General features: G+C 29.1%; 2 protein-coding genes, 1 non-coding gene and 1 pseudogene across 4 annotated transcripts; 1 reads left to right on the top strand and 3 right to left on the bottom strand.

The window, feature by feature from the left end:
* Positions 1 to 19573: 19573 nt before the first annotated feature.
* On the top strand, positions 19574 to 24535 carry LOC111307916 (protein PAM71-homolog, chloroplastic). Of its 2 annotated transcripts, XR_002692228.2 has the most exons (11): positions 19574 to 19918; positions 20918 to 21077; positions 21739 to 21922; positions 22767 to 22814; positions 23009 to 23105; positions 23367 to 23530; positions 23636 to 23701; positions 23813 to 23863; positions 23963 to 24067; positions 24155 to 24322; positions 24478 to 24535. XR_002692228.2 is itself a non-coding variant. In XM_022906251.2 (10 exons), the coding sequence occupies exons 1-10, from the start codon at positions 19795 to 19797 to the stop codon at positions 24218 to 24220; spliced, it is 1065 nt and encodes a 354-aa protein (XP_022761986.1). In that variant the 5' UTR covers positions 19574 to 19794; the 3' UTR covers positions 24221 to 24535. The 2 variants fall into 2 exon arrangements, 1 of the variants encoding a protein (XP_022761986.1); XM_022906251.2 differs by having other exon boundaries at positions 24155 to 24535.
* Positions 24536 to 24675: 140 nt separating this feature from the next.
* Positions 24676 to 36463, bottom strand: LOC111307083 (putative beta-D-xylosidase 2; annotated as a pseudogene).
* A 17465-nt stretch (positions 36464 to 53928) lies between these two features.
* On the bottom strand, positions 53929 to 58766 carry LOC111307915 (beta-glucuronosyltransferase GlcAT14A-like). Its single transcript, XM_022906250.2, has 4 exons — positions 58049 to 58766; positions 57874 to 57949; positions 57451 to 57566; positions 53929 to 54600 (listed from the first exon to the last, which is right to left on the bottom strand). Exons 1-4 carry the CDS (start codon positions 58644 to 58646, stop codon positions 54086 to 54088), a joined length of 1305 nt encoding a protein of 434 aa, XP_022761985.2. The 5' UTR covers positions 58647 to 58766; the 3' UTR covers positions 53929 to 54085.
* Positions 55261 to 55418, bottom strand: LOC149512523 (small nucleolar RNA snoR143). Its single transcript, XR_016332255.1, has one exon. It is a non-coding gene; the product is annotated as a small nucleolar RNA snoR143 (small nucleolar RNA).
* Positions 58767 to 72089: the final 13323 nt, after the last annotated feature.

The following is a 72089-nucleotide window of genomic DNA, read 5'->3' as shown; positions in this document are numbered from 1 at the left end:
TTTGAAACCAGAAAGTAAACTAGTGCAATAAAAATTAAGACGTATGAAACCAAAAATGTTGTTGAAGATCAAAAAAAAATGAAAAAATAATTTTGATGTAGGTTTTTTGAAAGTAGATGAATACCTAGGGTGGGTGGCTAATATGTCTCAACCCCTAAGAAAGATGGAAAAGTTTGAATATGAGTGGATTATTAGGACTTGAACAAGGCAAGCCTAAAAAATAACTTTTCATTACCTGACATTGACACTTTGGTGGATAATACAAGAAAGCATTCCATATTTTCATTCATGGATAGTTTTTTGGGATACAATCAAATTAAGTGGCCTCTACTGATATGGAGAAAACTATGTTTGTAATAATATGGGGTACATTTTGCTAAAAAGTCATGCCTTTTGGATTAAAAAATACCAGAGACACCTACCAAAGAACAATGGTGACTATTTTTCACGATATGATGCATAAAAAGATAGAAGTTTATTTGATGATATGATCATGAAGTTTTGCAAAAGGGAAGACCATATAACAATCTTAAAAAGTTATTTGAAAGCTTGTGAAAGTTTCAATTTAAATTAAACCCAACCAAATGCACATTCAAGGCTAAATTAAAAAATTGTTAGGGTTCATGGTCAGTGAAAAAAGAATCGAGATGGATCCCAATAAAATACGTGCCATCCAAAACTTGTCCCTTTCACAAACACAAAAAAAAAGCAAGAGGTTTTTTGGGAAGACTAAACTACAATTTTTGTTTTATCTCATAACTCACTTCCAAGTGTGATCCTATTTTTAAGATGTTCAAAAAACATGACCCTGACAAATGGAATGAAGAATGTTAGTGCGTTTTTTAGAAAATCAAGGAATATTTATTAAACCTACTAGTTTTGGTGCCACCTGTCACAGGAAAACCTTTGATTCTATATTTGATAGTGCATGATAATTCTATGGGATGTATATTGGGGCAACAAGTTAAAACAAGCAAAAAAGAGGAAGCCATTTACTACCTAAGCAAGAAATTCTCTAATTATAAATCTAAGTATTCTTAGCTAGAAAGAATGTGTTGTGCATTAAATTGGGTAACTCACAAACTTAGGCAATATATGTTGTATCACACAATTTGGCTAGTAGCAAAACTGAATCTTCTCAAATTTATCTTTGAGAAACCATCTTTGTCAAAAAGAATAGCAAGATGGTAAGTCATACTCTCTAAATATGACATCATGTACATGGCACAAAAGTCAATCAAAGAGAGTACAATAACATAATTTCTCATCGTTCACACTACTGATGACTATGAACCCATGAGGTTTGATTTTTTTGATTAAGACTTGATGACTATCTTTCAAGTGAAAGAGATGGATCTTATGGAAAAACCATGGAGAATATTTTTTGCTGGAGCTTTTAAATGCCTTAAGGCATGAAATTAGGGTAATTTTAATTTCTCTAGAGGGAAACTACTATCCAAGCACAACAAGGTTGGATTTTAACTGCACCAATAATGTGGCAGAAGATTAAGCAAGCGTCATGGATTTACAAATGGGAATTGAAAAATAGATTGAAGTATTAGAAGTTTATGGAGACTCAAATTATGAAGTGAATGGGAAACTAAAGACTCAAAGTTGGTTCGATACCATAGCTATATTATTGAATTAATCAAAGCAATTTAAGGATATTCAATTTCAACATGTCCCTCAAGAAAAAAATATCAAATTGTCAATGCATTGGCAACACTAGTAGCAATGTTCAAGCCAAATGCAAATGCAGAGATTTAACCCATCAAATTGAACATATATGAATCATCGACACACTATTCGAGAGCTAAAAAGGGGTGGATGGATAGCCTTCGTACTATGACATTATGCAATATATTAAATATAGGTAGTACCCAAAGCATGTGTTTGAGAATGACAAAAGAATTATCTGAAGATTGGTAATGAGATTTTTCCTTGATTTAGAGATTTTGTATAAGGAGATTCAAGATCAAATGCTGCTAAGATGTGTAGATGCTATAGAGGTAAGAAGAAGATTAGAAAAAGTGCATGAAGGAATTTACAAGGCTCACGCAAATGGTCACATGATGGCTAGACAATTCATAAAGGTAGATTATTACTGGTTGACAATGGAGAATGATTATATTAGTTATGCCATGAAGTGCCATAAATGCCAAATTTATGCAAATAAGATACATACCCTTCCAATTCCTTTACATGTTTTGGCACCACCATGGCCATTTTCTGTGTAAGGGATGGATATGATTGGACCCATCACCCCCAAAGCTTCAAATAGGCATCAATTTATTTTCCTAGTGATAGACTACTTCACAAAGTAAGTGAAGGCAACTTCTTATGCTAATGTGACATAAATGGTGGTATGCAAGTTCATAAAAAAAGAGATAGTGTGTCACTACAGGCTTTCAAAAAGGATTATTTTTTATAATGCTCATAGTTTGAACAACAAAATGTTGAAAAAAGGTTTATGCTTAGTTCAAGATCAAACACCACAACTCAACACCATATTGTTCAAATATAAATGGTGCAGTGGAAGCTGAAAATAAGAACATCAAGAAGATAATAGAAAAAATGACAGACACCCACAAGGATTAACATGTGAGTTGCCATTTGCCCTGTACGCTTACAGAATTTTAATCCGCACTTCTATTGGAGCCACTCCATTTTCACTGATGTATGGGATGAAGGTCATACTACCAATTAAGATAGATATCCTTTTGTTAAAAATCTTAATGGAGGTAGAATTAGAAGAAATTGACTAGGTTCGAAATCGCTATAAACAACTGAATCTTATCAAAGACAAGAGATTAATAGCTCTTTACCATGGCGAAATGTACCCAAAAAAATGAAGTAAGCCCATGATAAAAGAGTTCAACCTAGGCGATTTCATGAAAGAGAATTGGTTTTGAAGAAAATCCTTCCAATCCAGTATGATAATCAAGAAAAAATTATGCCCAATTGAGAAGGTCTATATATAGTAAAAAAAAAACTTTTTAGGTGGGGTATTAATTTTGCATAAATGAATGGTGATGAATTGCCAAACTCAATCAACTCAGATGCTATGAAGAAGTATTTTACATAAAAAAATAAAAAAAAGGAGAACTCAAATCAAAAACCCAAAAAAGGCCATTTAGGTTTAAAGAGGATACATAAATCGACAAGCTGAAAAAGTAGCTTAGGTACAAAAGGGTGTCAATATCAATCAGGGATCATGTCACACTGGGGCAAAGTTTGATCTAATGTGTTCTAAAAATCAAAAACATCAAATGGCAAGATTTTTAAAATAGAAATTTTGGATAAATGTTTAAAGTCTTTGAATGTTCGTTATTTCAAAATTAATTTTTCCCATCCCAACATCATCCCTAGCATTCAAAAATCTATATGTATAACTTATAGTAATGAAAATCTCTTTTCTTTGGCTTACCTTATTTTTTATTGTGTTGTTTTCTCAAACAAAGAAGGGAAACATTGATGCACTACATTTAAATTTGAAATCACGAAATGTTTGACCTAACAATACTTGTATTGCATTGACAGAGAATTCGAGGGTAACATGAAAGAATGAACAAAATGAGAATAGAAAAAAATTGAGAAAAGAACTAATACTCCATTGGTTTGAAAGAATGAATCTTTAATTTACTAAAAAAAGGTTATTCAGCCGTCAAGATTTTGAGAGGCCAAATTTGAAGTTGAATGTTAGCAAGTTGAAAAAGAAAACAAAAAAAAAAAGGGATGATCTTGAGAACCTTGTTACCACAACTAAAAATGCATAGTACTACTTTGGTCACATCACATTCACTACATACACTCAATAAATAATAAATGTAGTGTCTAGACTAAACTTTGAAATTGAAAATTGACCAAAGGTTGATAATGTCATGAGCATTCGATTGAATTCTTTTCAAAAAGATATGGACCTTTGATTGAAAGAAACTTGTTGGACTTGGTTTGTATGACCTCTAGGCATAATCTCTGAACTCTATTTCAATTAGATTTTTTTTTAGTTGTTAAGCCTCTAATGAAAGGAGCTTTCTAGTTAGATTTTTTAAAGTTGTTGAGCCTCTAATAAGAGGAGTCTTTCAATTTAATTTTTAAAGTTATCAACCCTTTAATGAAAGAAGCCTTTCATTATTTGATTTTTAAAGTTGTCAAGCTTTCAATGAGAGAAGCTTTCCAGTTTAATTTTTAAAGTTATCGAGCATTTGATGAGAAAAGCCTTTCATTTTTTTTATTTTTAAAGTTGTCAAACATCTAATGAGAGTAGCCTTTCATTATTTGATTTTTAAAGTTATCAAGCCTCTAACGAAAGAAATACACAAAAAAAGCAAAACAAACAAAACAAATAAAAAAATTTATCTTCTGACTATGGACAAAATTGTTATCTTTGTCTTTACCTTATTTTTGGCTCATAGTAATGCGCAAATAGGGGCAATTATAGATACTCGATTTTGTCTAAATTGTCAAACACGCATCAATTTCAATTGAATTGGTATTGGGCCTAAAATTAAAGCCTAAACTAGAGCCCATGTAAGGGGCCCATATTTTTCATTTTATTTACTTATTTAGCTTTTGTTTTGATTTTGTTTGTTTAATTTATCAAAATAAAAGAATGAAATTAATTAAAAAAAAAAGAAGAATGGAGAACTATGACTGTAGGTGTTATGCAAGGCACTAGTACTTACAAGCCCCATCTCTAGCAGCCACCCTACCTTCTGTACCTCTAATTGTACCCCCTTCATCCTAGAAATACCACGTGACTTACCCTTCCCCTTTTAGCCATGGCAGACAACACCAAGCTTTTAAGAAATCTAGCTAAGGCTAACAATGGAAAAAACAAAGGCTTCAGACATGATAGCCACCTTAGTAGCGAGAAAATCACCAATAACCCTTTTGAAAAACCCTAAAAAATTTCAAAAACATGGGATCTAACCTCCCATCTTGGCTTTATAAATTGAGCCGCCATGAACTAAAGAAAAAAGGAAATGAGAACCTTAACCTAAAAGAATAAAAAAAAAAATCCTTTGTAAAAAAAAAAAAAACCATTCCTCTAACTTATTAAAAAATTAAAAAAATCAAAATCAACATCCACATCCCCTAAAGTAGGGAAACAATGCTAAATAAACAACAAACCTAGAAACCAGAAAACTAAAAACCAAAAAAAAAAAAAAAAAGCTTTTAGTCAAAGTCTTAAAATGCAGATTTGTGTTTTTGGGAAAAAATTTTTGAAAAACAAGGCTCAAAACAAGAATCAATAGGCAGAAAATAGTATTTTGGTGGGTTTTGAAGGTTTCTAGTGACCAATACGACAGTTGGTGACCGGTGACAGGGACACTGGGCAGTGATGCACAGTGGTACCTCACTATCTTCTGGGAAAGGGCTTGGGAACCTGTTTGGCTTTGAATTTTTTTTTTCTTCAAAAGAGAGGTTGAAATGGTATAGGAAAAAAAGTTGGGTTTTTATAGTTTAAAAGGAAAAAAAAAAAAAGTCAGATTCAAAATGATGCCATTTTGGGAGGAGAGGATCGATGTGAACCTAATACCTAACTCGTAAACTAACTCGAAGACACTGTAGCTAACAAACTTTGATCGATTTAGATAAACCAACATCAAACCACATCTGAACCGTTCTTAAACCGGTTGAACAACCCAGGCTATTAACCAGACTATTAACTGGTTTGATTCAGGTATTTTTTGTATTTTTTATTTTATTTATATATTTATTTATTTTTACCAAGTTATCCTTTTATTATTATTGTTATTATTATTTTAGTATTTTTTATGTTCCAAAATATTTTTTTATATATAAAAATAGAGTTTAAGTTTTCAACAATTTTAAGTTTTATTAAAAAATAAAAATAAAAGTACAAAATTTTCTTTAAAAGTAAAATGAAAAATGAAAAAGTAATAAAAATTTTCCTTTTCTCTATATAATAAAAAAATTTAACTAAAATTAATAATAAAAAATAAGGAAAAAAAATTTTTATCCAATGATGGGATTCTAAGGCATTTCGAGTAGCGATATTTATGAAATCTCTAGGTAATAAGTTTTTTTAAATATTGTCCATATATTAGAGTATTTATAAAAATTTTCAATACAATAAAATTATTTTTCTTCTACTTGAAAAATAATAATAATAATAATAATAAAATATAATAGATATAATAATAAATAGTAAATAATAAGAGTGCAAAAAAAAGCCTAATAAACAAATTTGTCTAAAAAAAATGCAAATGCATTTGTTCTAAAAAAAAGCAATTATTAGTAAATAAAAATAAAAAATAAAAAGAAATTTTTTATCTGATGATGAGATTATAAGAAAATTTACGTTGTGATTCTTATGAAATATTTAGGTGAGAAAAAATTTTTTTTAAATACTACCAACGTATTGGGGTATTTATAAAAAAATTTTAATAAAATGATTTTTTTCTTTACTAAAAAAACAAAAAAAATAATACAAAAAATTAATAAACTAATTCTTCTAAAAATATGAATTTGTCCTCAAAAATATTTCTAGTAAATAAATAAAAAAAATTTATTGAATAATGAGATTCTATGGTAATCAGAGTAGTGATACCTAAAAAATATCTAAATGAGAAGTTTTTTTAATACTACCAACATATTAGAATATTTATAAAAAAAATTTCAATACAATAAATTTTTTTTCTTTTAAAAAATATATTTTTTAAATACAATAAAAAAATTAATAAACAATATAAAATTAATAAATAAAGCGTGCACACCAATATTTAATCATGTGCATCGTATACATATCGTTTATTTTTTTTTTTTGAAAAATAGATACGACCCTTCAAGAATGGGATTTAAAAGAATCTGAGTAATGATTCCTAAGAAATCTCTAAGTAAGAAAAGTTCTTTCGATGTTACAAACGTACTGAAATATTTTAAGAGTTTTTTTATAACAAGGTTCTAATTTATTTTTCTTAAATAAAATGGATTAATCTTTAAAAAATAAAATAAAAAATAATAATAATAATTTTTTTAAAAAAAGAAAAAGGTGAAATAACAAAAGTGAAAATGAAAATAGTTAAGGGAATTATTTTTAAATACCAAAATTAAGACCTTTTTGTTAAAATTAAAAGATGACACATAATTAATTGGTACTTATTTTTAACAAGTGCTGTGAGGGTTATAATCCTTCCCCACATGTAATCAACTCCCGAACCCAAACTATTTTCACAAACTTAAAAATTATCTTTTTAATAAATTTTAATTAATTTTAAAATTTTATTGAAATGATAAGTTTTAATAAGTGGTGGCCAATCACAACTAGCCAAAAAAAGATTGATGGCCACTCCATTTGTTTTTAAATTTGTCTAGTGGTCTCAAAACCATTATGACATAACTCCTATATCAAAATTATTATAGTTATTTAACAAAAGTTTGGCTCACATGTCTATAAACAATTACCAAGATCAATTAAAATTTCTATTTTGAAAAATATCTTTTCATTTTATACATTATTCTTACCAATAAAAGGAAAAATGATATATTAATCAATTTTTTTAGTAAATATCATCTTAATTTGTGTCTTAGGTGGCAAACGTGTTGGAAATAGTGACTTAAATCCCTTAAGATATTTGTTTGAGATTTACTAGATATTACTTAATGGATAAAAAGACTTGTAAGAGAAGAACTTTAATAGGAAATTGATTCTTGATAAGCAAGTATGTCTATCTATAAATAGGTGGAGTTTCGATAAAGTTAGGTAAGAGAAAAAGATATAAGAGAGAGTTGTAAGGTTTTATTGGATAAACACCCCATAAGACTGCAAAAAATTAATGTTTTTATAAAGGTATATATTTAAGTAGATTAGAGAAAAATGAGAGGGTCCACATAAGTATGGTACATAGGTGCACATGGATATGTGTTTGCTTAAGTTGAGAATATTTTATAAGACCAGAGAAGATTGAAAAAGTTTATAAATATCAATTGTTGAGTGGTTAATTGGGATTATTGGTTTGTAATTTTCTACAATTAGTGAATCTTTTTTTTCATTTGTGGATGTAAACTGGTTAGGCTGAATCATGTTAAATTATTATCTTTTGTATGGTTGATTTGATGATTTGATTTTGCTTCCACTAACTTGGACAATTAATTGATTAGGGGTTTTTTTGCTTAACAAGTGATATCAAAACTGAAAGTTCAAGACATAGGAAAAGGCAAACCAAAAGGAGCTCGATTCAAGGGAAGAGTTCAAGTTCGTATTTTAAAAATTTGTTTACATGAAACTTGAAGACATACAAGAGAAGATGATTACAAGACTTCTATTGTAGGTACAGCCAAGCATGTTTAGCATGAAAAATGATAATTTGATAGAATTTAAGTCAAGGTGAAGATCGTTGAGAATAGTAACTTAAATCCCATAAGAGATTTGTTTGACATTAGCTAGATATTACTTAATGACTTAGAAAACTTGCAATAGAAAAATTTTAAGATAAAAAGAATTTTTGATAAGCAAGTATTTATACTTATAAATAGGTAAAATCTCTATAAGGTTAGGTATGTGAAAAATATATAAAAGAGTTATAAGATTTTATTGGATAGACATCTCATAGGACTACAAGTAATTAATGTCTTTATGGAAGTATATGTTTGAGTGAACTAGAAAATAATAAAGTCTACATAGGTATAGTGCATGGATGCATATGGATATGTATTTATTTGAGTTGAGAATACTCTATAGAATTAAAGAAGATTAAAAGAATTTATGAGTATTAATTATTGATTAATTAATTGAGATTATTTATTTATAATTCTCTACAAGTAGTGAATCTTTTTTTTTATCCATAGACGTAAATCGCTTAAGCTGAACCACATTAAATTATTATTTCTTGATTAATTATTTGATTTTATTTTCATTGACATGAATATTCAATTAATTAGAGGCTTTTGTGCTTAATAAAATGATTATTTTCAAGTTCGATCTTGTTATTGGCCGAAAACAAATAAGGATTTAATCTTGTTGAATTCATATTTTTTTTCTTGAATTATTATGGGCTAAGATTTGAATTATCCCAAATTTGATTTTTTTTAGTTTGAATTTAATATTTTTTTCAAATCGGATTTAGTTGAACTCAAATTAAAACTTTTTTTATTTTCAAGTTAGGATTATTTAGTCACTTCTAACCTTGTTTATAAACAGTTTCGATTCATCAAAGAGGGAAACAAAGAGGGAGGAAATGTCTGTCTACTTAGGAACGGCAAGACCCAAAGAGAGCCTGACAGCCTCATAATTGCACGAACTTGTATATGTCTATTCTCATAATAATATCATTTCATGCAAAAAAAAAATTATTTCTATCCAACTTGTATGATAATACCAAACAGGGAAAAAAAAAACTCAACAGGGTCAAAAATGCATTGCAGATTTGAATATGCTGTTTACTAAGATTTAAGGTTGATGAGACTTGATGTGCCTAATTGTTAATGGAAAAGATTCCTCTTTCTAACAAGTATGCCAATATAAGGCGGCTTGGCTATGCCTATGACATGGGTAATCTGTAAAGAGGAGAGCATTGAAAACCGAATCAATCCCTTTTTTTTCTCTCTGCTTTTACTCTCCTACCGAAATTCTTGACAAGTTATCTATTAGGGGACCATCTCTCCAAGCGAAGTATATGAAACAAGTAAAAGATCTTCAAGTTTGGTCCAGAATAAAGTTCTTTGGCTTTGAAATTTGGGAAGCTTTCCTCTTTTTTAATTGGATTCATAACTTGTTTTGTCAGTTGAGAGTTGAAATTTGATTAAGGTTCGGTGTTTTTTTATTATTTTATTTTTATTTTTTTCATTTCATATTAAGAAAAAGTAAAATAAAAAATAAAAAGCGCGAACCAAACGAGCTTGCTATTTTATTTTTCAATTTTCATGCTCAATTTTTTTACTCGAAAAGGAAGACCAAAACCTGATTTAATCCAGCACCTTCTTACATGGGCCATGATGCTGGTTTTAGCCTACTTTCAACTAATTGAAAGAAGTCACAGGGCTGAGCCTGATCTCGAAATGGCCTAATCATCTCATCCAAGCCCGCATCTTTAAAATCATGCAAACCCAAACCCCAGTAACAATTTGGACGCCTTGCCTATATTTCCACTCAAAAGTAAGACGTGCGCTTAAAATAAAATTAAAATTTTTACACTAAGACTCTGTTTTACGAAAAATAATTTTCAGAAAATAATTTTTAAAAAATATTTATATTTTTTAAATTGATAGAAATTTTTTATTATTTGCATGATTTAATGAAAAATATTTTTCAATATTTTGTTGTTTTCTAAAAAAATTATTTTTTAAAAATAATATTAATATAATTATTAAAATATTAAAAATTATTTATTATTAAAATTATTAATATTCAAAAATAACTATATTTTAATAGTAATATTTAATATTAAAATATTAAGTTAATATAAAAAATTCTTTGAATAAAACTATTTATTCTTTATATTATTTATAAATATATTAATATATTATTTATTTAGAATATTTATTAATACATTTATTAATAGTATATTATTTATTAATATACTATAATATTATTTATTAATATAATATAATTTATAAGTAAAATTATGTTCAAAAATATTAATAAATAGTTTTACTCATAAACTTCTTTTTTTCGAAAAATATATTCTCTTTTTCAAATTCGTAAGATAATTTTAAAAAAATGACCTTATTTTCAATTGATCAATAAATCATTTTATGTTAACCAATCAATTTTTTACCAAATCAACACTTAGAAATGTAAAATCATTATTTAAAAGTCATTTTTCGTGAAATAGATGGAGTCTAAATTTTATATAGTATAAAATATAACATGGTCAGTCTTTAGTTTTTTTATTTAGTGGCTAAAAAAATTTCAAAAAATATAAGGTAAAAATTTGAATATCACCATCCCTCATTAAATTTTGCAAAAAAAAAAAAAAAAAAAAACGCTATGGTCGTTTACCTATTTTTTAAAAAGTTACATAATTATAAAAAAAAAATTATTTACTCACTAAAATTTGAGTAAATATTTTTTTCACTTAGTTGGTCTCTAATGGCATGCTAACATAGCAATACCATGTTAGTTGTTATATGTCACATGACATTATCATATTATTTGATAAGTCACTTCACATTATAAAAATTTTTTAAAAATAAATTTTGGAAATTAAAAATAAAAATAAATTACATTCGATCACTAAATTTTTTTCAAAATCTTTTTTGATCATTTAATTTTGAAAATTTACAATGTAGCCACTAATATCACATTTATTTTTATATGTTTAATAAAACTTTAGGACTTATTTATTTTTATTATAAATTTTTTATTTTATTATAATTATAACAATTAAATTTGAAAAATAGATAAATATTATCCAGTTACCAAAATTACTAAAATACATTACTTCAAATCTTTGTTAGTCAACCTATCAAAATAAATTCAAGTATTTTATATTTTATAATGTCAAGGTTCTATTTAATTACAATTATAATTCATAGTTTTAATTTCATGTAATAAAATATTAAATGAAATATAGATTACAAAATTTTAGTGTAATTATAACTTTAATATTAAAAAATAAAAAATTTATTAATATTTTGATTATAAACGTTTGTGAAATTTATTAATATTTTGGTCTCCATCGTTAATGACTCTTTTTCATCGCAGATTTATAATGATTTGAGCACCAATATTATAAGATTTAATATAATAAATTATTTTATTATTTATGTTACATATTAAAATATAGTAAGATAATATTCAAATAAGTTATTTAATTTTATAAATAAATAGAAATAAATTGCATAAATTTAAAATATGAAATGTTATTTTATTATAACTAGAATCAACCTTGCTACGTCGAGATTGATTATTTATCGTCAATTATTTATTTTTAATCTATTTATTATTTTGACATAAAAATAAAAAAAAAATTTAATACATAGAAAATTTTATAAAAATATTTAATATAATATTTAATATGTTGTGATTATAATTTTTATTATTGACTTTTTGCGCTATATTAGAAGTATTGTAATTTTCGTACTTATTTGATCAATTATATAATTTTTTTTATTTTTTATATATTATAAATTTTTTTGTGAAAACAAAGAAAAATAAAAACAACATAAAAATTATAATTTTAACTTAAATAATTTTGATTTTTATGTATTTTATATTTCTATTTATTATTACTATATATTTAAAATTCCCTATATAGTTTTTAAATGAATCTTGGTTAGGATTTGAAGTTGGTAATCCAAATTTAAGGTGTTTGATAAGAGGATGAATTTCTCTAAGAAATGGAAGCTTAGTTTTTTAGTAACGAGAGATTCTCGAAACAATGTTGTTTAAGGATAAAATTATTTTTCTAGGCTTTGTTTCACTTAAAAAAATCTAGGTTTTTTTATAAAGTTGAAAATCTAAGGAATTTGAATATGAGGCTTTGTTTTTGTGACTAATTGTGTTTACAATTACTAAGTAAAGCACCCATTGATGAAATTTACAAATTTCAAAACCTGAAACTTAATACCCATTCAAAGAAAACCATAAAAACATAGATTTAGGAGGTTAGGGCTTTTTATAAAATCCCTAAAAGCATAGAAGCTAGAATAACCACTTTTGACTTAAAATGTTGAAAGCACAAAATTTGAAAAATCAAGATACATCAAAACCCCATGAAAATATCAAATTTTTTAGACATAAAAAAAACCCAAGAAAATTTGAAGTGGAGAAAATAAGTGAAAAAATGAGAAGAGAATTTTCTGGACAAAAAGCTATTGACTTCTTTTAGGGAAAATCAATGAAAAAATTGATGAAAAAGTATTTGAATAGTTGTTTTATGTACTTTATCATAAGCATGAAGAAAAAAAAAAGGCTAATAAGATAAGCAACAGTCATTAATATCCTCTATTTCACATCTTGTTACATTTGCATTTTCCTCTCATTCTCATGAATTTTCCCTCACAATATCTTTCCATTCTTCCTCCAATATAGTCCCTAATAAAACCAAAACCCCACATTTAATTGCAATTGATTTGTCTCTAACTCCTTTCCACATTCTTTCACACCTCCCAATATCTCTACATTCCTTTACAAATTCGTTGGACAATTTCACCCTTCCTTTAAGAAAGTTCTTAGATGACCAAAAACCTAATAAAAACAGTCATAATTGTTGCAAAAGCAATAATAACATCAAAGCAGCACCTCCAGCAATAACAAGAACTATGTGCATGATAGATTTAGCAATCATCATCATTAAAAGCCACAACATTGAAGCAAAAGCTCCATTGGCAATCTTATTCATTTTCATTTAATTTAAGTTTCAAAAACAAAAAGGAAATGTTGAGAGGAAAGAGAGGAGAAGAGGGGAAAAAATAGGACCTAGGTGTTAATAGCATTAATGAATACTAACGGAATGACATAAAAAAATAACTTATGGTGGTTATGTATCACATTTTAAACATTAAGGGGTAAAGTCAAATTCCATTTAACTATAGGGTGTATATATATATATATATAATTTATCCAATTATTAATACTAAAAATTTTGTATGCACTTCATCATGAGATAAATTTTTCACTTAAATGTTTTTATTTTTTAAAAATATTTATTTATATATTTTAGTTGATATAATTCTCATAATGATTTTATCTGAAAACTCAATAATTTAAATGACTTTAAAAACTTTATTTTTATTATTACTAATTTAAGTTTTAGAAACAAAAAGCAAAAGTTGAGAGGAAAAAGAGGAGAAGATGGGAAAAAATACGACTTAGGTGTTAATGGCATCAATGAATACTAACGGAATGATATAAAAAAATAACTGAGGGTGGTTATGTATCACATTTTAAACCTTAAAGGGTAAAGTCAAATTGCGTTTAACTATATGGTGTGTGAATATATATATATATATAATTTATCCAATTATAAATACTAAAAATTTTGCATGCACTTCATCATGAGATAAATTTTTTATTTAAATGTTTTTATTTTTTAAAAAATATTTATTTATATATTTTAGTTGTAGTAAGATGTAGGCTTGTAGTATGCAAACTAAGGAATGAAAAACAATGTATAAAAATAGTAGCTAAAATAGAATGTAATGACATTAACATGAATGAAAATGTAAATCTAATCTAAGAATTGAATAGAAAATTCAACAAAAACAATAGCTAAAGTAGTGTAACCGAATTAACTAACTTCAACTTCTAACTAAAGAAACTACTAGTAAATTCTTAAAAATTGATCTTAACAAACTGAATTTCACAAAACCAAAATGTAAACTGAAGATCCAAATATCTTTATAATGGAATTAAAGAAGCAAAATAAAAAATTTAATCAAAACATACCGACCCGAATGTATGCTTCAAAACTGGAAAACTTATGATTAATAAGAAAAATGGATCCATATTTCATCAAAGTGAATGGAATCAAACTTGAAATTGCAAAAATAATAATAGATCTAAACTAAAAATAGAATTAAAGTGCAAGTGATGAAAGGAATTACAAGATCTAAACTAAAAAAATGAAAACCAAAAGTTGTAAGCAAATTTTGAAACTAAATGATCAACTAAAATATGGATCTAATTGGTAAAAAATTGAATGAACATAAGCTAGAAATACAAGAAAACTTAAATAACTATGAGAGAGACTTAATTAAAAAGCAAGAATTGAAAAGAAATTGCAAGAATTAATAAAGAAAAGTAAAAAACCAAATGGAGTTAAAAACTAGAAACTACCAAGTCAATAAAGGAAAAATTAGATCTAGAACTTTATAAAGGGAATCAACTCAAACTAAGCTAAGACAACCTAGATCTATAAGTTTATAACATGAATCAACAAAAAAAATCTCACAAAATAATTAAAATCTAAACTCAATAAGCTATAATTCATACCACATGCAAAAACAGGAAATTCAGAGCAAGTACAAGAAAAACTAACCAAACAGCATGTAAATGTAAGAATTTAAAGACAAACAAATGATAATTAACAAGTAACTAAATGAATTGAAGATTTTATAGTGCAAAAATTGCAAACCGAATGCCCAGCTAAGAGAGAGGTCCCTTGAATTGCTGTCACTTAATCAAGATTCAACTCTACCACTAAGTTCAATTGCAAGTTTGAAATTAGATCTGAAATCGTGTAGAAGGAATTTGAAAGGGATTTTATCCAAATTTAAAAATCTAAGCAAAAAAATTTGGCACCAAACAAGCAAGAATTGAACAAGAACCGATCCAAAAACCACAAAAAGGTCAAAATCATAAATCACCAAACAAATTTGAATAACACTTGAAATCAATTGAAATCGTACACTAAAGCTTAAAGATCTTGAACTTTTATTGAAGAAATAATAAAGTGCATTGAAAATTAAAGAAGGAAAGTAAATTTTGTGGGAAAATAAAGGCAATTTTCTTACAAACAACCCTCTAAATGAGCAAGGAGGAAATTGTTTGGAAAGAAAAAAGTAAAATGCAAGGAAAAAAATGTAAAGAACTAAGCTAAAAATCTCTTATGGCCGATCATTTTCCTTTATTTATAAACAAATGGGTGCTTCTTTAACCACTTAAAATGAAGAAAAACTTTTCAGCTAATTGCCATTATTCTAGAACTTTCTATCTCAAATTTTTTTAATCCTATGCTATCTAGTTTCCTTCTTCTTGCTTCCTTTTACTTTAAGCCTTTTTCTCACGATCTAACAAGCTTCAAGAACCAACATTATGCCTAATAAAAAGCCTTCAAATGGTTAGCTCAAATGCTCCAATTGGTCCCTTTTTGAATTTTCAAATTGGAACCACATTCTTTTGATCATATGATCCATGTATCCAATGACTAGGGTTAAACTTTGCTACCTCATTTTTGCACCAATTGTAAACAATTCTCCCTTAATTTTACTACCAAAATATAGACTATTAAATGGACATTTGATGCCTTATAAACCTTAAAAAAATTCTAGAAAATTGCAAGTCTAAAAATAACCTTCAACTACATTAATGCACATATTATCTTTCAAGCACTTGTAAAAATACTACAAAGGTAATAATGCATTAATGCGCTAAGAAAGATATTTCCAATTGAAAAAAAAATACAATTAAGACTTGAAACAAAGTTCAATTGAGCTAGAGAAATCATAAAAGAAAGGGTTAAGAAAAACTCTCATAAATAACAATAGAGCGCAAGCACACTAATTTTGGCTTTTTCTAGCTTTTAGCACAAAATCCTTCAACATGAGTCCAAAAACTCCAAAATTCCTCATTTTTCATATTTTTAGCTACACATTGAACATTTATGTATTTAAGAATATTTTTACTAAATTTTCAAAGAACAACCCAAAATTCGATAAAAATTACACTAAGCAAAAGTAAGAAAATGCTAAAATTTTAGTGCAATCAAAATTTCACTTCCACTAAAACCTAAGCTACATGAGACATTTGACTTTTTCCATCTCTACCAACAACACACTCTTTGTTAAGTTTTTTAGAAAACAACATCTAGCCTTAGAAATTGTCTACAACCATTCTCAAAATCATTTAAAAGGTAACAAAGCATATGTAATATTTGTTAAAGATAGGTGGAAAGTTTAGCATCTATCTATGCACTTGCATCTTCACACTGCTACCATAATTATTTTCTCTGGTTGCCTTTGCATAATCCCATAAGTGTGCAAACTTTTCTTTATAATTGCTTGCCACTTTATCAACCACATCATTTTTTGCCTTTCTTACCATGTTCATTTTTGCCCCTGTTCCATATTCATTCTTAATTGCTTCCTATATCTCTAAATTCTTCATAAAAAGGTTCTTCAAAAACTTATCAATACACAACTTATCAATAAATTGAGTCATCCTTGGATTGCTAAAGGCCTTTTTGCAATCATAATTGTTGTTGTAAATGTTCACTTGAAATAATTGCAACTTTTTATCAAAAGATGCATATATCAACCAAAGACAATTAAGTGCAACACATTTACTTCTCACAAAATTCTTATGGTTTTTGGTCAAAATTATAGCTCTGTTTATATGAATAACCGATAATGGCACAATATGCTTAAATTGATTTAAATTCTCAAACAACATACCTAATTCTATATAAAATGTACTTGTAGTTGGACTATAAACTAGGAACTTGCTTTTTCTCCTAGTAGCATCATCCACCATGTCTTTTTCATCATTAATATGATCTTTATATTCATCATAGTCATAATAATACTCACTATAGTACCTTTATTATGCTTAGTATCAGACATTTTTTTTTAACCTTGAAATCTAGCCCCTACCATAGTAATAGTAATATTCACTCCCTTGGCCACTTTTTGTCTATTATTTTTCCTCTTCTCATTTCTCATTTTCTTAAACTTGGTCCTAACAACAATAATTTTTTCATCTTCATTGCCACTCAAAGCTTGAATAAAAACATCATAAATAAGATATTCCCCTTCACTGTTAGTTGGTCTATTTCCATCATTAACATCTTTTATTTGTACCTCACTATGAACCCTATTAGATGGTTCATCATTAACAACATTATTAGGCTCTTCTACATCACAATGAACCCTATGACCATCATTTACTTTGTCAACAATCACATCACTAGAAGTAGTTACCTTATTAGATGGTTCATTAGTCATAGCATCATGATCAAGGTTGTTAACATCGTACTGAATAACATTTTGATTTTTTTTTAAAAATATGGTATATACTGATATCAGTTATTTTGATATATTATTTCAGATTTTTTTATTTATTACAAAAATAATTAAAAACATGCATGAACTTGTACATTATAATATTATTAATAAGCTACAAAATAAATATGCAATACATTCAAATCAAACAAATAAGTTTAAAAACATAAGAAATAATATCATAAATTTTTCATGATATTTTTAAACACTTAATCTAATCATATGATATTTAAATAAGTGTTTTATTTCATATAAATATTAAGATAAAAACAAAGAGATGAAAACAATTAATCAAAACTTTATGATTGTTAAAATTTATAAAAGGAGTATAATTGTTTTCTTGAAAAAAAATTGAAATACTTATAAATTTTGGTTTGAAAAAATAAATTATAAAATTATAAACTTTGGTTTGAAAAAAATATATAAAAAAAGTTAAAATAAAAATATAGAAATTCAAATTTTAAGGGTTATTTTGTCAATAATTTTAGTTGTATAAGGTTAAAAAGAGTTAAATAACAAAAGATAAGCTAAAAATTACAAAATATATTTCATATTCACATACCGATCGAAACATACTATTCCATGAAAATTCACCGAAACAGGCTGAAACTAACAAAAATAACTAGTATTATCTGGTATCAAATTTGGTACAAAATATCATCCTTAGATGTATCATATTTTAGTATAACTGAAGCATAACAATCGGTATGATCGGTATCAAAATGAAATTAACAACTATCCTCAAGAACTAATTCAAGCTCATTTATATCATCCTCTATATCAATGTCTACTATATCATTATCTAACAAATATCCTATCATGTCAAAAGTGGTTTCATCACCTTAAACTAGTCCAAATCCATCATCAAGTGTTCTACTGGGCTTCAAATAAAAAATCCTCCTAATGTTCATAAATCCAACATCTTCACAAACACTTAGTAACTCCTAAAAACAACCTTGTTAAGGTCAAATGTCAAGTCTTCATAAATTTTATTTATATAACTCAAATTCAAACCTTTACCAATAAATGTTCCTCAATAATGAAATTTTATTGTCACTAATTCAGAACTTATATCTGTTAAAAGTAAAGAAAAAACAAATTATCAAACCCTAAACATTAATTCAAACTAAATCAAATAACTACTAACTATTTGTTCAAGATCATACATTTTTTAAAACCCATAAGAAAAAAACTCACCTGAAAATGGTGGATACCCAAATGTTTAGAATGAATAAGCATCACTTGATTTTTTTTCTTATCTACTTTTTAAAATTCATGAATCCACTAAATTTTTTTTTAATCTTGTTTTCAGGAATCACAAGTCTATTAATCTTCTTAGTCTTTCTCTAAACTTTTTTCTTTTGAAAACTTAAAATCCCTGAATCCCCTTTTCACAATTTTTATTTCTTAAACGCGTTTATACCATTTTTTTAAATGATAATTTTTTTTTTACTTTTAATGCAAAAATACATTATACCCTTTTTTTCAAACCAACAAATAAGAAATTACTGGTGTCACGTTATTTTTTTTTTTTGCATAAAAGCCACGACCATAATAAAACTCTTAATTGCACAAATTCAAAAATGTTTAATCCCAAATCAAATTAAAAATAATATTTTCAATTGAAAAAACACGCAAACATTAATTTTTAATTGAGCATTTAACTTATTTTTTATACATCTATTTATTAATTACTGTTAGTATGTATTTGGGGACAAATTTAACCTCAACCATCGTTCTTTTACGGTAAGCAAAATAAAACATCCTAATTTACCAAAGGAAGCTCATGTCGGACGCCGTCGTTTCAAGGTTTATTTCAAGCTTCCCATTTTATCGAACACGTATCATACGTGGCAGCCAACGAAAGCTTTCTAAACCTTGAACAGAAGCAAAGTTGTTGTACCATGCCTGAACGCTAACTGGGCAACAACTGTTTTCTCAAGCAATTCAATCTCAAACTTCAACTCTTCTTCTCTTCAATTTCTTAAACAAGAAAATAGAAGGCCCCAAAAGCACTTTCATCTCTTTGTGTTCTGGAATTGAAACAAAGAAATGAGCTTATAAAAAGCAGATTATATTTCTTTATTGAATTTTTAACTATTGAAAATGCAGAAAGTGATTCTTCATCATAGTCTGCCAGTCAATTCAAGAGGGAAACTTCCCTTCTTGGTTCTTGTGCATTCATTTTCATCTTTTAATAGCTTTTCAAGAGTACGCATTTCTCCTTCCTGTAAGTTTTCCTCTCTGTCTTCTTTCTTTTCTTTTTTTTTTTTAATTTTATTTGGTTTTAAGGGTACTCTTTACATCTTTGTAAGGGGATTCGCGGAAGGATTTAATTTCCTTTTGTAAGAACGTTGTGGGTGGCTTTCCCTTTATGAATTAAGTTGAATTTAGGCTGTCGTTGTTTGAAGAGATTTGGAGGATGTTATTATAGTGATATTATGTGTCAGATTAAAGTAGTGAATAGCTGGTGTTTTTGAAGCTTTTGTTTACTCAATTTGGATGGAAATTTTTGGGTTAACTGAGAGTAAGTGAACCAGTTTCTAAGTTATGCATAAATAGACTTTGGAGTTTGTATGGTCTGTGACTTTGTTTTGGGGATAAGGTGAGAGATGAATTCAGGTTATGTGCAAAAGTTTCATAGACCCAAAAGGAAACGAGTTTTAACCAATGTTAGTCTTCTAGAATTGTATGAATTGATGAAAAACTGAAAGGACCACTGAATTGTATTTATTTAGTAGTTACAGTGCATTGCATTCCATGTACTAATCAAGCCACTGAAGATTGTTCCCCTACTGTATAGGCTATAGTTTGGTTACATTGAATTCAGCATGCCCTTGGCTGAGGTTGATGTAAGTTGAGTTTAAATTTCGAAGATAAGATTAGATTTGAGGATCAAAATGCTCTCAACATTTTCTTGTGTTTTAGATTTCTAAACTCAAAAAAAGATGAATAGCAAGACAGGGCTTCTTCTGTCTTCTTCCTCGTCTTCAAAATATTACTTTAGCTTAACCTTATCCTGTTTATCAGCTTGCTCTATATGGTTTGAACTGCTGTTCAGTTTCATTACTTAGCAGACAAATGTTTCTTTTGGTTCTTTATATGACACATTAGATGGCTGTTCTCATAGTGGACTGTTCCAATTTATGTTCATGCACAGTATTGATTTTATTCCTTTTGTTGTTAGACACAGCATCATTAGTTAACTTGTCTTGTAACTTTTTTATAGTAGGATGTAGAAAAAAATCAAGGTTGAGCTCAACGTGCAACACATTTAGAGCACAAGCATCCAATATAGGTATTGGATCTGGGGGCTATGAAGGCAAGGAGGAAAAAGAAGACCATACAAGTTCTGTGAAGGGTCCATCCAGTGACAGTTCATCAGAAGCGTAAGTGATGTCCAATTAAAAGAATCTTTAGATTCTAGTATTTTAAACTTTTCAGACAGCATTTCAGTTATTTAGATAAATTTTAACAGTGAAAGGAAATATTCTTATGTGGAGTTTTTTGCCTTCATCTACACTCATTGAGTAAGTCATCATGTGGCAGGTTAATACAAGAACTAGATAATACTTGATAATTGCATTAATAAAAAATGTAAGGTAGCCCTCTCTTGAAGTTCAACTACAAAACAGCTTTCTTTCCAGTGATGAAGACTACTTGAACCAAAGAAAAAGTGAAAAAGAAACTAATAATCCTTTCCTTGTAGTATTGGGTTTCATATATACTTAATTGAAATTGTTGTTGAATTGATTTTTATTGTTTTATTACGGTGGGTGTTCTTCCTTCCTTGGGTTCAATAGATGCATATTGTTGATGAAATATAAATTAGATAAGCTTTTTTTTTTTTTGGCCAGATAAATTAGATAAGCGTCGAGTTCTTTTCTTTAAGAATTACTTTGTCTTGAAAATAACATATATACTTCACAGTGCTTGTAAGTTTACTTGTATGAAGTCATATATCATATAATTCTGTGCTTTTGATTTTGATATGAAATGCCACCTAACTTTCAGTCTTTCTCAATGTACGTATCTTTGATTATTTTGCAGTGTGAAAGCTCCCAATCAAACGCCTTACCCTCTCTCCATTGCTATCGTGCTATTGGGATGTGCTTTAGTGTTTTCATTGATTGCTTCTGCAAAAGGTGGACCTTCATCACTCTTAGCAGCAATTGCAAAGTCGGGATTGACTGCTGCCTTCACGTTAATATTTGTTTCAGAAATTGGTGACAAGGTAACTAATTTATCATAAATAATTTCATGTGTTCTTGATCCTTTTTTCCTCTCCTTAATTTAAGCCATCAAACTCATGTAGTTCAAATTCTGTTATACCAAGTATACATGTTTTCTTATCTACCTCTTATGATAAGTTCTTCCCTTTTTTTATCGAGGAATCGATAAGTTCGTCTGTTGGTGAGTTTCTAGTGATATTGTCTGTCTCAATCAGTATTGTTCTAATCTAAGGATTAAACCATTGGATAACCAACTAAGAGGAAAAGGGTTAACTGTGAATAATCTCAATAGCACATTTACAGAAACAAGGATTTTTAAATTTTGGCAGTCCATGCATATATCATGCTTTTGGCACCCACATTACATTAAGCTAGATTCCTTATAAGCTAAGCTCACCAGCTAAGTTTTTTTCACCCTCAATTCACCAATTAATCATCCAAGCTATTCTGTCATTAGATGGCTTAATTAATCACTGCTCACTAGTGCTATGTTCAATTGTTTTGAAACTCTAGGGAAAGAAAGAAGCTCCTATTAAACTAAAAATGTGACCCCAAATAGAGTAGAATGATGGTCCTAACTAATGATGGATTGAGGAAGAAAGTTAATATTGCGGAAAGAAGTTTGCATGAGGCTTATAATTATTTTATGAATCAGTATTTGTTGTCCTGTCTGTCTTTTTTCATCACCTATTGCTCCATTTAATTGATATGTTTGATTGAAGGATCTGACTCTTCTTGAACTGATCCTATTGAATCTAAGAAGTTTTCATTAGTTTCTTAAGCTCGTGATAGTGCATTTAGAAACCTTACCAGAGATTTAAATTATATTTTTCATCTCTTGACCAGACATTTTTTATCGCTGCACTCTTGGCCATGCAATATGAGAAAGCACTGGTATGTTCTCTCCTAACTACTCATCTATGTGTGTCTTCATTAGGTTCTCTCTCTTTATTCTAGATATTGTTGTTTTGAAATGAATATAAATTTGGTATTATGGCTTTATTGTATATTCTCTGGTTCTTGGATTGATGAATGCTTTTATATTCTTGAACCGAATATCTTTTAACATTTATTAAATCATTGGAAAGGTTCTGTTGGGGTCAATGGGTGCTCTTTCTCTTATGACAATCTTGTCAGTAATAATTGGACGGGTCTTTCAATCAGTTCCTGCTCAATTCCAAACTAGTAAGTTCCTATTTCTCACATCTAACAGTAGTATTAACACTGCAAACACACAATTGAATTTGATTTAATTCAACCAACTACCTATACTAGTTCCTTCAACTTGAGATATTCAATGATACATAAACTCTCAAAGTAAGTACATTATCAAGTTCATTCACTCTGGAATCTACATTTTCCAAATGAATTACAGCATACCAGTTATTATTGCATTTCTATGGTAAAGTTCTTGATGACTACATTATTCTTTGATTCATTGTGCAGCCATACCAATTGGAGAATATGCAGCAATAGCTCTTCTTGTCTTCTTTGGCCTAAAATCTATAAAAGATGCATGGGACCTTCCACCAACAGTGGCAAAGAAAGGTGGCAAGAGAGGCCCTGAACTTGATGAGTTTGTTGAAGCTGAAGAACTTGTGAAAGAAAAGGTAATCATCTTTCTTCTGTTGAAGGAAACGAATCGGCTGGTTCACATGCCTCTTCTATTAAAAGGAAAAAAAATCAATAAAGGATTCTATTTTTATTGTATTCAGGTGTCAAAACCGCTCTCAAATCCACTTGAAATTGTCTGGAAGTCATTCAGCCTTGTATTCTTTGCTGTAAGCATCTTTTTATCCTTTTTAAAAGCAACATTTTATCTCCAAAGGAAAAGGCTGCTCTTTTGGTTGATTTCAATAATTCTCAATGTAAAATATTGCAATTTCTCCTAGGAATGGGGTGACCGTTCAATGCTTGCGACAATTGCACTTGGTGCTGCACAGGTGCAACTTTGATAACTTTATTTCTCATGATATTTTTTTAAAATTTTTTCTGCTACATAATTCACAATAGTTCAATGATTGCTGCTACATTGCCTACAGTCTCCATGGGGTGTGGCAAGTGGAGCCATTGCTGGACACCTACTTGCAACATCAATTGCAATTGTTGGAGGAGCATTTCTTGCCAACTATATTTCTGAGAAACTGGTAAGACCAAAAATTTATCCTTTGCTAGTATGATGTATTCATAGACTTGCATTTTGACTTCCATGCAATTGTGGTATTTTTAATCAGGTTGGTTATTTGGGTGGAGCACTTTTTCTAGTTTTTGCTGCAGCCACATTTTTTGGAGTTTTCTGATTGATTATACAGATCCTAGAGAGAAAGACGGGCTAGTTTCCAGCGCAATTGTCCTGATACATTGCCACCAGAGAGAACGATGGGAGCTCCAAAGAGGCGCATGTTAGTTCTTAGAAGCCTCCTTGAAACATCTCTTCATTATAATTTATCCCTTACTGTAATCTGGAAAAAGGGATTATGTTACAAATATTTGTTCACTTTGATGATTTTTGTGTACTTCAGCTAATTTTGTGGCCATAATTGTATGTTTCTCTCAGGTATGTTGCTACATTTCTCATTTATGTTTCTCCGCAAAAGACTTGGAAAGCTTTGAATGCTTCGGGTTCCTGTGGTTGCTTGGTTCTTAGTAAATTAGACTAGAATATAAACACAATTGTTAGTCGAGTTAATTCAGTAACATGTATCTTTTAATGTATATTTAAAAAATAAAAAAATAATTTTAAAAAATATGTATCATTGTGTTAATCTTATTCGTAGAATTAAAAACTCTATTGATAAAATATCAAATAATTTCTATAATAATAATGTCTTTTTATTGATCGAATAGAACTTGCTGGAACAAGATTTTACGTTTGGTCCCTTGTCTAACCTTTAAAAAAAAAAAAAAAAAAGGACTATAACAAATTACAAAACCCTGCTAAATTATTAACAATATATCCAATCCTATATTATTAAAATTAAATAAATAAAATAGCTACAGCTTGTAACTTTCACCGGAATTGATATATCTCCCACCACAATTTTACGCAGAACGGTTGGCAAAAGCCTATAACCCAAGACATCAACAATGTTCAAGCTTTTGCAAGCATTAAGCAGGAATTTCACATTCTTGCTCTCTTTTGCGTGTAGATAAACCCTTTCAAATCCAACCAATTGCTTTATATGGGTTCCATTGATTTCTTTGGGAGGGACTGAGTACGCCAAAACAACATTACTTCCATCCTTTCGCCCCACGTTTTGTACCGTGATTTCGAAAGCAATTTCATCATTACATGATAAATCATCAATTGAAACTGAAGCAATCTTGGTTTTCGTTTACATTCTTAATAAGGTAGGCTGTGAAATGTTGGAGTCTGTTCAATTTTATGTGGAGAGCCATTTCTGTAGATGTATACTCGTATTTGAAGCTTGCATAACTTAATCCATAACCAAAAGGATAAACAGTTGAGCCATTGAAGAACTTGTATGTTCTTCCTTCATCAACTGGCCTCAAAGGCATGGATGTCATCGGCAATTTTTCAACATAGTCAGCCTCATACCATGTAAGTGGCAACCTTCCTCCTGGTTAATTCAAATGAACGCATAGTAAACACAAGAAAGAAAAATATTAATCATGCATGCCTCTGCATTACAAAAAATAACAAATAAAAAAATAAAAAGAAATGAGAATTACCAGGATTGTATTTTCCAAAAACAACATCTGCGATAGCACGACCACCTTGTTCACCAGAGTATCCAACCCATAAGATAGATTTGATTTTAGGGTTGATTTTAGCTAAAGAAATATCAAGTACACCTGCAGCCATGACAACAATAATAACTGGACCTTTTGCAGCTTCAGCAACTTGTTTGACTAAATAAGTTTGATATCCAGGAAGAAGGAGATCCGTTCGATCAACCCATTCTCGCTCATTTTCTAAACTCGACCCCACAAAAAGCAAAGTAGTGTCAGTATAGATTCGTGGACATACAGTTAGACATATATTAAAAGAGTCGACATCAATATTTTTTGTTTAAGTGTAATTGATCACTTGATCGAATCTGTCATATTTAAAAAAAAATTTCAAAATTGATTTAAATATCTTTAAATAGTAGATTTTAGTCCACAAAACTAAATTTCAGATTCGAAAGTGCAATTATATGTGAGGAAGGTTAAGCACCCTCATAGAGTCAATCCAAAGGATGGTACTAATTTAATTTCAAATTATCCAAACATTAACCATATTTATGATTTATTAAAATATTTAATATTGAAAATTAATTTTAAAACTACTCTAATAATTTGGTAGTAATTTAAGATAATTCTCTTATCTTAGAAGTATTCGTGGAGCTAATGTCTCATCCTAAAAAGGCTCCATCGTTGAATTCATTTAAATTTTAGTTAAAGAAATAATCAGTCAAATCTTTCAATAATTTAGTAAGATTTACTTTGATACAGATCTCCTAATAATTTGTTAAGATTTCTTTATAAATTTGTTTTTTCTTTTAGAGAATATAATAAATCTTCCAATAGTTTCATAAAATTTAATATGCAAATCCTCCGATAATTTTGTAGGATAAAAATACAAAATATTTTAATAATAATTTTTTTGTGCAATTAATTTATGAAATTATCCCATAGTTTAGTAAATTTCATTAAAAAAAAATTAAATTCATGAGAAATCCTCTAATAATTTAGTAGGATTCATGAATTTATTTTAGAAATAGTTTTTGGTTACTTTTTCAAAAATAAGATAATAAGAATAAAATTTACAGAAGTAATAAAAAAATAAATTGTCTAATTTAAAATAAATAAAATAACAACAACAACAACAATAATAATAATAAGTAAAAAATAAAATAAAATAAAAAGTCTATAAAATAAAATTGTTAAAAATGTAAATAAAAAATAAAAATAAAAAAAACTGTGATCAGGTTGGGTCTAGAAATAGGTCACGTACGAATCCACGCGGGTCGAATGCGAGTTAAAACCTTTTTCAAAGCGACGTCATTCTGGAGGGGTATAAAAGATGGAATCCCATGTTTTTTCTCAAATCCGTAGCAATGCTTTTCTTTCTAACTAAGATTTCCTCTGGCTTCTTTTTAGAATTTTTCAAAAGCAATCGCTAGAAATTGGGCAACCTACCGGTTTCTGAAAAATATCGCTAGAAACTTCAAATCCCACCAGAAAGTTTAACCAGAAAATTCAAACATTCAAACCCAAAACCCAAATTTTCTCAAATTTTCCAAAAAACCAAAAAAAAAAAAAAAACTTAGTTTTTAAACCAAAGATCTAGCCCTTGAACCATAGAAACTTAGAACAATTTTCACAAAAACTCATAATTGTCAAGACTATTGTTTTCACACCAACCCCTTTCTTTCTATCATCCTTTGTGATTCTATGTTCAATTTATAGCCCTTTTTTGTAGAAAATTTAGGACTTAAACATAACCAATTTAGGTTTGAATTTTAGGATTAGATTCTGTCCGATTTTACTGATAGTCTTAGGCTTTAAATCCCTTAAATTTGGTTCCTGGTTTTATGCAAATTTGTTGCTTGATTCCAGGGAATTAATATGATTCCTTCTCAATTCAATTTTCTTATTTATCATAACATATTAAGAAAAAAAAAGAAAATAATAATAATAATAATAATAATAGTAATAAGACAACAAAAGTTGATGCCAGACACAAATGAATGTCTACAACTACCCTTTTTTGCATAGTTTCTATGCAACATGAATTGCGCAAAGACAAAAGACTTCCATTTTATTTGGGTTTGAAAAATCAAATGAAAATTCAAAGTTAAAATGATTCGAACAAAGTCAAATTAGAATGTGAAAATGACTAAACTGAATCAAAGTCAAAAGTAAACGAGGTGTGCTAAAATGAAGATGACCAGGACTGAGTCGCAGGTTAGAAAAATAAAATGATTTGGACTAAGCCTAAGATCAAGACAAATGACTAGGATCGAACCGTGAGTCAAAAAAATAAAATAATCTAGACCAAGCCGAGATCAAAACAGGTGACTGGGATCGAGCCATTAGTCAAAAATATTGATCTAGACTGAGCCAATACCAAAACAGGTGATCAGGATCGAACCGCAAGTCATAAAAATAAAATGATCTCGATCAAACCGAGATAAAAAACATGTGACTAAGATCAAATTACGAGTAAGAAAAATAAAATAATCTAAACTGATTCAAGATTGAAAATGGGTGATTAGGATCAAACCATGAGTCAGAAAAATAAAATGATCTAAACTGAGCGGATCACAACTAGTGATCGGGATCAAACTACAAATCAAAACAGTAAAATGATCTAGATCAAGACAAGATCGAAACTAAGCAACCGAGATCAAACCGCGAGTTAGAAAAATAAAATGATATTGACAGAGCTATATCAAAACTGAGTGACCGGGAATGAACCTTAGGTTTGAAAAATAAAATGATATGGATTGAGCCAAGATTGAGAATAAATGATCGAGATTGCACCACAAGTCTGAAAAATAAAGGATCTAGACCAAGTCAAAATCAAAATTGAGTGATCATGATCAAACCATGATTCGAAAAATAAAAATTCAAAACTTTTAGCTTGAAATCCAAAAGATTCACAATTTGAAAATTCAAAGATTTGCACGATTCCACAACAGAAGCTGAAAGATCCCAATACTCTAAGTTTCGTAAAAAATTCACAAAGAATTCAAAATTCATAAAGGTTTGCAAGAATTTCAAGTTTTGTAAGAGTTTCAGATTCATAAGAATTTTAGGTTCGTAAGAATTTTTATCATTGTAAAGATTCGTAAACTATATTTAAAGATTTACATTTAAAAGATTTAAAGTTTCATATAAACAAATTTATGGATTCACATCAAAAATTTCAAGGCTCATCTCCAAAATTCAAAAATTTTCATTCAAAAATTTTAAAAATGCACATTCAACAATTAAAGATTTTTATTTGAAAAACTTATAGATTCTCATCGAAAATTTCAAAATTCACTTACAAAAACTTTAGCATTTCATAGCTAAAATTTCAAAGATTTTCATCTAAAAAATTTTAGGGTTTCACGTCCAAAATTTTAGAGATTCTTATTCAAAAAATTTCATGATTCAAATTAAAAAAATTCCTTTAAACCAAGGCTTTACAACTTTAGAAGTTTAGAAAATTTTCCTTGTCGAAAAATGAAAGATCTTCCTTATTCGAAAAATCAAAAGTCAAATATTTTCTCCTAACAAAAATAAATGTCATGCTAATAATACAAATAATTTTTAAATGCAACAAATGCCCAAATCCAGATTTTCACTAAATGTTGCAAATGCCAATGTCCTACTATAATTCAAATGTTCTCTACATGATGCAAACGTATACCCCAACAATGATGCAAATGTAATTATCACAATGCATGTAATATAAATGTCACTAAATCAATGTCATGAAATTCTAATCGTGGTAGCAAGGTTTTTAAGACTCTATCATTCTTTCTTAACTTCTCAGTAGTAACAATTCTAGAACAAATTCTGTCAACTAATTCATATCGTTCTCCTCATCTAGTCACAACTCTCAGGTCATATCAACCAATCTATCATTGAATTCATTATTAAATCACATTAGCTGTCCTTTTTAAGTCATTTCTTAGGCTCTTTTACGAACATTGCATTCATTTATTTATCATCATTTTAATTCATGACAAATATGATACATTTTTTCAATTCATTTAAGGGATGTACACTTGGTAGAGAAGAAAAGAAATGGGTCTTCATTATCGAAAAAAAAAATATGGTTAATAACAAATCAAAGGTGAACAAAGGTAAAATACCATGACTGTTTAAATGGAATATCAACATCTAAAATAATGATTGGTCAAACAATTTTAAACTCCAACTCAAAATTCTCTTTCAAAAACACATTTCATCTTCAATTTTTGAGCCAATCATCATCCTCATTATTGGGAACCTCACATGAAGTTATTTTTCCAAATTTTCATCTTCACTTAAATCACTCTTTTGAGTTTTCAGTTTAAATCTTCTTTTTTCTCTTTTTTTTGTTGCTTTTTGTTTGTTTTATTTTTTTTTTTTTGCACACCCATTTCTCATCTTTCCTTTTCATTTTTTTTTCCTTTGATCCATCAATGATACTTCAATCAAAACTCAAACAATCCAACAGTAAATCATGCCTTAGTTCAATTCATCATTCTCCAATTTAAGTATTCATATTCGATAAAAATAGACTTTTAAGAGATGTAGTGTAGGTTAAGGTGAGAGGTTATGAAAAAAATGGATAAAATAGGCCTAAATTATATTATAAGGGTAATCAAACTAAGGATCATTTCTTTATGTAGAGCACCTTGATATTTTACCCCATCAATTTTTCTTCATTTTTTTTTCTTTTCATTTTCATCATTTTTCAAGAAAAATTTAAGTGCAACAGGGCTTTTCCCATGAAATAACTAAGGATAAACAAGCTTTCCAAACTTTGTCCCCAATGTGAGGGTAATCCTTGGTTAAGGTTCTTTAAAAAAAAAATTTAAAAAGTCAAATAAGATAACAAAAGATAATTTTTTTTTTTAAGGATAGAAGAAAGATGACCATTTCTTATCTCTAGCATGAATACTCTTAATGAAAAATATTTATTGATAAAAGGTAGATTTATGAATGAACAATTACAAAGATCATGTGGTGCCTCACTTTCAAAATTTTTTACCAAATTTGTCTTCTTTTTATTCAGTAATCTTAATGAATCAACAATTTCAACTTATGAATCAGATCATCATGAACGATGCCTTTAAAATTGAATCTTGAATTATTGTTATAACTGTATGAACATTCATTATTCGAAATCAAAGAATGGATATAGGAAAAGATATAAAAAGGTACAAGTATATAATGGTAGTTCACAAAAAAAAAAATGTCATGAAAATACATCAAATCTATCACTTTTATTACAATGATAAAAAATAAGATGAAATCTAAATATATAAAAGAGATCCATATTCTCAAGAAATCCTAAGATGATAAGCAGTTTTAATCAGCCTTCTCAAAATCATGCCTCTAGATGATTAGGTAAAGAATTTTTATTAACTTTTAATTTTTTTGATTCGTTGAAGCTCATCGAGTCAGTTTGAATCAAACTTTGCACCTTATGCTTTAAAGCAAGGTATATTTCTATAAAATGACCTATATTCCCATTATGATAATCACATGTGGTATTAACGTTGTACCATTTGGGATATGGTGATTTCAATGGTTTTAAAAAGACTGGGGATACTAGGTTATTTTTTACCAACTCTGAAAATAGCTAAATATAGGTTATAGGGATATGATCAATATAAACTCTCTCTTAGTTACCCTTAGATCTTCTCAAACTACTCGTTTGATTGTAATGCCTTGAAACTGATGTATTGACAAAACTAGGCCCATATGTATTTGAAAGGCTAATTGAAAAGGACCTAAAATGATGTTGTTCATGGTTGGGTAATGAGGCTGATAAGGGACTTATGTAATATTTTTGGCTACTTAGTGGTAAGCAGGATCAATATATGATGGATATGAAGTATGAATTCTGAATTGTTACTTCTTAAAACTCACTTTTAGGCTTTAGTTTCTTCTTTCTTAGGTATCTCACTTTTTTTGGTACTATCTTTTTTTCCTCAAGCTTGTTATTTTTAATGGCATTTTCAATAATCTCCCCTTAGATTACCATGTCAACAAAGTTTTTTATTGCGTTCACTATCATTTTCTCATAATAAGGTGCTTTTAGGGTGTTAATGAATAATACAATCGTTTCTTTCTCAATCAATGAAGGTTAAACTTGTACAACCATATCCTTTCATTATTGGGCATATTCTTTGAAAGCTGTTGTCTTTTTCTTCATGCTTTGTAAAGAAAGGTGATTAGTGGTCAAGTCTATGATGTGATGGTACTGATTAATAAATTAGCTGATCAAGTCTTTTTATGTTCAAATATGAATTCTATCCAACTAGACATACCATTTGATAGCAAATCCAATAAGGCTATCTTGAAATACATGCATGAGTAGCTTTTAATCACTACTATGGGCAACCATTTTTTGATAATACATAGTGACATGTGTGATTAGGCACTTAGTACCATTATATTTCTCAAATTCAGAGACCTTGAACTTTAGCAGGATTACAACATCTGGGATCAAACAGAGGCTAGTTGCATCTATGAAGCCATAAAAGTCTATACCTTCAATGGTTCATAGTCTTATCTCTAGCAAGTTCATTTTATGTTTAGACTTTGAGTCTTCTAAACTTTCAACCACCTTCAATTTTAGCTTTCATTATCCTTAAGGTCATCTGAATTAGGGGTTGAGACTAGCTCTGCTGCCTTTTCAATAAAAACAGGATTAGTAAAACTTTAAAATTACCTTTGAATTAGGGTATATGGCATTCTTATGTAAGTGTACCTTATAGGGAATGTGAACTGTTATGGTGATGTGCCTTGAATGGAATAGGCATGATATGGGTTATAGCCAGGGTGATACAAAGAGTCAATAACATGATGTAATAGATGATTTTTAGGTCTAGCCCCTTCTTTTACAATCTTCCCTTTGTTTAGCTTACTTAGCTCTTTTAAAATTTTGCTCAACTCCCCTTTAAGCTATTCTTATGCCCTCTTCATTTTCTTAATACGGGTTGCATTGTCTTGTTCCATCCTTCAAGTTTGAGCCCAAGTATTGTACTTATGGTGAGTTAGTCGAGCTATCTTTGAATCTTAATTTTCACAATTAGGGTGCTAATTTAGAGTGACATTTTTATGACCACCAAATTATGCATGAGATTGAATATAGAGATGCATGAATGCAACAAAAAGGATTTAATGATGTAAATGCATGCATATACAATAAAAGAAAAGGAGTTAGTAAACATAATATATACAAAGAATAATATAATATATACAAAAAATAATGTAAAGGGTTAGTATGGAAAAAAATATATAAATTTACAAGCAAAATAAATGTCCTATCATATGTCCTATTGAGGATTTTTTAACACAAAAAAAGGCATAGCTTTAACTTAAGTTTGGACCTTTAGGGTTTACTTGTATTCTAGTTTCAAAAGTTTGATAGTCTAAGGGTTCCCAAATTGTTCCTTACATCATTGTCCATTATAGACTAGTAAGGCATCTCAATCCTCACCCATTGTAGGCTACAAGCGGAAAGGGTTAAATTTGAGTGAAAATTTTTTACTAGCCCATGCTGAGACATGAAATCTTACGAAGGTGTAGATACTTTACTCCCTCCTAAGGAACAGAACTCGGGTGTATGCATAAGCAAATGAATGACAAATATATAAAAATGAATAAAAAATAAAAAGTACAAACAAGCAAAGAAAAAAATTCTCAAATTTATTAGGTTAGGCTTGGATAACAAGAAATCATTTACTCGCCTGATTATTGATATCCCCAGTGAAGTCATTAAACTGTCATAACGTATAGATCCATGGACCTATCGCTAGACATGGATTAAAGAAGTCGTCACCAATTTTTTTATTTAGGTGTGATTAGCCACCTGATAGAATTTGTCCTATTTAAATAGGAGTCTCAATATTGACTTAGGTATCTTTAAATAATAGATTTTAGTCAACAAAACTAGATTTCAGATTCAAAAGTGTAATTATGCATAAGGAAGATTATAACACCTTTACAGTGCCCATCTAAATGATGGTATTAGTTTGATTTCAAATTATCTAAGCTTTAATCATATTTATGATTTACCAAAATATTTAATATTGAAAATTAATCTTAAAATTACTCCAATAGTTTGATAGTAATTTAAGATAATTTTTTCATCTCAAGAGTATTCATGAAGACTAGTGTCTCACCCTAAATAGGCTCTGTCGTCATAATTCATTTAAATTTTAGTTAAAGAAAAAATTAGAAAAATCTTTCAATAGTTTGGTAATATTTACTTTGATGCAGATTTTTCAATAGTTTGGTGAGATTTGTTTGTAATTTTTTTTTGTTTTAGAAAATGTAATAAATCTTATAATAGTTTGATAAGATTTAAGATATAAATCTTCTAATAGTTTGATAAGATAAAAATATAAAATATTTTAATAATAATTTTTTTGTACAATCAATTTATAAAATTCTCCAATAGTTTAGTAAATTTAATAAAAAATTTAAATTTATAAGAAACCTTCAATAGCTTAATAGAATTCATGAATTTATTTTAGAAATAGTTTTGTTACTTTTTGAAAATAAAATAATAAGAATGAAATTCATAGAGGTAATAAAAAAAATAAATTGTCTAATTTAAAATAAGTAAAATAATAATAATAATAATAATAATAATAATAAGTAAAAAATAAAATAAAATAAAAAGTCTAAAAAATAAAAATGTTAAAAATGTAAACAAAAAATAAAAATTAAAAAAAAACCTACAATCAGTCTGTTCTAGAAATAAGTCATGCACAGATCCACACAGGTCGAATGCAGGTTAAGACCTTTTTCAAAATGACATTGTTCTAAAAGGGTATAAAAGACGAAATCTCACGTTTTTCCTCAGATCCACCTCGGTGCTTCTCTTTAGCCAGGATTTCCTTTGACTTCTCTCTAGAATTTTTCAAAACCAATCATTGAAAACTGGACAACCTATCAGTTTTTGAAAAATGTCATCGAAAAATTTAAACCCTACTAGAAAGTTCAACTGAAAAATTCAAATATTCAAACCCAAAACCTAGATTTTTCCAAATTTCTAAAAAATCAAAGAAAAAAATTTATTTTTTAAACTAGAGATCCAACCCTTAAATCGTAAAAACCCAAATTAATTTTCACAAAAACTCAAATTTGTCAAGATTGTTGTTTTCATGCCAACTCCCTCTCTTTGCCTTCTTTTGTGATTTTGTGTTCAATTTATAATCATTTTTGGTAAAAATTTTAAGATTTAAACAGAACTAATCTAAAATCTTGCGATTTAATTTGATTTGATTTGATTGATAGTTTTAAGTTTTAAATCCCTTCCATTTGATTCCTTATTTTATACAAATTTATTACTTAATTTCAAAGAATTAATATGATTCCTTCTCTTTTTAATTTTTTTTATTTATTATTACAAATTAAAAAATAATAATAATAATAATAATAATACTTGACCCCGGAACAGGAATTGATGTCTACAAGTAGCATCTGCACTCTTTGCGACATCGACAGCTGAGTGTATCAAGCTATCATTAGGGTATTTAATGTCACTACATCCCATTTCGCACGTCACTTTTTTGCGTATGCAGAAAGGCCTTCAATTGGAGAAATGTACTTGCATAGAATACCAGTAGACAAGTTGAATATAAATATATATAATTATATATATAACAACTACAAAGAATTTGGCAAAGTTGGATCTGGTTACAACCTGCGTAATTCCCGATCATTGCGTCGGTTGCATTGGCATGTGGCCCAATTAATGCTAGGGATTTAAACTTCGGAGGGTCTAATGGCAAAGTTTCATTATCATTCTTGAGAAGCACAATCCCTTGTCTAGCTGCTTCAGCTGCGAGCTTGATATGTTCTTCAGTACATATATCGTTCTTGCCGAGAGATGCCAAAGAAGGGATTCCATAAAAAAAAATTAAAAAAATAAAAAACCAAGTCTCATGAGTACAACGTAAAGGTAAAGTAGTGACTTGTCCGTATCAGCCTCTCTAACTTTTCCTTTCGTCACTGCATTTGGGAGGAATTTGGTGTAGTGCTCTCCGCAATCCAAGTCCAAGCCTAATTATTGGTTAAAAAAAAATTTCAAGTAAAATATTTAATTAAGATTAATGCATTGAAAGTGACAGGGGTGGGTACAAGCCTGCTTTTAGTGAATCAGCCGAAGCATCTTCCCGTGTCCTGAAGCCAATGTTGGCTTATCACAATATGTTCAACAGAATCACAATCTGCTACGACATGTCTAAAAAATTTACATGAAAATTAAGATTAATTTTATGAAAATAATTAAATTAGCATTTATATATAAATTATAGAAAGAAATAAATTCAGTACATACCCATGTAAATTCCAGCCTTCTATAACTAATTTTTTCAAAAGATAGGGATCAGCACAAGTTGGAATGCCATTGACTTGATTAAAAGAGCACATAACACTGCTACCGTCGCCTTCTTTAACAAACATTTCAAAGGGATGATTAGAAGTCTCCACAATATCTTGTTCAGATACCTAATTCACAAATTAAGACAATAAAATGATGAATAAAACTATTACCTACATAAATCAAATAAGAAAAAACACTGTACATAGTGACACATACAAACATTCTTTCTTTCTTCAAAACATTCTTATCATGAAATTAAATCCAAGAGTACAACATTAAACAAACAATTATTAATTAGTTACTTATATTTAATTATCATATATAATTAATTAGCAAATGAAAGATACAAGACGCACGTACGTACGTACCTTTGCATTAAAATAAAGTCGATCACTCCCGGTGTCTCCAGTGCTCTTCCCCACCGAGGATCTCTCACTATATTGATGTTTGAACTCCAAAATGTCAATCCTGCTCGTCCTAGATTATACATTGCTCTTGCTTCTGTTGAGACAACTTGCATGCACTCTTATATATTAATAAAACTACATTGCAATATTTTTAATATTATTTCGTAAAATTAAATTAAATTTTACCTGTCCAAGAGTTTCTAAAGTGTCTGATTGAAAACGCGGCTGTGAGAATAACATTTGGAAAACTTGTTGCACTAGCAACAACAAACTGACACTTGCACCTTCTGCACCGACATCAGCCACGCCTTGGTATATCGGTACTTTTGTGATCTACCATTTGTTGACCCTTCTCAAGCAAAATCAATTAATCCACTGAATCTTTAGCTCTAACCTTATATCCAAGTTATTTATCACAAAAAGCAAAGTCAACCCACTACAAGAAAATGAAAGATTAGTGACAGTTTTGTAATGACGTTTCACTTACAAATACCGTTAGGTTTCATATTTTTATAAAACTTAAAGTGTTTATTATTAAAACACCATTAAATATTCAAATAGTAGCATTTTTACTTATAAACATCATCCAAGACTTGATATTAGCAACGTTTATCGACTAAAATGCCTTGAATAATTCTATTTTAAAAATTTGAGTGAATACTGAAGGCATTTTTGACAGAAAATAGCTTAAATAATTCAATTAAAAAAATGAACAAGGGATTACTAAAGGCATTTTTTACAGACAATGCCCTGAATAATTGCATCATAAAAAATGTATGCAATTATTGAAGGCGTTTTCTGCAAGAAACACCTTTAATAATTTCACGAAAAAATTTTACAAGATTATTGAAGGCATTTTTTATCAAAACCGCCTTCAATAAATATCCTATCAAAATTTAAGGATCATACGGTTGTTAACCATAAGGTGATAGGTTCGATCCCTCCATTTAGCTTTTTTTGAGTTTTTGAAGGGATTATTTGTAATAGATTTATTCTAGGCATTTTTTGAGCAAAAAAACCTTCACCAATCGATTTTAAAAATTTTGGAGAGGGAATATTGAAGGCATTTTCGGCAGAAAAACACCTTTAATAATCCATAAAAAAAATATGAAACAGATTCTTAAAAGCATTTTTTGCCGAAAGTGCTTTTAATAATCCAATCAATAAATTTTCACGAGGGATTATTGAATATAGTTTTAGTTAAAAATGCCTTCAATAACCCATACAAAAAAGTTAGAACGGATTCTTGAGAGCATTTTTGGCCCAAAACACCTTTAATAATCCACACAATAAATTTTTAGGTGGGATTATTGAAGGCGTTTTTTACCAAAAATGCCTTCAATAACATTTTGTTAAGGATTATTCTAAGCATTTTCTTGCTAAAAACACCTTCAGTAATCTCATCAAAATAACTTTGGTTTAATTATATATGTGAAATCAATTGTAGGTTTATGCCCAAAAAACATTTAAAGTTAGTTATAGGTTTATGCCCAGAAAACATTTGGTTTATATATGTGATGCTATGAATTACATTTTGGAATTTACAGTATGAACATTGTTGTATTTCAATAAATTGACCATGCATTTAAATTTAAAACTGATAATGTTGCCATATTAGTATACTTTTCTCAAATAATCGTACTCAATAATGTGTATTAATATAAAACAAATATATATCAATAATATTAAACCAATACCCAATCTACAAACTTAAATTATCCATTCAACATGGCATGTTAAAAACATTATAACAAATGATCCTTACATATTTACATTCAACCAACAATATCTAACCTCAAGGTTTATCAATAAATGATAATACATACTCACATCATTCTTTATGGACTTCATCAAGTTCCTCTACCATGAAGCTTTCTTTACTCTCCCACTAAAAAAAAATCAAAAGTAAATGTTAATAAATGATAACATAATTTAGCTTTTTATTTTTTTGAAGATATAATGACTTTATGAAATTTATACTAACCTTGAATAGTGTTGTCATAAAATCATATAAAACTATCTCCCACATAAAACGAAGGATATAATATCCACATTCAGTATATCCGAGTTGATGAAGTACCTGAAAATTAAATTGAGTGGGTTTAGGAAACATTTATCTACACAAACTCAGCATAAAAGAATAAATTTCACATTTACTGGTAATGACACCTATTTTTTCTTTGCCTTCTTATCAAATGCATATATTACCCTAAATTGAAAAGAAAAAAATTACTTAATATATAAATAAAATTACTTATGAAGAAACAGAAGATATATAATATAATAACATATAATACCTATTTATAAAACTTTGAATTTTGGGGTTAGGCATTGCCGTTGGTTGAGCTGAATTAAGTAAGTATGGTATTAAGGATTTGGTATCAATCACAATAAGCACCCAATGGTGACTGTAAAATAATAATAATGATATACTCAGATTCGACATCATATCAGATTCAGGTAAGGTTTGAATAATTATTTGTATGAATATAACTTACTGCGTATTATACGGGAGCAAATACTAATCCACCAATTTTTTCATGCATTCAATCACATGATTAGCACAAAAAGTGATTGTGTCACTCTACTCACTAATGAAGCTGGGATCAACAAATCTAAATCTGTGGACCAACTATCTTACCTTGATCTCTCTATATAGGACATTGCATGATAACATTCAACAATACTAGTTTGTAATACTTCGTAATATAGATTAATACATATTAAGTTTGCATATTTGTATTTATAAGCTAACCTCATATAAGTAACAATATTGACAGCTGATATTTCATCCAATTCACAAAATTCTTTAACCTTATCCACACCAATGTAAGAAAATTATGGTTTATCAAATAACATTTCCTCAGACTCAATGGTTATACAGTTTCCTTTGGATAAATGATCGAGTGAATAATTAGATAACTCATCAATGGTAGCCTGAGCAAGGGTCATACTCTGAGTTCCAACATCCTGTTACAATATATAATAAAATACAAGTATTAAAACCAAATCAATAAATATAATAAATAAATTAATATTAAACTTATAAACAAAATCATACTTCATGGTTGGTAGCGGAGGTTGAGCTCCCTGCCTAATTTACAACGAAAGCTTGTCTTAGGTGGATAATGATATCCAACTGACCTACGACATACTATGCTGCATTGCTGGTAACATGGCCTCTGAAATAGCGAGTCTTTACTATTGCTCATTGAGGCGTTGCTCCTAGTCATCAAGTTTTTGCTGTTGTTACTCAATGATTGCTTCATAGTGTACATTTATCATTCACGAGATTTTGGGTTGATTACTAAAAAATTTTGATAGTAGCATAAATTTACCAACTCCACGAACACGACGAGGCCTTTTTTTAGCTCCTAATGCTAAAGATAGTAGATCTTCGTCATACTGAGTTACCAGTTCACCGAATTTAACTTTGGTAATATAATCATCCTGAAAGACAATAATAAGATGAGCTATAACAATAAATTTATACAAGCTAGTATAGAGTGGTGCATACAACCACAATGCTAATCATAAACAAGTAATTATAAATACAATCTTTTTAGCCAATTCTTTGATTGCTTCATTTGCAAAGAATCCATCTTTCTGTAGATATCCTTATTTTCAGACATCCCATCTAAAAACTTTGATGCCAGAGCTTGCTGATTCTTAATAAATTATCGTAATATATGAATCAGAATATATGAAATGAATATTCATAAATATTAATCTATGAGTATAAAATAAGTGTGTGAATACTTACAAGCTCATACTTCACATTTGTATATCTCTTTCTCGCTATCCAATGCTGATATATTTGTTTGGCCTGAATGTTCCTTTGGTTTTCTTTGATTTTCTATAAAAGAAAAAAATTACGTCAATCACATATAAAGATATCCAATATATTACATAAAATCTTATAAACAATTTTTTTGGTAATGGGTTTTTGTACTAAGAAATCTTCTAATAGCTGATCTCAAACAAAATTTCTTCAATCTTCAACACTTATTACATCTATATATGACGTAGGTGGAACAGCCAATACATCACCTTGATCAATGAGCGATAAAATATATTAGGTTGTCAATCTACTTTTGAAGTCTCTGAATGCTCTCTTAGCTGATTGTAATACAATAGTTTTATAGTCAATTGGGATGTCGAACCACTCCTAAATAACTTAACACAATTAGTATGAACACATTGAATTTCAATTAAGTAATTATTTAATAAATTTTACGAAATAGTTGAATAAACATACCACAATCAACTGCTATATACAATCCTTTAGATCATCAAAAACTCACTACCAATTGGTGTACGCAATTGAAATGCTACTATGGATGACAGCACCAATATGAGTAGCCAACTTGACAGCTCCATTAGACATAGGTTGCCCACTTTGATTGAAGTCTACGTGAATTTTTGTGTCACTCATTTTAATTTGTTTATTTCATCCCCTTTCTTTTCTTTCTTGGCCTAAATAGAAGGAGAATTATGTTGTTCAGAGTCTATAATACTTGTGATTTTGATCATAATTATACGAAATACACCAAAATAACTGTTTAAATTTAACACTATACATAATAAAATAAAACCAATATCATACTACCTACAGAAACATCATTCAGCAAACCAATCAACAATGTGTTCAGAAACACCATTCAACAAACCATTCAAAAACACCATTTAGCAAACCATAATATTTAAAAAAAACTACACAGAAATAGCATACATGCAATGAATGGTGCTTGGACGACTATGGTTACAGTGAAATGAATAAAAAAATATATATGTATATGTAAATAGTAAGGAACAAAAAAAAAATACCGCTATCGAATAATATAAATAATACAGTAAACAAAAACAATAAGAACATACCGATAAATAGAGAGGTGCATGTCGTTGAATTGTTAAAGGTCGACGGCGACAATAAAGATAAAGAAACCAAAAGTCAATCTAAAAATGTTTATGGGTTTGGTTTGATTGATTAATACAACTTTTAATTATTCTCTATACTAGCAGTTTATGATTTTGATATTCAAGACAAGGGAATGAATATAAAAATTATAAGTGAAGGTATTTTTCTGGCAATAATGCCTTCGATAATCCCCTTAAAATTTTACTAAGAGATTATTGAAGGCATTTTTCCTCGAAAAATACCTTCGATAATTTTAGAAAAAAATTATTGAAGGCGTACAATGCAAAAAATACCTTCAATAAATTTCTCTTAAAATTTAGAGTGAATTATTAAATGTGTTTTCAGTAAAAAACCACCATCACTGATATTGTGCTAATAAGAATGGAGAAAATTATTGAATGCGTATTATGTAGAAAACGCCTTTAATAAATTTCTTCAAAAAATTAGAGCGAATTAGTGAAGGTATTTTTTTGAAAAAAAAAACACTTTCAATAATCTCTTTAAAATTAATGAAATCATTTTCTACTAAAAGATGCATTTAATAATCCCAAACAATTTTTAAAAGAAAATTATTGAAGGTGTTTGTTTTTTCAAAAAATGCCTTCAAAATTATTTTGTACAAAAATTATTGAAGGCATATGATGCAAAAACCACCTTTAATAATTTTCTCTTACAAATTGGAGTGAATTATTAAAAGCGTATTATGCAAAAAATGCCTTTAATAATTTTCTTCAAAAAATTAAAGCAAATTAGTGAAGACATTTTTATGGAATAAACGCTTTCAATAACCCCTTTAAAATTTTAGTAGCAGAATATTGAAGGCATTTTTTTACCAAAAGACGCCTTTAATAATCCCAAACAAATTTTAAAAGAAAATTATTGAAAGTGTTTTTTCTTAAAAAAAATACCTTCAATAATTCTGTACAAAAATTATTGATGGCGTATGATGCAAAAAATACCTTCAATAATTTTCTCTTAAAAATTAAAGTGAATTATTGAATGCGTTTTTAATAAAAAAAACTACCTCCACTGATATTCACTTGATAAAAATGGAAAGAATTATTAAAGGCGTATTATGTAGAAAACGCCTTTAATAAAGTCCTTCAAAAAATTAGAACGAATTAGTGAATGTATTTTTCTACAATAAACGCCTTTAATAACCTTTTTAAAATTTTAATAGTAAAATATTAAAGGCGTTTCAACTAAAAGACGCATTTAATAATCTCAAACATTGTTTTAAAAAAATTATTAAAGGCGTATGATACAAAAAACGCCTTCAATAGTTTTCTCTTAAAAATTAGAGTGAATTATTAAAGATGTTTTTGGTAGAAAACTCCCTTCATTGATATTCACTTGATAAACATGAAAGAAATTATTGAAGGCATATTATGTAGAAAATGCCTTTAATAAATTCTTTCAAAAAATTAGAGCGAATTAGTGAAGCCGCTTTTCTGGAATAAATGCCTTTAATAACACCCTTAAAATTTTATTAGTATAATATTGAAAGCGTTTTCTACTAAAAGAAGCCTTTAATAATCCCAAACAATTTTTAAAAGAAAATTATTAAATGTGTTTTTTCTCAAAAACTGCCTTCAATAATTTTGTACAAAAATTATTAAAGACATATGATGCAAAAAATGCCTTCAATAATTTTCTCTTAAAAATTGGAGTGAATTATTAAAAGTGTTTTTAGTAAAAAACTATCTTCACTGATATTCACCTGATAAAAATGAAAGAAATTATTGAAGGCGTATTATACAAAAAATGTCTTTAATAAATTCCTTCAAAATATTAGAGCAAATTAGTGAAGGCATTTTTCTGGAATAAACATCTTCAATAACGCCCTTAAAATTTTATTGGTAGAATATTGAAGGCGTTTTCTATTAAAATATGCCTTTAATAATCTCAAACAATTTTTAAAAAAAATTATTGAAGGCATTTTTCCTCAAAAAATGCCTTCACTAATTCTGTATAAAAATTATTGAAGGCGTATAATGCAAAAAAATACCTTCAATAAATTTCTCTTAAAATTTGGAGTGAATTATTGAAGGCATTTTTAGTAGAAAACCGCCTTCACTGATATTCACTGATAAAAATGAAAGGAGTTATTGAAGGCGTATTATGTAAAAAATGCCTTCAATAAATACCTTCAAAAAATTAGAGAGAATTAGTGAAGGCGTTTTTCTAGCATAAAACCTTTAACAATCCCTTTAAAATTTTACTATGAGATTATTGAAAACACCTATAATATACAAAAAAATATTTAAGAAGAAATTATTGAAGGCGTTTTTCTTAGTAAATGCCTTCAATAATTAGGTCCAATAAAATTGTCTCCAAACTTAGCACATCCAATCACCAACTTCAAGCTTTATCTTTATTATCTACTATTTCTCTTTCCAAACCAACTACAATTTACTTTCCCTTTCTTTCAGCTTTTAGTATTCGAGCTTTGTCTTTTATAATCCTATTTTGACTATTCATTAGTTATTTACTTTAGCTTTTACTTCATTCTACTATTCCTTCAGCTTTTGCGATTCACGATATTCTTTTTGGTTTAAAAATTTTCTCAAAAACCCACATTCCTCAAATACCCATTTGGAACCCATCATCTACTTCTTTTTCCCTTTCATTTTCTTCTTTTTCTAGGTTTTCTCTGAACCTATTTTACCTTATTTCAACCCCAACTACAAATACTTTAGGATAATGTCTAGGTTAGCAGCAAAGTTTTAAATTTTTTATATCAAGTAGCTAAGAAAATACTTCACAACAAGGAGTTTTGATCTTTTATAAGTATTGGTCTTGTTATTATTTTTAATTTAAAACAAAGTAAACTTAAGTATTTTGTATGTTCATTTTCATATAAATTTGGTTTAATAATGTAGCAAGTATTAAATGGATAAGAGTTGGATGCAAAAGTTAAGATTAAGTCAAGAGTATAGAGATGGAGTGAAAAATTTTCTTAATTTTGCATTTAAGAATACAAGTGAAGATAATACGATATTATGCCTATGTGTAAAGTGCGCTAATATCAATTAACAAATGCGTGAAGTTGTTTTTGAACAATTAAATTATATTGGATTTGTCTTGAGATATGTTAATTGATATTTTCATGAAGAGTTTGTACCGTCAAAGTCTTCCACTAAAGCTCTTTCAACTTCAAGGGCTCCCCAACATCAACATAATCACTTTTATAGTAGATGACAATAAAGGCATGTTACGAGATGCTTTTAACATTCATAACCAATATTTTTGTATTTTGTCTTCCCAAAATGATGGATTTAATCAATCCAATGTTGAAATGAATGAATTTGGTGAACATGGGATAAGTGTAGGTGACCAACAATCTAGAGGAGAAGTATCAAAGTTTTATAGGTTGCTTAAGAATAGGAATAAAAAACTTTATGAGGGATCGAAGCCTTCAAGGTTATCTTTCTGTGTTCATCTTTTTCACTTGAAATGCTTATATGGATGAACGAGAAACTCTCTGACTTTATTATTAAAGTTATGAAAAAAAATGTTTCCTTTCGCAAAAATTCTTGAATCTTATAAAGAATCAAAGAAGTTGATTAAGGATTTGGGTTTTAGATATGAAAAAATTCATAGTTGTCCCAATGATTGCATATTGTATTTGGGTGATAGAAAAAATTAAGAATCTTATCATTTATATGGTTTTCTCGTTGGGTTGATAAAAACTCTGATGAAAGGTTGAATGAGGATGGTGATGAGGTCTATGTCAAAAAGAAGCCTGTTAAGATTTTACGCTATTTTTCATTAATACCAAGACTTCAACGACTCTTCATGTTTTTCAAAACTACAGATTCAATGAGGTGGCATCATGAGAAATGGACGGATGATGGATCATTGAGGCATCTTATAGATTTTTTGACATGAAAATCATTTCATTCTAGGTTTCTAGACTTTGCATCTGATCCTCAAAATGTTATACTTGGACTAGCATCTAATGGATTCATCCTGTTCAAAATGCTTAGTAGTTCTTATAGTATTTAGTCAGCTGTATTGATTTCATAAAATTTACCACCATGGATTGCTATGAATGAACAGTCATTTATCTTATATATGATAATTCTTAAGAAAAAATATCCAAAGAATGATACAGATATCTACTTATAACCTCTTATTATAGAGTTAAAGCAATTATGAGAAAAAAATTGAGACCTATGATGTATCAATAAAAGAGAACTTCAATATGCATGTTGCTTTATTATGGACTATCAATAATTTTTCTGCTTATGCAAATTTATCTGGTTGAAGTATAAAAGGTCGTTATGCTTGTCCATGTTATGCTGCACAGACATGTTCGAAGTGGTTGCCTAATGGTAGAAAATTTTGTTATATAGGACATCATCGATGGTTAGATAATAATCATCGATGGTTAGATAATAATCATCGATTTAGATTTTAAAAACATCTCTTTTGTTGAAACTAAAGAGTTAAGGAGATCATTTTTACCAATTAGTGGATCTAATATCTTGTTAAAGTTAAAAGATATTAATTTCACTTATGAAAAAATGACTCTATTAAGGAAAAGAATGAGGGATATCTTTGAAGGTGTTTGGCCTTATATTATGCAAGTTGGTGATACTGATACTTAAGTTGGTAATCTTGATGTTCAAAGTAATGAAGAGGATGATAAAAAAGATTACCTCAATAAGTCTGAGTTATGAAAGAAAAGAAGTATCTTTTTTTAGTTGCCTTCTTAGAAATATAATTTATTACATCATAACCTTAATTTGATGCACATAAAGAATAATGTTTACAAAAATTTTATCGAGATAATTCTCGATGTGAATAAAAGATCCAATGATGACTTAAAGAGTCAGTTTGACTTAGTTGATAAGAGGATTCAGCCTGACTTTCATCCGAAGTTACTTCCTAATGGAAAATATCAATTGTCTCCTGCTTGTTTTGGGATTTCTAAAGCTAAGAAATATGTGTTTTGCTAGGTTTTGAAAAATGTCAAAGTTTTGGATGGCTATGCATCAAATATCTCGAGATATGTGAATCTAAAGAAGCAAAAACTTTTTTCATTGAAGTTACATGATTATCACATTTTGATGCAAGACTTACTTCCCATTGCTTTACGTTCATCAATGTCAAAGTAAGTCACTTTTGTGGTAACTGAATTAAGTAACATATTTAAATCTCTATGTGAAAAATGTTTGAAAATGAAAGAGCTTGACAAACTTGAAGATTGAGCCATTTACTTTATGTTATTTAGAGAAGACTTTTCATCCAAACTTCTTTACTATTATGATGCATTTGGTTATCTATCTTTCATATGAAGCAAAAGTTGGTGGGCCAGTTTATTATTGATGGATGTATCTTATCGAAAGGTATTATTTATTAATACATTGATTAGGTTGTTGATGTTGATCATGCCACTCTAGTTAAAAAGATATATGATTAATGTTTTATGCGATAGGTTTTTGGAGAGGTTAAAGTCTCATTGTCGCAACAAACAATATCTGAAAAGTTTTATTGCTAAAAGATATTTAGTAGAATAATGTATGACATTATGAAATGTTGGTATACATTATATTGACTTTGTCTACAATTAGCTTTTTGAAAGTTTTGGACAACTAATAGGCAAAGCTGAAATGGTGGAGTTAGATAATAAATCTTGAGCACAAACACATCGATATGTTTTTTTCTATCATGACTCAATTGAATCATTTTGTACATAAGTTTTTTTGCAAGAAAATTATCCATTCCATTAAGCATAATTTATTATTTTTTTTATTATTAATACTTTATCATGATGCTTTGTAGTGAGAATAAAAATAATTTGAGAGCTCATGTACATTATCGACGATCAAACCCTCGAGAGCTTGATAAGTTGTTCATCAAAAACATTCATGAATGGTTAAGAGCAACTGTAAGTAATGCCATACTTCTCATTATGAGAAATCTACATAGAATGCTTACGGTATAACTAACATTAATAACATATATATATTTTTATTCTACCTTTACAGGTTTGGAGTGGAAGGCTTGTTAATGAAGAGGTGAAATATCTTTCACAAGGTCCAAATAGGATTGTGAAATGATACAAATGTTTCATCATCAATGGATTTAGATTTCATAGTAAATCCAGTGTAAGATTTAGAACTACATAAAATTCAAGAGTTGTTGTTACTTCATCAACTAGTAGCTATGTTATTTCTAAGGACACAAACCCTTTAAAGGAAAATGTTGATTATTATGGCATGATTAATGACATCGTTAAGTTGAATTATTATGGCAAGTGAAAAGTTATCTTATTTCAATGTGTTGGGCTAATGTGAATAGTGTAAGGGGTATTAAGAAACATCAGTTTGGATTTATACTTGTGAATTTTTCTTAATTAATTCATATTGGAAATAGCTCATCGATGAATCTTATATTTTTTTATCTCAAGTCTAACAAGTTTTTTTATTCTGAAGATATCAAAGAATTGGGTTAGTTTGTTGTTCTTCGAAACACACCTAGAGACTTATTTAAAACAAGGTTAGATACCAAAGATGATGTTGAACATAGAACTGAAGGTTATCCTTTTGCTGAACAAAACTTGGATGAAAATATCTCTAGTACCTACACTCAGTGGGTCTACGAAGATGTTAATGAAGACTTATGAACCATGATGGATCATCTATATTTTGTAATTCAAATGTTTAAGACATAATGTAGTAAATGCTTATATGTAATTAATGTCACATTCGCTATTGTATATTTATTGTATTGTAAATCATTCATTATTTTTTTATTTAATTAAATCGATATGTTCTTTATATATCATAGGTTATGATTTCTTAACTTCTCAATGTCTTTATATATGTTCTAAACTAATATCGTTACATATTCGCTTTTATGATGTAGGTAAGTTACAATGCGGAGGAGTAGATTGAAAGGAATACATATTAGAGATATTAGTTTAGAATCGTAGGTTGTACCTATTGATATTGGCTATGGACTAAATCCTTTGGAGGGGAATGAATGTACTATTGGTTCTAACTTAGTCACTTTTAACCCTTCAACTACTATTGGATCTGACAGTACGAGAGGTCCAAGTTTAGATAGTATCTCGTCAATTAATTCTACTTTAAATTTGAATGCATGTATTATAGACCCCATATTTAGAATTTAATTATAATGATTAAAGTATTGACATTTTACAAATTAATTTTTTATTTTTTGTAGTTGATAACAATGGTCAATGGAAAACCAGAGGTCGGACAACTTTGAATGAATTATTTGCACTACCTTTGAACGAACGTATTGTAGTGTCTGCAAACTCTGATAGGCAACCAATTGGTGAAAAGGCTTAAATGTTGGTTGGATTTCTAGGCATGCTTGCCCGTAATAGAATGAAATTGCCTATTCATTATGAAACATGGCATAAAGTTCCAGCAAAAGTTAAGGCCGATGCTTTAAACTTTATTAAAGTATTACTATAATTGATTACATATAAAAATATAATTATTTTACATTTGGTTTACTTATTCAAACTTTTCTTATTGTATTATTACAGTTTAGATTTATACTTAAAATACCAACTTCATTTATGCTTAAGTTATTGGGAAAGAAATGAAAAAACTAAAAGCATAATTTAAAGAATAAGTATTTTGATCGAAATACTATTAGAGGCCACAATGGAAAATCTACCCCGTAATGTAATTAGGTGACAATATGAGCAATTAGTTAGATTTTGATTTTCAAAAAAAGAAGAGGTACTAATTTATAACTTTGTATAGTGGAATAAAATAATGAAAGTGTTTGATACTTTAAGTTGGTAATATTTGTATTTCTACTATATACACAATTATTTTTTATGACAGAAAAAAGAATATATTAGGATTGGCAGTAAAAAGCAACAAAAATATAGTCACTAGTCACACAACTGGATCAAAAAGTTTTGCAAGAAAGCAAAAAGAAATAGTAAGTTTATGATTTTATACTTATTCCAATGAATGAACTTTTTATGCCGTTAAAAGGTAAAAATGCAAATTAACAGTTATTGTTCTATTTTAATAGTTTTGATAGTTTAAATACATGATATTAAACTTATCGAAAGTATTGAACTTAGTTGCCATGGTTGATATGTATGAAAAAGATATTGTTTACGTCTATTTAGATAAAAATACAAATTTGTTGTTATTGTTCTATTTTAACAGTTTGGATAGCTTCAATACTTGATATTAAACTTGTCCGATTGATTGAACTTGGTTTCTACGATTGATATGTGTGAAAAAGTTGTCATTTATGTCTATTTGGGACTATTTTTGCCTTTAAAAGGCAAAAATACAAATTAAACTTTTAGATGGCTTTTAACAATTTGGATGGCTTCAATCCATGATATTAAACTTATCCAAATAATTGAATTTGGTTTCCATGATCGATATGTGTGAAAGGCTAAAATGCTTTTATTATTTGCATTTGTTTAAGACTATTATGTTGTTAAGGGGCCAAAATATAATTTTACGATTATATTTATATTTTAACAATTTAGATAGATTAAATACATGATATTAAAATTATTCAAAAATTTTTGAACTTGATTGACATGCTTGATATGCATGAATAAGTTACAATTGATATATATTTAACAATAACATATGTTTTTGTATAAGAGATTGAGTGGGTGATAAAATTGGACGTGTGAAACTTTTTTGCTTAACGTACAGACAAAAAGACGAATCTTACCTAAATGTCGAAACACAAGAAATTGTGATAATTTGTAACCTCTATTTTAACAGAGAGTAAAATTTATTCTTTTTAATGTATTATCAATTAATCATCAAACTTGATAATTTTATATGATTAATTTACAGGAGAAAATGAAAGAGAAAATGGTTGCTGAGATTGAAGTAGTATCTGATAGTTCTATCAACATGCAAGAATTGAAAAATCAAATTTTCATAGAAGTTGCTACAAAAGAAAGGCATGGACAGGTCAAGGCCTTGGATTTGGCCAAACACCATCTACCTACTATAGACGTAGCTCTCAGCAATTTACATTCTCAACAAATCAGTCTTCGTAAAATATTTTCATATTGAGAGAAGAGTTGCAAACTATGCAATAATATTTTCAGCAAATAGAAGCAGAAAAAGAACAAAAATGTGCTAAAATTAAGGAAGAACATGCTAGAATGGAACAAGAGCGTGCAAAATTTTAATAATTGCATGATTGATTCAATCATCTTATGAATTTTATGCAACAACAATTTTCAGGAACTAATCTCGATGGTCTACCAACTCAGGTATTATATTTAGTAAATATTTATATTTTTTAATATAAAAAAAGCTTGCTATTAAGTGTTAAAAATTGTATGGTATTATTCAGTAGGTTCTTAAGCATGCTAGTGACCAACGTGAAAAACTTTCTTCATCAAATGGCAATCTTCCAAATCTATGCAATCATCAATTTCATACATTTTAATTTTTTTTGTTAATGTATTAAAAAATTTGAATGTTATTATACTAATTATTAAACTTTGTGTTAATTAGATGCATATTTGAACGTAAATTAAGTATTTATTAATTTCAATTTTTGAATTTAAGTTCGTTTGTATTTCTTTTAACATTTCTTGTTAATGAAAATACTAAATGTTAACAGAAATTTTTATATTAAAAAAAAGTAAATTTCTTAATTTCACGGCATTCGCATTCAAGAATGCCGTTAAATTTTAAATTTAGTGACGTTTGTACTATAAAACGTCACTAAAAGTAACGGTGTTCTTATAAAAAAAACATCGCTAAATTAGTGGCTTTCCAATCATAAAAACATCTCTAAATTAACAATATTTTTTAATACAAATATCATTAGTTTAGCGGCGTCTTATCATATAAATGCCACCATATTAACGGTATTTTTTTTATACAAATATTACTAAATTAGCAACATTTTTCAAATACAAACACTACTAAAATAGCAATATTTTTCATATACAAATGTCGTTATTTTTCTCGACATGTGTATAATCGATATTCTAACTGATATTTTTTGCAAACACCGTAAATCTTTTAGCGACGTTTATAAACGTCATTAAACAATGAAAAAAAGGTCACAAAAAACTTAAAACCTTGTAGTGGCCATATCCAAACCAAGCATTTTTTATCTAAGGGGTAACAAACATGAAGGTATTTAGGTATTCCATCGTCAAGACTTGCATCCAAAGGATTGAGTCGAGCAAAACAAACAATTGAGAAGGAAAGAATAATAAAAACAATAAAAAAAACACTTTAATAGCCATTCTTATGCTTTGTGATATTGCTACCTATTAATTATATTGATTTGGAAAATATAGTTGTTACAAAAAAGAAAAAAAAGATTAGCACATATGCTGTTGAGATATCCGAGGTTTGAATTAGTCCCCACATATTTTCTTTGAAAAGCGTTGAAGATAGTAGATTGAGATAATGTTCAGTTGAAGATTCTCTGAAAATCTAGGTAGGATCAATAGCTGCAAACTGGTTGGGATTGATCAATTAAGTTATTCCATATCAGTCTGATAATTAAAGTTGAATTTCAGGGTCTTCATCATAACTTTGTTTAACAGCATGTTCCGATTGACCTAAGGGCTTGATAAGGAGAAATCGGGTAAATTTTAAGTTAAAGACTTAATTATATGTCATCAGAAAAGAGTTCACAACTTAATATTAAAATTTAAAAAAAAAAAAAAAAAAAGAACTGTCATTGATTAGAAACAAATTCTCGTTGATTAGTTTCCTGTATAGTTGTAGGCCTCTAGAACTTAATTATCTGATCATTACGTGAAAGTTGTATACAGGACTTAATAAGTTGACAACTGTTTGTGAGAAAATTCTGAGATGACAAGGGTACTTTAGGTATAAGAGAATGAGGTGAAAATGAGTTCAGACAGATAAAATGTATTAAGTAGTGAGAATGGAAAGGAGTTAATATATTTACTTTTTAAAATTTTAAAGTGACCTGACAAAAATAATGAAACTTTTTATATTTATATTTTTTAAGATATTGAAATTATTTTTTTTATGATGATAAAACATTTCAGAATAATATATGTAACATGAAGATATTTTTTCAATTATCTTACTTATTTTTAAGAAATTAAATCTAGATTAAATATGTTTTTGAAATAGTTTTCTAAAGTGCCTTACTCATTTATTAGAGAATATATATATATATATATAGATTCAAAAATAAATATTTTTTAAATTATCTTGCTTAATTAAAAAAATTACACCTAAATTTATATAAATCTCGAATGAAGAGAGGGTTTTTGTCCTCGTGCAATATTAAAATCCGCAAGCTTATTATATATGGGACAAACAAGAAACATGGTTGACATTTATGGTTGTAGGGATGTTTATGGTTGACAGTAACACTGCTTTTTAGTTGACATCTTATGGTTGTAGGGATGTTTATTTTCTTAGAACTGAAAGTCAAACCAGCTTATGTTAATATTCGATAATTGTTTCTCGCAAAAATTCAATAACTTGAATTTTTGCATGCTTTTTCTCTGATGACCCCTACTCGAGTTTAGGATGTGGTTGACGCCATAATCCTTTGCAAAACTGTTTGATCGTAAGTTAGTTCAATTCTCACCTTGTTAGGTTTCATATTGGTTTATGTTAGATTTTGTTTAATTATATATTCCTTCTGTTTCAAATTATTTAAGTGTTACTGATTTTTACAGAATTTTTTTTTTTTAAATTCACTTTAATATATTTAATAATAATTTCTAATTTTTTATAAAATTAAAATTTCGTGAATTTTAATGAAAAAAGATCATAACAAATACTTTTAAAATATAAAATGTAAAAGTTTTAAATGTTAAAAACAACAAAATATATTTTTGAGATATCTCAAAAACAAAAGATGAACAAAAAAGGAAAACAAAAAAAGTATGAAATATAAAAAAAATTCAAAATAGTATTATCTTCGATATTAAACTTAAAACGAAATTCTATTTGGAACTCTTTATCTTCTAAGTAAGGTGTCATTTGACGCCATCCACATGGTGCAAATTGGGATTTATTATCAATTTTGACTCTTTTCATACACAGAAGGATGGAAATAATACAACTTTGAATAATTACAAATTTAATTAGAATTTTTTAAAAATTAAAAACCAAAATAAAATAACTCAAAATTTAAGAATTTCAGATGTTATTAACATTAAATATTTCACAATAATTCGGAATTGATTCATAACAATATTTTTTTAACTGAAACTATCATAAGTTGAATTATCCTCGTTAAAATTAAAAAGTAAAAAGTGTAACACTGTCAATCCAATAATCTTATCTTCCTCGTCATTAAAATAAAAAAAAATAAAAAAAAGTTCAAAAGTAAAAAGCGTTATTCTCTGCCAATCCAATAATCTAAGTCGTCATCAAAATTAGGAAGTCTAATACTCTAGCAATAACACTTTACCAATCCGATAATCCATCATCAGATGGCTTGAGTTTCGTATTAACATAATCATCCAATACAAAGTTAATAGGGAACTTTATCCATGCCTAGGTTAAAAGTAACAGAACAGGCTTGAAAACTTTTAGTAAGGAGTGATATACAATGAAATTTGTCGATAGTCCAAGAATGGGCATATTGCACACTGCGTCAAACCATATAATTGGATTCCCATGATCATGGTAGGAATGGAAACTACATCTCTTTACTAATAAACAAATGTCAAGTACAATAACAAATGAATTGTAATTTACTTTACAACAATCAGAGCACAACTAGGTGCTTGATATTACCTGTTGCTTCTCCAATTTCATGTCTCCATGGTAATTGATTTAGATCATTCATCTAGACATTGGTGAGAGCGATACCTGTCATCTGAAAGTAATTCAACAATACATTTTTCAAGCCTTTTTGCTCCTGGACCAGGCCTCAAGATATCAGCATCCCCCCAAACTGAACATGTGCCATTGCCAGGTTCATCTAAACACCATCCACCTGGTACAACTTTGCCAGGGTTGCGTTTCAAAATTTCTTGGTCAATATGGTCAAGTACTGGATCGTCAAATTGGAACTGTGTTGCAAAAGCAGCTGCACTCTGAATCATAGCATCAAACTCTTCAGAACTGACTAGGTGAGGCTTCGTTGAAAGGGATTTGTTGAAGGCTACATACTGTAGGTTATTGTTTATCACGGTGCTCTTGAACTGATCAGAGTTACATAGGACAGTTGGGAAATAATTGGTGAAGGAATAAGGCATATTTGCAAAATACATTAGCAAGGTCCTCGGAAGATTGTCTGTACCAAGGATGCAGAACTCAAGGAAACTACGAGTTAAAATTGCAAATGATGAACCTGCAAAATACCAGATCTCTAGTTTTACTTTCACAATTTCCTTTGATAGTGCTTGGCAAAGCAGGCAGAAAAACTTGTCAGCAAAATGAATGGCCTATAATATCTTGTATGACTACACCAGTTATATATAAACAATAAAGGAAGTGATCTGGTGAGTGCTAATTAGTTGTTTCCAAAGCCATTAAAAAGTAATTGATTGGACATCTCTACTTGGCAGATGATGGACATCAATTAGCTCTTGTGATAATGAACTTTATGTAGTTTTCTAGAATAATGATCCTTGCAGACATGTCCTAAACAGGCATTTCATCAATAGAGACATTTTTGAAAGAAATGGAAGGGGAGACCCGCAACCAACTTACCATACCTTTGATGCTGTACAAACATGCATGAAACATATGCAATCTCCTACAACAGTCGCATAATATCTTTCACTGTTTTGCTAGTGGATAGTTTTATTAGTTCAATTTAACAACTTACAAGGCAAGATGGTAACAAGGCTTTCTTTTAAAGCAGAAAAGATCACTTCTACTTTTAACTGGGTCCACCTCACAACTTGTTCCTACTAAATGCATGGAAAGTTTCTTTCTCTTTTTCCTCTTTTCCTTTTAATTTTTAGCCAAGCAAATTGCAATTGAGTATTGGAATTTACAAACCATAAAATGTATGACGGAATTAGTAGGTAAATAGCACATAAGACCATTCACCGGTGGATCCATCCTCACAGTTTAGCTGAGCGCTGACAAATCTGCCTTGCTTTATGCACCTAGTTCAGGCCGCACTACATAAACATAGAGAGGCCTATGATTTAAGTGCAATTTAAATTCATAGAAGAGTCTTTTCAATTAATAAACAAAAATTTTGCTAGTGATATTTTCTTTAGCAGCCCATAATAATTTCAACCAGCTATACATAGCAAAAGGATGGAATTTACATAATGGCGACGATAACTAAAGGCTTCAAAATTTTTCACATTCTATTTTTATTACTTTGCCTTCTCCCTCTCTCATGCTTCTCCCAACAGTTTTATTTCTACAAAATTTCTTTTCCTTTGAAATAAGAAGTAAACTATAAACATCCCTAAGCTGGACAACCCTCTGTTTCTCCAAACTATAGCCCTTTATGAAGCTGGATTGAAATTGATGCATTCCATACGGAAACTCTAGCTCCTGCATGCATCCTTAATACCATGAGGAACCACCATTAACTTACTAGGTGCAATCCATAGCCTAACCTGAAATTCTGAATGCAAATGCCCCTTCTTTTTTAAAATGCACTCCATTGTTTACCAGATTGCTCTCACTCAAAAACTGCAGCACCAAATTATACTCCACAACTTGCAAGCTATGACACACGGACATGGCGGAAACTTCATCATACTGGTTTCATACTGGTGTCTGATGCGAACACACCGCTGACGCATCAGAATACTTACTGGATATGCCGAGACAAGGAAATAAATAAAAAAACAACTTGGACATGGTCCGGACACGGTCAAGACACTTTTGGACACGGTTAGATGACAGAAAACAATGAAAAAAGATGGTGGAAGCCACTGGTATTTTTATAGACCTAGGGTTTCCAAGATGTTTTTGATAAATTTAGCTTGATAGGAAAAAATACAAGGGTGAGATGAATTTTTTATTTTTTTGGAGAAATTTTGACACAGATGGAAGGCGGCCTATGTCAAAGAGGCAGCCAGTGACCGGAAACTGGGTAGTGAGGCAGCTGGAAGATTTTGGTTAGAGAGAGGGGCGAGGAATTTTCTTAAAGAGAGAAATAAATGTAGAGGGAGAGAGTGGGAGTGAACAAAAAAAAATTATTTTACAACATATGCTAAATGCACCGATTAGCTTAAGGTGCCGGAGAAAGAAAAAAGGAAGGAAAATGGGCCCTCACTTGCCCACTTGGCACCTACATAATACACTTTACCAGAATAAAAGAAGAATGAGACTCCTTTGCTTTTTAATTTGTTTTTACCAGAATGGCCATGTCCTTTACTACATTTTCAGGTTAAAGTAATCATTTTTATTAAAAGCTCGAAATTGACAAAAAAAAAATTTCTTCTGACAAAATATTTAGCTCATTATTTTTTTTTTCTTCTTTCTCCTTCTAAGATAATTTTATGAAAAATTGTGATTATATATTAATGAAAAATATCAATGATTACATTCATATTGAATATTTTATATAAAAATATACGAAAATATTTTTTATTGCTGTATCCTACCACACCCATGTCCTCATTTCTTTAAAAATTACCGTGTCAACGTGTCCATGTCATGTCATACCCATATTGAATATCTATATCCGTGCTTCCTAGCTTGCTAGAAGAATGAAAACAACCAGCTTATGCTTGATGAATTGATGTTCTATACATCTCCTCCAAGACTATAATTAGATCAATAATTATAAGACCAGAAGCAAAGAAATAAAAGTTGGTTTCAAGCTGATAGGTCCTAAAGAGTTACATGCACCAGAAACGACATCCTTGTAGCAACTCTAATCACATGCACTCAGTGCGTCTAAGTCCATTAAGAAATAGTAAAAAATTACCACATTCACCCTAACTATACAAATTTATGATCTTACACAAATATATAAACCTATATATTCAAGTCACATTCTTAAAAACTCTGTATTTGCAGTCCACCACTGTAAATCAAGCTATCTTTGTTTATTGTCTATTAACATCAGCTACTCCACTAATTAAGAATGTACACAATACACATGCATTTCACATTTGCTCCCATATTTAGCAACATCTGTTTTCCTTCATCACTATTAAAAGAATAAAGAACAGGAAGTACCCAAAAACTAAACATAGAGAAGTCGGATATAAACACATACCTGAAAACAATCTGAAAGCATTTGGCAATTCCCGCTTCTGAGTAGCATAAAATATCTCATGCTTCTCCAAAAGATAAAGCCCCGTATCAACAATTATCGGTTTCAATCTCTTTGACCTAAATAAGTAACACCGCAACACATAAAACTAATTCTAATCAACATTAATCAACTTAAACGACATCAATTTAATAACCACAAAAAAAATGTTTAAAAAACACGGGTGTAACTCGAAGAACATGATACATATTTGGTTTTGTTGTTGCTTTTACTATAAAGTTGCCGTATAAAAGCAAAATCATAATTTGATCAAAAAATGAACAAATGAATAAACTGTAACACCAATTCTAACAAAGATACTACTTTGCTTTTGTATCCAAATTTTCAGTTTGCAAAAGTAGCGAAACAGAAACGAAGTTTACATACTCTTTCCAGCCAATATAACTTGTGTGATTCACAAAGTTGAGATCTTTTGGCAAGTATGACAAAATGTGAAGAAGATCTGCAAATTCCATAAATACTCAGAAAAGAAAATCGATCAAAAAACAAAACCCAAAGACTTAAATCCAAAAAATTCACAAAAGAAAAATTTTTTTATTACCATCTTGAGTAACAAGCGGGTAATCACCAGCATTGAGAGATATAAACCAATCCCAATTCGAAGACAACCGTAGCAATATGGAGGCACCATGAAGAGTAGAAGAGATTGTGGATGACCCCCTTGGGTAAGCATAATCTGATTTCCCTATAACGTCAACATTTTGGGCAGCTCTGAAAATGGGCACTGATTGGACTGTGACAGCCAATCGATCACGTTCAGTCTGCGGAGCAGACAGGTCAAGGTGAAGAAGGTAATGGTTTCTCGGGTGATAGGAAGCGAAGAGTAGGCGGAGGATCCGAGCCGAGTCGCCGGCAGATCCTGATATGAGATAAGCAATGGAGGGAGAAGTAGGGCCTGAAGGGATCTCGGTTCGGGAAATGGGCCGGTTGGGGAAGAGAACCGGGTCGCGTCCGGTTGTGATTAAGGATTGGGAGGAAGAAGAGGTGGAAGGGAGGGAGAGAATGAAGAGGAGGGAAAAAAAGGAGGTGGCTAAGATTATGTAAAGAGTGGTTTTGGAATGGTCTTTCGGGAGGGCGGTTGTTGCGGTGGCGTTAGGGGTATATGACGGTGGCAGCGGCGATTGTTGGTGTTGGTGCATTGTAGCGGCATAGGTTTTGGGTTTGGCAGCTGTGTGTTGCGTCCGAGCTGTTTGGTTCGGTTTTGGGGTAGTGGGTCAGTTTGGTTTTTACCATTAGTAATAAGGCCCTGTTTGTCTGGCTGGCCAATTCACCATTGTGGTGTTTACTGTTTTGTAAGTATTTTACGCAGAAAGAAGGTTGTAAAACGTAAATTTAATCCATACTCCATACTCAAGAGAAGTGTTAGGAAAATAGGGTCAAATTTTATGTAAGTAATTTTGGATCAAGTAAAGGTCATGGGCCTTGATCTTTTATTTTACACAGAGCCCTAGCTACTTAATAAAAAAAAGGTGGAGTTGATTTAAGTGTGTGTCGAAAACCAAGCAGAAAAAGAAAAAAAGTCAGGAAAAGCAGAGAGAGAAAAAAGAGAAGGGAGTGTTGGTTGAACGAAAGTCGATCTGTGGTCCGATTGAGTTGGAACCTTGTCAAGAGGTTTGTGATTCAGAGTTCTACATTTTGAACGGTAAAGATCGGGTTTGAAGCTCTCTAAGAACAAATCCAGGGTGTATTTGTTGAGTCACTTATTTGGTGAGATTTCTCCAATTGTTTCTCTAGTTGTTGATTAGCTCTAGTTTTAGCTAGAGAAGAACTTTGTATAACTATTATTTGATAGTGAAGATTTTTCTGGTGGTCCGTAATTTTTTCCTTCTACACTGGAGGGTTTTCCACGTAAATCTTGATGTGCTTTATTTTTCCTGCGTATTTGATTATTGATTGTTGTCTATTGCTTCTGTATTGTTGTGATTATTGCTTCAGGCGCGACAAGTGGTATCAGAGCGAGGGTTATTTTGAGACATCGATACAGAAGCAACCCAGGATAGAAGTAAATTCTGTTTGGGATCATGGAGGGTGATACAAGTTCCATGATAAAATTGACAGCATCGAATTATTCAATTTGGAAGCATATGATGGAGGATCATCTATACTGCAAAGATTTGTATGAGCCAGTATTGGGTGATTCGGCTAAACCAACGAATATGAAAGCTGGAAGAAGCTAGGTAGAAAAACGCTGGCTACAATAAAAAAATGGGTTGATATCAGCGTGTTCCATCATGTAGCGAAGGAATCAGATGCTCACATTGTTTGGAAAAAATTGACAGCATTGTATGAGAGAAAAATAGGTATGAATAAAGTTATGCTTGTTAAAAAGCTTGCAACTTTATAGTATAGGGATGGACGATCTGTTACAGAGCACTTGAGTGATTTTTAAGATATATTTAATCGGATGACTACTATGGAGCTTAAAATGGATGATGAAATAAAGGCATTATTTCTTTTAGGTTTATTGCCAGACAGCTAGAATACTCTAGTTGTGACTGTTCTTAATTCAGCTCCTGATTATAAGGTGACATTGGAGATGGCAAAAGATAGTATGCTTAATGAAGAAGCAAGGCGAAAAGATGTAGACCCTGAGAATCAAGCTTTGGTTACAGAGAATAGGGGTAGAAACATCGACAGAGGTCAGGACCCAAAAGACCGTGGTAAGTCTAAACATAGATCCAAGTCTAGAGGTAAAGTGAAGTGTTTTTATTGTGGTAAGGCAGGTCATATAAAATGAAACTGTAAAATCTTGAAGCAAGAGCGAAAATATGAGAAAGGTAAGAGTTCAAATGATGGCAATGTTGCAGCAGTGAATTCAGATAGTGATTCAGTTACTTTGATTTATACACATGGTGATTGTAATCATGTTAGTGATCTCGGCATTGAGTGGATAGTTGACACAGGAGCGACATATCATTGTGTTCCTAAAAGAGAGTTGTTTACAACTTACAAAGTAGGAGACTCTGGTTGTACCAAGATGAGAAACAAGAGTGTGTCACAGATTGTTGGGATTGGTGATATTATTGTACAAACTAGTACATGCTGCATGTTGACTTTGAGGGATGTCAGACACATTCTAGATATGAGAATGAACTTGCTTGCTATTAATGTCTTTGATAAGGAGAGATATGAAAGCCGACAAAAGAATGGATAGTGGAAGCTTCTCAAAGGATCTATGGTAGTTGTAAGAGGAAAACTATGCTGTACAATGTATAAGACATGGATGCAATTGAATGGTAACCAGGTAAATACCGTTGAAAATGATGCTTCAGCAAACTTGTGGCACAGGAGGCTGGCACACATGAGTGAAAAATGGTTACAGGTTTTGGCAAGGCAGTCTCTCATTCCCTTGACCAAAGGCATGTCTCTCGATTCATGTGATTATTGTTTGTTTGGTAAGCATCATAGAGTTTCTTTTCGTAAAAGTTCTCAGAGAAAAGAAAATAGATTGGAATTAATTTATTCTGACGTATGTGGTCCTATTGAGGTTGAGTCATTAGGTGGTAGCAGATATTTTGTTACTTTTATTGATGATGCTTCACGTAAGACTTGGGTGTATATGTTGAAATACAAAAGTCAGGTACTACAGTATTTTTAAAAATTTCATACCATGGTGAAAGGATGACAGGGTTACCCTTGAAGTGTATTCGAACTGATAATGGTGGAGAATACACATCTGAAGGCTTTGAAGAGTATTGCTCAAAGCATGGGATCAGGCATGAGAGGACAGAACCTGAAATACCGCAGCATAATGGTATAGCTGAAAGAATGAATCGCACCATTGTGAAAAAAATCAGATGTATGTTGAAGATGGAAAAATTACCAAAGCCATTCTGGGGTGAAGCAGTCAACATAGCTTGTTATTTACTTAACAGGTCACCATCAATTCTTTTGGGCTTTGACATTCCAGAAAGAGTGTGGACAGAAAAAGATACTTCATACTCTCATTTGAAAATTTTTTGGTGTAAAGCATTCATGCATGTGTCGAAAGAACAGAGATCAAAGCTTGACAGTAAAACCACACAATGTGTGTTTGTAAGATATGGTGATGAAGAATTTGGTTACAGGGTATGGGATCCAGTAAAGAGAAAGACAGTCAAAAGCAGAGATGTGGTCTTTCATGAAAAAAAAATCATAGCAGACCTTGAGAAAAATGAAAAGACTACACGAGTTACTGTTAAATGTGATGTTTCAACACCGACAGGGATTCCACAAAAAAGAGCCACAGATGGTGAAAATGAGCAAGAAACAGAACTTGGGGATATGAATGAGCCAGCCACAGTTGGTGATGAGCCAGATGCTATTAGTTTTAAGCAGGGGGAGCAATCCTCTCTACCTGAGAGTGTCGAGCATGAGGAGCTACCTTCGGCATCAAGTGATGTAGAGTCTCAGCCCAGGAGATCTACTAGAGAGCGCAGACCATCTACCAGGTATCCAAGTTTAGATTTTATTTTAGTTACCAGTGAAGGGGAGCCAGAAAGCTTTCAAGATGTGCAAGCTACTCCGGATAGAGAGCACTGGTTAAAAGTAATGAAAGAAGAGATGGAGTCATTGCGAAAGAATGGTACTTATGATCTTGTTAAACTTTTCAGGAAAAAGCTTGAGCTTTGTAGTAACTTGGTCGGAATGAGTTCCCTGGCCAAGGTAAGTTCCAAATGAAACTGCTATGGTAATGAATCTCTTCCTAATGGGGCTGAAGGGGAAGATTGTTAGGAAAATAGAGTCCAGTCCCATGTAAGTGGTTTTGGACCAAGTAAAGGCCATAGGCCTTGATCTTTTATTTTACACAGAGCCCTAGCTACTTAATAAAAAAGAGGTGGGGTTGTTTTAAGTGTGTGTCAAAAATCAAGCAGAAAAAGAAGAAAAGCCAGGAAAAGTAGAAAGAGAAAAAGAAGAAGGGAGAGTTGATTGAACGGAAGTTGATCCGTGGTCCGATTGAGTTGAAACCTTGTTAAGAGGTTTATGATTCAGAGTTCTACATTCTGAACGGTAAAGATCGGGTTTGAAGCTCTTTAGGAACAAATTCAGGGTATATTTGTTGAGTCACTTATTTGGTGAGATTTATCCAATTGTTTCTCTAGTTGTTGATTAGCTCTAGTTTTAGCTAGAGAAGAACTTTGTATAACTATTATTTGATAGTGAAGATTTTTCTGGTGGCCTGTGATTTTTTTCCTCTACACTGGAGGGTTTTTCACGTAAATCTTGATGTGCTTTATTTTTCCTGCGTATTTGATTATTGATTGTTGTCTATTGCTTCTGTATTGTTGTGATTATTGCTTCAGGCGCAACAGAAAGTTCTATATAAATCTCCATTTCTGCTTTAAGCATCCCTTTTTTTTTTTATCACACATTTAACCTTAAATTAAATTACTTAAATACTCATTACTTTTTTTGTCCTCCTTACATTCTTATTCATCATTTTTTTTCTTATTCTTCTTCCTTGCAACCTTCCATACCAAACCCTAAATCTAATCAAATCTGTAAAAGTCATAGTATTATCTTGTACATTGTCAAAATAGAAAGTGAGTTTGAGAAAAACACTTAAAACAATAAAGATTTTTGAACAAACAATCTAATAAATTGATTTTAACCCTAAATTCACATCGTTCCAAAAATATATCTCAAGAACATAAGTATAGTATCTAAAAATTCATTTCCATTAATTTGTTTGTGTAATCAAATATGAATTTAGAAAACTTTTTTATGTTTTCGAAAGTGCATTTTCAGAAAGATCATACTATTATCAAATATATATATCTGATATTGTTAAGTGATTTTCATAAATACATTTTCAAAAATCATAGTAAAGTTTCAAATATGCATATCTAGGAACTTACAAAATTTACTAGAAATTCATTTTCTTCGAAAACAGTGTAAATTTCTTATATTTGTAACAATTTTTTATAGTCGTTATTTATATGATTTTTTTTTTTTTACATTTTATACAATGATCATTTTTGTTGTTGCACATTCTTATCAAATTGGTAACGATAAAAAAAAAATTGTTATGAAAATCTTATTATGTTTGTGACAACTTTTCATTGTTGTTGCCTAATTAGTTTTTAAATATTTTATATAGAAAAAAACAATTACGATATCTCTACCATATTCATAACGACAAAAAAGTTATTATGAAATATTGTTATATTTGTAACGATTTTTATTGTTATTGCCTAATTAACTCTTTAAATAATTTATATAACAACAAAAAAATTATTACAATATATTTACCAAATTCATAACGACAAAAAAAATCATTACAAAATCTTATCAAATTTGTCATGATATTTCATAGTTATTGTCAAATTAATTTTTTTATATTTTATTCAATGATTAAAATAATTGTTATGAAATCTCTATATTTCTTGAAAATATTGTAACAAAATCTTATTAGGTTGTAATAATTTTATAAATTTTTGCATAATTAACTTTGCATGAATTTTATGCATAAATTGTCAATATCTAAAATATAATATTAATGAGCCTCTTTGAAATGTTAAAAATCGAATACATTTTTGTATTTACAAATATAAATATATAAATTTTCTTAAGAAATATCACCATCAATATAATATATATATATAATTGATAAATTTTATTAATTTTATATCATAAACATGCAGATGTGTTTGTAAAATAGAAAGAGTCAAACTATTATTTCTTTTCAAATAGCTTTACTAAATCTATGAAATGAATTAATATAGTTAAATATTTTAACTATATTTGTCATATAAATAATTTTTTTTATAAAGAATTAACTGATAAATTTAATTATATTTTAATTTAAAAATATAAATAATGTTAAAAATTTTAAAATACTTATTCAAAACTAAATTATTTTTAGAACTTTGTCTTCCATTATATTTTTTTTTTACCAAAGTCAGTTGCAATGTGTGCGATTATAAATGGTTAACTAAATGCTAGGTTTAGTAGATTACTAAAAATTATTTTGTCAAGAAAATAAACAAAATAAAAAAGAGAAGAAAGTGTCGTCAAGGTTTTGTTTCTTTTGTCAAGTGAAAGCCAGTGCACACACCCTACGAGAACTTTCAATGTCATTATTTTTATCAATAATTAGGATTTTTTTTAAGTTTTCTTTAATTGTTGTTGAATTCAATTCTTTTAGTGAAGATCAAGACATTTCAAACAATAAACCATAAATTAGGGTTTTAGGGTTATGTATTCAATAGTTAGCGAGAGATGTGTTAAATGGTAGTGATTTTACAGAGCATTCACTTCTATGGGCCCTTCATTTTTGGGCTCATTGGCGGAAGCTTCAAAATGCTTAATCGTATTCTCATCAACCTTTGTACTTGTGGTAATTCTAAGGTAATGTTTTTCCATTTCACTCTCTTGTTTTTCCTTCATCATTATCTTGTAGAGTTCTAAAAAGTTGAAACAACTTTAAATTTATTTTCTTTATTATTGGGTGAATCTTAGGCTTTTGTCCAAGTGTTTGTAAACTCTAAATGAATAATATTATTTCAACCGTTCAATTGATTATATTTCATTTGAATGGAATTTAAATTTTCATTTTACAGTATTGTGAACATAAGAGAGCTTTATTAGCATTGAGAAGTATGGTTCTTTATCTCGACTTCATTCATTTATTCTCAACCCCAAAATTTCATCTAAAACTTTTTTTCGCAAATTTCTCTGTCCCTTGTCTCTTTCTAATTTGACCAGATTATGAGTTATTTATCCTCTTATTCAATGTTCAAGAAAGATACAAAGACAAAAATGTGAAGGTTGGCTTTGGGTATACCTAGCAAAAGCACAACAGTATCGAAGAGGCCAAACTATTTTTCTTTTGTTTGAAATTTTTATTACTTTCATCAAATTGATTTTCACCTTACTTTTTAGTACTGATTATTTAACAAATTAAACTTTTTTTAAAGTTATTTTTCATTTAAATGAACTATGAAATATTGACTTGAGATTTCTTTTTAACTAGCATATACACAAATGTATTTCTTTTGTTTTATTTACAATGATTGAAGTGGTAAACAATGAGTTTTATGTTTTATTTACAATGTATTTCTTTTGTTCAATACTTATTGGCAGTTGTGAACTAACTTTATTTTTTTCTAAGTAAAACTATCCATATGTTTTTTTATATATATAGCTTTGGAAAAAAAACAAAAAGATTTTTCAAAAAGTCTTATCATTATGTCTTACGAGGTTGTTTATAGAAAAATGAGTTTTGCATTTTATTTGATGTTGAAGTATGCTTGTGAGGGAGTAAATCTAATTCTTTTGATTGTCTATTTGTTTGATGATAAAAATATGGCCATATTCTTTTCACAATGGCTTTCCTAGCCATCTTTCTAAGACTTCCATTATTTTTATTACATTATAGGTTTTGAAAGATAAATACATATTATGTGTTTGGCTTTTTAATTTATTTTTATTTATAAATTTTTTGGATAGTTGTAACCCTATAAAGTGGTAGGGTGAGAGGATTATCTCAAAATGGACTATTATTATCATTTTTTTATTTATAGATTAGCCCCACTTAACCATCCTTATCTTTCTGTTTTGTTTGGAAAACACCTTGAAGGTATTGAAAGATAAGGAAAAAAAGCTTGAGCCTAAAACACCATAGCCTAAGCTAGAGCCACCGTTGAAGTTCTTTTCCCTTGCAACTATAAAGATTGTGGAAAGACCTTTTATTGATGATGGTGTTTTGAAAATGTATTCTCACATTTTTGGAAAAAGACAATATGTTTGTCACTAGAAAGGTTGTGGGATGGTATTTTGTCTAAAGCTTCCTACTTTTAATACAAACAAGAAATCTTTCAAATTTTCTTTACAAAAATTTTTTCTAAGAATTACTAGAACATAATAAAGTTAATATTAACATGCTTGCATAGGAAATATGAAATTATCAATTTCATCTTTAAATCTTTTCATTGTTGGTTTTTGATATGATATACTTTTTGTTAATAGTGCAAAAAAGATCATCCCGGTAATGTCAGATGAGAATGCTAAGAATGCTATAGCTAATTTTGACAATGAAATGGACGATGCTAATAATCAAGATACTTATGTTGCAAAGTGACAAAAGGCAAAAGCCAAAAACAACAAAGTAAGGCCAAAGCCAAATGTGAAATTACCCTTTACTAATATTGCAAGTTAACAAGTTGAGTGACAAACCACTTACAATAATGATAATTTTTTTTTTGTATTTATTTTTTTAATCATATAGTCGCATGCATGATTGCTTTGAGAATTCTTTTATTTTACTTATTTAGAAAATTATAATTGTTTGTAATATATTTTAGGACAAATGTATTGTAATTGATAGCAAAGTGCATCTATTATTTATAATGTTAATTTTTTTTCTTTTAAATGAATCTATGGAAACAAATGTTATTCTTATTTTTCATAATATTAGCCATTTTTAAAGTTAATAAAGTTACTAACCATTTGTTTATTATTGACAATGACAAAAAAAGTTATGCAAAGGTTATTTGTAAAAATAATATTAGTTGTTAAATTCACCAATATTAGTTGTTCCTAAATTTAATATAGTTGTTAAAATTTTGTTTACCATTTATAATGACATAAATATTATTGGGTAAAAATTATTTGCAACAATAATATTATTTATTACATTTCCTTAGGTCGTTGCAAAAAAATTAGAATAGACAAAATTGTGTTTCATAAGAATTTTGGACAAAGATACTTGTTGTTATTAAATTAACAATTATAATGACAAAATAATCATTGCCAAGATAATTTACAACAAAAAATATTTTGTTGCAAAAATTTTTTAGGCAACCAAAATAATACTGTTACGTAAAAGTTTTGATAACTAAATATGTGATTATTAAAAGAAGGTTTTGACAACTACATTAAGTCATTACTTAAAAATAATTAATTTATCAACAAAAAAAAAAAGTCATTGCAATAAACATTTTTTAAAACAACTTTTCATATGATGAAAATTGTTACATATACTTTTAACAATAGAGGTGAAGGCAACAACTTTGAAATGATTTTTTTTTTATTGTGAAAAGGTTTTTGCAACGATAAATTATTATTTTATAACGATATTAAATATTACTAAAACAATTTTTTTCTAGTAATGGAATAATAATTTTTTAAATTTTTTAACATGTCGAACAATTTGAAAACTACACTTATAAGGTTGAATGAATCACCACAAAATTTGAATACTAGATATGATTGTAATTCTTCATTTATTATTTAGGATATAAGATTATGTTTTTCAAGTTAACTTTGGGAGGCATAAAGATTGAATTTTTAATATTAGTTTATGTAGATGTAGAATGTGATAATTTAATATGTTATGCACATATTTTGCAGTAAAAAAGCATTGATTTCCTAGGCAAGACATATCAGAAAATATATTAGTTTTGTGGTTATGATTAAAAGCTTTGATTTGGAAGGTCCAAGCAAGAAACCTAAAAATAAGATTGGCATGTGAACATATTAAAAAAATACAAACAACAAAAGAATAAGGGAAATGTAAAAAAAAAATGCAACATTAGGGAACTAGAATAAAGAAATATGGTTGCCCATTTCAATTATAAAGGATTAAATTGGTAAAGGATGATGAATGGGTGTGAAAGTAGTTTATGGGTTTCACAATCATCTACTAGCAAAATAATTAGAAAGACATTCATTTACGAGTCGATTATTTGAGAAACAAAAAATAATAGTGGATGATATGTCAAACAGTATAGTTAAACCTAAAAATATATTGTTGACCTTAAAACAACTTGATGACAATAATGCTAATACTGTCAAAACTACATACAGTGAACATAAGCAATACATATATGTTGAAAGAGTTGATAGATCATAAATGCAACAACTCATGAAAAAGTTATCTGATAGAGTAGTATAGGATTAAGAGTCAAACAACTATGTGAGAGACTTGTTTTGAACTCATCCTCTTAGTATAGATTTATTACATGCCTTTTCAAGTATCCTGATTATAAATTGCACCTATAAAATGAATAGATACTATCTTTCTTTGCTTGAGATTGTTAGTGTGACTTTCATTGAAATGATATTTTCTAATGCAATTTTGTACATGAAGGTTAAGCGTTTTGACAACTATAGTTGGGTACTACTTAAAAAGTTTGATGCCTCCTAGTACATATCCTAAAGTCATTGTTACTGATAGAGATTTGGCATTGATGAATGTAATACATGCTTTATTTCTCAGTACAACAAATTTTTCTATGTAAATTACATATCTTAAGAAATATTATTGCAAATTATAAGTTTTTTAAACCAAAGAAGAAATGTTAGACATTCATGTAATTTTGGAGTGCCCTTGTATTCTGTTCTACCCATTATATGTACCAAAAATATCTAAATTCTCTTAAAATTGATTACCAGACTTATTCAAGTGTGATTAAGTATGTGAAAAAAAAGTGATTGATAAAATATAAGGACATATTTGTTACTACTTAAATGGATAAAATAATACACTTTGGTAATGTTATAACAAATAAGTATGATTTGGTTTGCCTTTTTTTAAATTGTTTAGATTTGCATAATTTATAACAAAAACATTCATTCTAATATACCTTTATTAATTTGTTTAAGGTCAAGAGTGCGCATGCAAAATTGAAAAGACATTATGGATCATCTCAAAAGGATTTTAAATCATCATAGAAGACAATTAATACCCTTATTGAGCTCAACATACGGAGATAAAGGTTTCATTTAAGAAAAAGTCTTATGGTTGTTGAGCATAATTACAAAGCTTCATTGTTTAAAAAGTTATAAGGTTTGGTATTTATGAGTGCGCTTAAGATAATATTAATAAAGGCAAAGCAACAAATTAGGTTAAGATTGACAAGCATGCTTCTGGTTACGTTATCCAAGGCACACATAGATTAGCTTGTGCACACAAAATTATCGAGTATATAAAGGTTGAAAGCCTAATTTCTTTATCTAAAATGCATTATCATTGAAAAAAGTTAAATTTACCTCAAAACCAAGTTAATGGCATCTTTAAAGAGTTGACCTTTGTGTCTAAAATTGAACATATAAAAAAATGATTCATGATTGTAATGAGTTTGATAAATTAATCATTAAAAAAAAGTTACAAAAATTAAGTGATTTATCAATAACTACATTGATTCCACCACTAGAGATTGCTAAAACAAAAGGTTATAGAACTATTAAAGCAAACACTTTTACATAGCTTGACCTGTCACATTAGGAGATTGTATTAGTATATCACTACTAACCATTCTAAATTCAATGAAAATGATAACATAGATTAGTGTTAATACATCATCATATGAACCATCACTTACTCAGGATAATACATCATCACCAACCACTGCAAATTCAATGAAAATGATAAAACAAATTAGTAAACTTTCAATTCATTATTCCCATAATAAATGAAAAATATGATATTTGGATAACTACCATTAGAGTTATATCTATATATATAGACCACCATTGATGATGAGGCAAATGAACATTGTGGTTTTCATTCTATTACTTGATTGCTTAGATTGGGTTTAAATATTTAGGTACATATGCAACAAAATTTAATTGATAAGTTTAAATGGTTTCAAGGTAAATATGTGACATTGTATGAATCCATGGAGTGTGTTGAAAAATTGTTAGAAGTCTTATCATGTTTCGGCATCTATGACATACAATAAGTGAATGACCTTATCTGATATGGGTTATTTAATAGCCTCACGTTGTGCTAGTCCACATTAGCTTGAGAAAATGACTTGCCTATCTCTCTATTAGATTTATACTACCTATATCATTAGAGCACAGAGTTATTATGATTGGATTTGTAAATGATTGTTATTTTATGCAAGTACCATTAATTAGATTTGATATTTATTGTTTTTATTATTTATAATCACTTTAGAATTGATACTTATTATATCTAATTTATAAAGATGTTTATAAAACTGTTTTCACCAATACTTTAATTGCATGCAATTGACATAGGATTCAATATGAATGTACTCGAGAATAAAAGGTTCTATGTGTACCGCGTATAAAGGATTTCAAGTTATTATTTAACAAAAACTTTGATGTAACCACCTAAGAAACAATTAACATAGATTGATGGCTTTTATACAATTTTTATTTATTTATATGTTTTATTTGATATTTTAAGGTATGTATTTGCCCAATTATATGTTTTATATTTAGCATGTTCTTTAATGAATATGTTCTTTAGTAATATATTAAATGAATATGTTATATTTTGATAATTTTTTAGCAAATAAAGTTATATATATAATATTAAAAAGTCTATGTCTAAGGTATACATAAAAAAGTTATACCATCTAACCCTCAATCTCTAAAATCGAACAATTACACATTATAGTAAAGTGGGTGATTTTAGGAGTAGGAAGCTTGCCAGCACAAGTAATGTTAATTTTGATGTTTGGGGTTGAGAGCTAGATCGCATGGTTTTATCATCGGGAAAAGAAGAGAATTAGGCAATGCTGCCATCGATGAGAGGAATAAAGAGCAAGAGGGATCAAGTAGTGTAGTCAGTGATGGTCCAAGAGTTGATGTCTACAATGATCGAACTGTTATAGATGCCTTGGTCAAACCTGTCATAAAAGACATAGAGAAGATAACATGTGCTTTAAAAATTGCATCTCTTTATATATCTACTTTTTGATGTAATACACTAGAAATAGCACTAACAAGGACAAATAATGCCATCAAGTTCAGCTACAAAAACATTAATAAGGAAATCAATATCCATAACATGTAATTAATATTGTATAATTAATACCTATTAAAGTTATGACTTATCATATCCTTGGTAAGCTTACTAGTAACCAATTGAGACTAAACTCTGAATCTATATACCTAATTTTGAATGTGCCAATGAGAAACCGATGAATACCAAATATTATAATTCAATGAAAACTCATTTGATGTAGCACATTGATGCCCTTGACAATCAACAAGCAAAACGTGAATATCCCATCATTCCTAAAATTGTTGCAAAAATTTGTATACAACATCATACATGTTGCACCTTGATTAGCTTAACGTATGACTAAAGGGCTGGAGAAATGATTTGTAAATAATCAAACTATCATAAAATCCTTTAAAATGATATGGTGCTATGATAACCCTACACTTCATACATCCAAAAAAATAAGCAATCTCAAATAATGGATGATGTTGTCATTGTGTCTCATAAGGGCACTAACACATTTAAGCTAAGGGCAAGGCATCTAGTTGCTCCCATACTTGCTCCAATAGATCAATATACATACAGGGCTTCCATTATCGAGCATAAGGCTCATGATCAAAATATATCATGTTGGCTACTAGACCTAGTACTTGAAAATGCTCATAAATCTATGCCTACATCAAATACATTTAAACATTCTCAATTATATGTTTTTTTTCAATCAAATAAACAAACATAACTAATTTACAAATACAACTAATCTACAAATCATCTAACTAATATAATATACATACCTAAAAAAGTTTAACATAACTAACAACTTGATGAACTTGAGCTTTAGTCATTATACCAAGCTACTTGTATAAATATGTCATGTAAACTGCCCTCAGGCATATGT

This window comes from Durio zibethinus, chromosome 22, assembly GCF_047325235.1.
Source record: "Durio zibethinus cultivar Kanyao isolate XHJ-2024 chromosome 22, ASM4732523v1, whole genome shotgun sequence".
NCBI classification, from domain to species: domain Eukaryota; kingdom Viridiplantae; phylum Streptophyta; class Magnoliopsida; order Malvales; family Malvaceae; genus Durio; species Durio zibethinus.
The sequence above is the reverse complement of the archived record's forward strand: the minus strand, read 5'-3'. Positions and strand labels throughout refer to the sequence as shown.

Bases quoted from the DNA above. Each gene is read 5' to 3' on its own strand.
- LOC111307916 (XM_022906251.2), top strand. From the start codon at position 19,795: ATGCAGAAAGTGATTCTTCATCATAGTCTGCCAGTCAATTCAAGAGGG. The intron at 21,078-21,738 runs GTAAGTGATGTC...ATTATTTTGCAG, and splicing joins AGTGACAGTTCATCAGAAGC to TGTGAAAGCTCCCAATCAAA. The intron at 23,106-23,366 runs GTAAGTTCCTAT...TTCATTGTGCAG, and splicing joins TCCTGCTCAATTCCAAACTA to CCATACCAATTGGAGAATAT.
- LOC111307915 (XM_022906250.2), bottom strand. From the start codon at position 58,646: ATGCACCAACACCAACAATCGCCGCTGCCACCGTCATATACCCCTAAC. The intron at 57,567-57,873 runs GTATGTAAACTT...TTACTTATTTAG, and splicing joins AGTTATATTGGCTGGAAAGA to GTCAAAGAGATTGAAACCGA. The intron at 54,601-57,450 runs GTATGTGTTTAT...GGTATTTTGCAG, and splicing joins TGCTTTCAGATTGTTTTCAG to GTTCATCATTTGCAATTTTA.